Source organism: Zonotrichia leucophrys, chromosome 25 (genome assembly GCF_028769735.1).
Source record: "Zonotrichia leucophrys gambelii isolate GWCS_2022_RI chromosome 25, RI_Zleu_2.0, whole genome shotgun sequence".
Taxonomy (NCBI): Eukaryota; Metazoa; Chordata; class Aves; order Passeriformes; family Passerellidae; genus Zonotrichia; species Zonotrichia leucophrys.
Window position 1 is genome coordinate 933,651 of NC_088194.1, and position 69,038 is coordinate 1,002,688.

The following is a 69,038-nucleotide window of genomic DNA, read 5'->3' on the forward strand; positions in this document are numbered from 1 at the left end:
ATTCCTTAAAAGTCTCTGAAGCTTCATGAAACACAGAGAACATTTATTTCTTTGATCCATTAGCACCTTTCTCTCACAGCCCTGGCGAGGTGATGGCTGCACTGAGGACATCTCTGGGCAGGTTCCTGGATCCATCCTATGGAAATCCCTCTGCAGAGCATCCAGCTGTGCCCAGCTGTGTCCAGCTGTGATCTTCCGTCTTTCCAGATGTGCGGGAGCCCAACGGGAGCAGCTCCTCTGAAACTTGATTTCCGTCAGAGCTTCCACTGACAGGGTCCAGCAGTCCCGGTTGGACATTTTTAATATTTATAATTTTTTTTGTTTTTCTCTCTTTATTTACCCCAGATGACTTCTCTGGGGGAAGGGCAGCGCACTGGCGAGGGGCGGAGATTCACAATTTCAAACTCGGGAGGATTCTGCGAACAAAAGGAGCAGGAAAATGAGGAGAATATCGCTGGGGGAGAGATTTGCCAGCATTTTCTCCCTGGAGACGGTGATTTTTCCCACTGGGAGGGTCCTCAGCAGGGCAAGGAGGACAGGAATGTCTCTTCCCTAGAGGGACAGGCTTCTGGAAAGACAAGCAACAAGACAAGCAACAGTCCCCTCTGCTGGCAAAGCATCTCCAGCATCATGCAGGGGCTGCTGGGGACAGCAGAGCAGCAGCAGCAGCCCCAGCAGGGTCATGGTGGTCCCCAGGGAGGGTCGGGGTTGTCCCTGGTGCCTGGAGGGGGGATGGAAAGGGGATGAGCCGGCTCGGGGGTCCCCAAGGGCATCATCATCTTTCCGGCTCATCTCCGGCCAGACATCCTGTCTGGCTCCTCGGCCTGGCTCTGGTTTGCCTCTCACAGCCAAGATTGGAAAGCTGTTAAGGAGCCCAGGGAGGGCTGAGGTTGGAGAATCGATCTGGGGCCTCGCTGAGGTGATGCTGTGTGTTTGTCGCAGATATCTTTTATGGAAAATCCTTTCTTTGGGATTTTTCCTCCTGAGAAGCTGAGAGGCCTCAGGAACAAAATGTAAACAATGGTTATCTGCTGCTGTGGAATGCAACAGGTGGATCTGGGATTGGTCTCGTGTGATTGTTTCTAATTAATGGCCAATCACAATCAGCTGGCTCAGACAGAGAGCCCGAGACACAAACCTTTGTTATTCATTCTTTCTTTTTCTATTCTTAGCCAGCCTTCTGATGAAATCCTTTCTTCTATTCTTTTATTAGAGTTTTAATATAATATATATCATAAAATAATAAATCAAGCCTTCTGAAACATGGAGTCAGATCCTCATCTCTTCCCCAATCTGAAAACCCCTGTGAACACCATCACGTGTGTTTGTGTCTTCCTCCTCCTCATTTCCATAGCACATCTGCTGTAGAGCTGCCCTTCCTCGCTGCCTGCCTGCTCCCACTTTCCTCCTTCTCACCTGGGATGTCCAGGAGCCCCCAAAACTGCTGCAAAAAGGCCCCCAGTGCTCATGGCTGGGAAGGAGTGAGCAATTCCTTCCTCACTGGCCTTGTCACCCTCTTCCTCCTCCTCCTGCCTTTTGGGGTGCCTGGCCCCTCTGTCTGAGCCAGCAGCAGGGCTCAGCAGGATGGCCCAAATCCTGCAGCCCAGGGAGGGCTCAGGATACCCCAGGATGGGGATTTTGGTGTCCCTGGGGGATGTTTGAGCTCAAGATGCCCCAGGACAGAGATGTTGGTGCCCTTGGGGGATATTTGAGTTCAGGATCTCCAGGACAGGGATGCCCCTGTCACTGGGGGATGTTTAAGCTCAGGAGATGCCCCAGGACAGAGATGTCTGGATCCCTGGGGGATGTCTCAGCTCAGGATGCCCCAGGAGGGGGATGTTGGTGTCCTTGGGGGATGTTTGAGCTCAGGATGCCCCAGAATGGGGTTTTTTGTGTCACTGGGGGATGTTTGAGCTCAGGATGCCCCAGGACAGAGATGTCTGGATCCCTGGGGGATATCTCAGCTCAGGATGCCCCAGGATGGAGATGTTGGTGTCCCTGGGGGATGTTTCAGCTCAGGATGCCCCTGGATGGGGATGACTGGATCCCTGGGGGATATCTGAGCTCAGGATACCCCAGGAAGGAGATGTTGGTGCCCTTGGGGGATATTTGAGTTCAGGATCCCCAGGATAGGGATGCCCCTGTCACTGGGGGATGTCTGAGATCAGGATGCCCCTGGATGGGGATGTTGGTGTCACTGAGGGATACTGGGGATGACGATGCCCCAGATGGTTTTGGTCATGGGGTTTGAGCTAGGATACCAGGACAGAGATGTCGGACCTGGGATATCTAGTCAGGTACCAGATGGGTTTTGTGTCACTGGGATGCTTGACTCAGGATGCCGAGAGAGATGTTGGTGCCCTTGGGGATATTGGATCAGGATTCCAGATAGGATGCCTGTCACTGGTTTAGCTCAGGATGCCCAGACAGAGATGTGGATCGGGGATGTTGGTAGGATGCCCAGGCAAGGATGTCTGGGTCTGGATGCTGAGGATTAGGATGCCCCAGGATGGGGATGTCGCTGTCACTGGGAGATGTTTGAGCTCAGGATGTCCCAGGATGGGGATGTTGGTGTCCCTGGGGTATGCTGGGGATCAGGATGACTCAGGATGAGTTTTTTTTTTGGGTCACTGGAGGATGTTTGAGCTCAGGATGCCCCAGAATGAGTATTTTGGTGTTATTGGGGGATGTCTGAATTCAGGATGCCCCAGGATGGGGATGTTGGTGTTACTGGGGCACGTTTGAGCTCAGGATGCTCCAGGATGGGGATTTTGGTGTCCCTGGGGATGTTTGAGTTCTGGATGCCCCAGGAGAGGGATATCTGTGTCCCTGAAGGATTCTGGGGATCAGGATGCCCCAGGATGGGAATGACCCTGTCCCTGGGGAATATTTGAGCTCAGGATACCCCAGGATGAGGATGTTGGTGTCCCTGGGGAATGGGATGTCTGTGCCCCTGAGAGGTCCTTGGGGTCAGAACCCCCTGGGATGGCACCACTGGGGGGTTCTCAGGGTCAGAACCCCCTGGGAACAGGGGGGTTTGTCCCTGTGGGATGCTCAGGGGGCCGTTCAGCAGTGGCACAGCTTTGTAGGAATGTGCTCTTTGTAGATGGAGTGACAAAACTAACTTTTGTTTCTTTTTGTTCCTTGTTTTTGTTCCTTTTGTTCCTTTAAAAAGGAAAGAAGCCCAGAAGTTTCTCTTTTTGATTAGGTGAAAAGACATCTCATAGGACTGGGGGACTTCAAACTTCAGGATAGCTAATTGGACAGGAGCTAAAAAGTTTTGTTTGGGCAATTTATTAGAAAAAGAAGAGAACAAAGAAACTAATTGCTTTTGTGAGGTGTTTTACTAGGGGCAGGACGGCTTCTTGTACTTGGATCGGTTTTTCTCTGTAAAGAGTTCGTTTATTTTGCTTTCTATTGAAACCTTTTTGTTTCCAACACTGCCACAGAAACCATTTTGCTGATTTGATGCCTCCTAAGGTAGCTGAGCTATCTTGGGTGTGAAATAGAACTCCAAGAGCTCATGAGACCTGGCTGGAGGAGAATCCTGGTGCTGGGGGTGGCAGTCTGAGGGTGCCCTGCAGTCCCAGGGTGGGAGCTGGCACGTGCCTGGCACAGGGTGCATGGCACAGGGTGCATGGCACGGGCTGGGACGTGACTCTGAGCAGGGCTGGAGGAGGAGGAGGAAGCACAGCTGGGCACTGAGGTCCTTCCAGCCTGAACACACTGGGGCTGGGGGGGCTGGGGGTGCCTGGGGGGGTCCCCCGTGCCTTTCCATGCCCTGGCTGATGGAGAGGGCTGAGCCAGAGCATCTCCAGAGCTGCAGGAATGGATGGGGATCCTCTGGAGGGTCTAACAGGGCTGTGCCCTACTCCTGCCTGCTCCTCTCCCTTCTCTCCTGCCTTCTCCTTCCCTTCTCTCCTGTCCCTTCCAGCAACTGGGGGTCCTGTGGGGGTCCCCTGTGCCTTTCCATGCCCTGGCTGCTGGGATTGGGCTGCTTGGCTGGGGAGGGCTGAGCCAGAGCATCTCCAGAGCTGCAGGAATGGATGGGGATCCTCTGGGGGGTCTAACAGGGGCTGTGCCCTGCTCCTGCCCACTCCTCTCCTGTAAGAGCTGAAATGAGGGATGCAGGACTCCAGGCAGATCTCCAAAATCAGTTTATTGTATCCAAGGTGTTACAGCAGTCCAAGGTGGTGGATGACAGAGCTATGCCTACAATTGTCAGCTCCAAAAGACCCGTGTCCCTCATTCAGGCAGGCACTCACTGATGGCGCCCCACATTGGGCGCCACTGTAAGAGCTGAAATGAGAGATGCAGGACTCCAGGCAGCTCTCCAAAATGCAGTTTATTGGATTCAAGGTGTTACAGCAGTCCAGGGTCGTGGGTGACAGAGCTGTGCCTACAATTGTCAGCTCCAGAACACCCGTGTCCCTCATTCAGGCACTTACTGATGGTGCCCCACATTGGGCACCTCCTGGGCTGGGACTGGGCAGTTCTGCCCCACAAAGTGCAGTTCTGTGGGTGGTGCCCATTGGGGCAGGACGGCACCCCATGGGCTGGGACTGGAGAGCCCTGTGCCACAGCCCTGTGCCACACAGTTCTGTGGGTGGTGCCCATCTGGAGCGGGATGGCACCTCATGGGCTGGGACTGGGGAGATGGAGCTGGGGCAGCCCTGGGGGTTCAGCCCTGAATGTCCCAGTGCCCATCCTGGCACGGCTGTGGGCATTGTGAGAGTGAGAGTGAGTGAGTGAGTGAGTGAGTGCGTCCAGCACTGTGAGTGTGTGAGTGTCCAAGCAGTGCGGTGTGAGAGTGAGTGTGAGTGTGATTGTCCAGGACTGTGAGTGTGAGTGTCCAACCCCATGGTGTGAGTGTGAGTGCCCACCCCCGTGTTGTGAATGTGAGTGTGAGTGTGTTAATGTCCAGACCCATGCTGCGAGTGTGTGTGTGTGCAAGTGTGTGAGTGTGAGTATCCAGCCCTGGGCTGTGAGTGTGAGTGTGTGTCTAGCCCCATGCTGTGAGTGTGAGTGTCAATGTCCAGTCCCATGCTGTGTGAGTATGATTCCCAGCTGTGAGTGTGAGTGTAAGTGTGAGTGGGATTCCCACCCCGCGCTGTGTGAGTGTGAGTGTGTGATTCCCATCCCATGCTGTGAGTGTGAGTGTGTGTGAGTGTGTGTGTGTGAGTGTGATTCCCATCCCACACTGTCAGTGTGAGTGTGAGTGTGTGAGTATGTGTGAGAGTGTGAGTGTGTGATTCCCATCCCATGCTGTGAGTGTGAGTGTGAGTGTGTGTGAGTGTGTGAGTGTGATTTCCACCCCATGCTGTCAGTGTGAGTGTGAGTGTGTGTGAGCGTGTCTGATTCCCATCCTGCGCTGTGAGTGTGAGTGTGTGAGTGTGAGTGCAATTCCCACCCCGCACTGTGAGTGTGAGTGTAAGTGTGAGTGTGATTCCCATCCCGTGCTGTGAGTGTGAGTGTGTGAGTGTGAGTGTGTGTGTGAGTGTGATTCCCATCCCACACTGTCAGTGTGAGTGTGAGTGTGTGAGTATGTGTGAGAGTGTGTGATTCCCACCCCGCGCTGTGTAAGTGTGAGTGTGATTCCCACCCCATGCTGTCAGTGTGAGTGTGAGTGTGAGTGTGATTCCCACCCCATGCTGTCAGTGTGTGTGTGAGTGTGTGTGTGAGTGTGAGTGCAATTCCCGCCCCGCGCTGTGTCCCGTCACCCCCCCGGCCATTCCCCTCTCCCCGGAGCTGCAGCGCTGCCGGTGCCGCCTCTGCCGCCCGCAATTATTTCCCAGGGTGCCAAATGATTAATTCAGCTCAGGAACGGAGCTGAGGCTTTCTGCAAACTCACCCGAGCAATTCCCTGGCAGCTCCGCGCCGCCCCCCCGGCCGGGGAATGCTCTGTGCCAGGCAAACTTTCGGCGAGATCTGCTTAAAAAAACCCTCGGTGCCAGCTGGGTGCTGCCCCTTTGCCAGCGGGGTGTGCCAGCTGCCCACCAGACCCCACCGGTGCCCAGGTCTCCAAAATTCCTGCAGGATTGAGGATTTGAGGCATTGCAGCCTAAAGATGCATCAATGATCCTGGCCCTGCCGCAGATGCGGGTAAACTGAGGCACTGTGAGTGCTGTGCTGTGCCAGCTCGGCTCTGGCTGCTCCCACAACTAAAGGGGTTTGTGGATGTCCCTTAGAGGGGTTTGTGATGTCCCTTAGAGGGGTTTGTGTTGTCCCTTAGAGGGGTTTGTGATGTCCCTTAGAGGGGTTTGTGGGGGCTGGCAAATCCCCCGGGGCTCCTCCACCCACCTCGGCCCCACAGCACAAGGGTTTTTACATGACAAAGCCTCTGCTGGCTACCGGGACCCCCGCCCGCCGCCCCCTCCCCATCCAGCCGAAGCTGCCAAATCCCAGGAATCGCCACCCCAAGAGCATTCCCGAGCCATGGAGGGGTCTGGGGGGGCGACACCCCCATTCTCTGCTCCCCAATTCTGCTGCATCGGGTTAACACCGGGCTGAGCATCCTCCTCATCCTCCTCATCCTCCTCATCCTCCTCATTCTCCTCTCGTGCGGGCTCTGCCAGCTGCCAGGAGGGAGGGACGGGGAGGGACGAGCAGCCTGCCAACACGGTAGTATCTTTTTTTTTTTCCTTCTCCTTCTTAATTAGGGGAAGGAATAAATATAAAAGGAGGAGGGAAAGGGGAAGGGAAAAAAAGAAAAAAAAAAAAAAAAGCGGAGTGGAGGACACGGACACACACACACACACACACATAGAGAAGGCTCTTTTCTCGGTGCCTGCACTTATGCCTGGTGCAGCTCCGTGCCAGCCCTGCTGCCGAACTGCCCGCGCTGCCCCGGAGGAGCCGCAGCTCAGCCGCACGCCGGGCCCCGGGGCCGGGGCTGCGGCCCCGCACCGAGCCAGGTGAGCGGGGGGTACCGGGGGTGCCCCGGGATCTGCGGTGCCCCCGGGATTGGTGCCCCGGGATTGGTGCCCACAGGATCTGCGGTGCCCCCGGGATTGGTGCCCCCGGGATCTGCGGTGCCCCCGGGATCTGCGGTGCCCCCGGGATCTGCGCTTCCCATCCCGGTCTCGCCTTTCAGCTCCGCACAGAAAGCGAAACGAGAGCCGGGCTGGCTCAGCTCGGAGGTTTCCCCGGGGTTTTTCCCCTCGCACCGTCCTGCCCTGCAGCGGGGAGGGCTCGGGTGGTTTTGTCCTTGTCCCCGAGGTTTCTGGAGGGAGCGGCTCCGCAGCGCCGGGGGCACAGCGGGGGCTGGGGGGGATTCTGCCAACTTGGGAGGAGAAAGGAGTTTGGTGCTGCCCGGCTGCTGCAGCCTGGAGCCAGGCTGGAGTCCAGCTTAGAGCCCAGCTCAGAGCCCAGCCTGAAACCCAGCCTAGAGCCCAGCCTAGAGCCCAGCCCAGCAGCAGGGCTCAGAGGTGTTGGGCACAAAAAGCATTTTCGGGGCTGTTTCCTCAGGAACCCAATTCTGGGAGAGGAGCCAGGGGTCCAGGATAGGGTTGGTGTGTTCCGTTTGTCCTGCAGAGTCCCTGCTCCTTGTCCCAAGGAGGCTGCAGCAGTGCAGAGGGAAACTGAGGCACGGAGCCGGGCAGGGATCGGGCTCCCCCAGCTCCTTCCCGGCCGTGTCGCTGGGCTGAGCTCGGGGCAAAGCTGCCCGGTCCCGGGTAGGGCTGGGGCCGAGCCCAAGGTTTGGGATTTTGCAATTTTGGGATTTCGGGATTTCGGGATTTTGGGATTTTGGGATTTTGGGATTGTTCTCCCCGTCCTCCCCCAGCTCTCTCTGCTGGGAGGCAGGAGGGGGCAGGGGGGTGAAATATTTCAGGATTTTCACGGCTTTTTCCAACCCATCAGCCCCTCTGTGAACCCCAGACCCGCCGGGGGGTCCCGGGGAGGGGGAATTTTCCCGCAGCCCTTTTCCCCTCCCGCAGCCGGAACATTTCACCCCCAGGGTGAAGGGGCTGCCCTTGAGCATCCCTGCCAGGGACCTCTGCCCCTGTCACTTCCCACCTCAGAACCTGTTGCTCTTCCTCCTGGCTGCACTTGGGGTGGGAGAATCCCCCCTGTGCCCATCCTGGAGCCTTTTGCACGACAGGGAGAGGCTGAGCTGGATATTTCAGAGCTGCTTTTCAGGGAATGGTTCAAACTGGGGAAACTGGGAGCTGGGGTGAGGTTGTGCTGGGAGGGGGGAGATGCGAGTTTGGGAGGTGCTGAAATCAGGGACCCGCACACTACTGCCCCACCCCGTGCCTCAGTTTCCCCAGCAGAGCCCCGGGAAAGCGGGGGTGGGTGTGCAAACCTTCCACGTGTGCGTGTGACACACTTACCCAGGGCTACACGTGCCGGGGTGTCCCTGGCGGCTCCTGCGGGCTCTGCTCGCCCCCCGCCCCTCGGAACCTCCCCCGGGACCCTCCCCGCGCTCTCCCCCGCACAAGGAGCCCCTTTCTTCGGGGGGCTCGGGCTCCTGGCAGCTGCAGGGACCCCCCTCCTCCCCACCTCCTTCCGGCCTTTCAGCTCTGCCAGCTCCGCTGCCAGGAGCCCTCCGGGCGCTCCCGATGGTTGGCACCGCCTGGCACGGCCCCGCTCCCCTCGGGGACCCCTCCGGGGGTGGGCACGGATCCTGGGGGTTTGGAGCAGGGGTGGGCACGGATCCTGGGGGTTTGCAGCTCCGGGGGGACGGACACGGAGCGGACAGGAGAGAACGGCAGCCGGGACAGCGGGTCCGTGTCCGTGCCCGTGCGGCAGCGGCGTGTCCGGAGCCCTTTGCCGGTGGGGACGGGGCTGGAGCGGGGCCAGGCTGTGCCGGAGGCTGCTGACTCATTCTGCAGCTGAGCATCCCTGGAAAGGCACCGCTCTGCTCCCTCCTCCTCCTCCTCCTGCTCCGGATCGCTGCGGGCTGGCAGGGCACCTTGGGAGCGGCGTGAGCAGCATCACGTGGAGGGACAGGAGAAAACTCCTCTGGAGATGAAAAGGGACAGGAGAAAAACCCTCCGGAGATGAAAAGGGACATCCACAAATCTCTCTAAGGGACATCCACAGCCCCCCCTCCGGAGATGAAAAGGGATATCCACAAACCCTGCTAAGGGACATCACAAATCCCTCCAAAGGACATCATAAACCCGCCTCCGGAGGTAAAAGGGGACATCCACAAACCCCTTTAAGGGACCTCCACAAACCCCTCTCTGGATGAAAAAGGACATCCACAAACCCCTCTAAGGGACATCATAACCCCCCCCTCCGGAGATAAAAGGGGACATCACAAACCCCTCTAAGGGACATCCACAAACCCCTCTAAGGGACATCCACAAACCCCTCTATGGAGATAAAAGGGGACATCACAAACCCCTTTAAGGACCTCCACAGCCCCTCTAAGGGACATCATAAACCCCCCTCCGGAGATAAAAAGGGACCTCCACAAACCCCTCTAAGGGACATCCACAAACCCCTTTAAGGGACATCCACAAACCCCTTTAAGGGACATCCACAAACCCCTCTAAGGGACATCCACAAACCCCTCTAAGGGACATCACAAACCCCTCTCTGGATGAAAAGGGACATCCACAAACCCCTCTAAGGGACATCCACAGGCACAGCTCCTGTGCTGAGCCCTGGCCCAGGTGCTGCAGCCCCAGGTGCTGCAGGTGTCACGTTCAAGGAGCCAGCTCTGAAAGCAGGGCCGAGCTCAGGGGAGAAAGGAGGAGCAGCGCTGTCCCAAAATAGATCCCAGCTCCATTTTCCACCTGGTTTCCCACAGAAATGGAGGTTAGCTGGCCCCGCCACGTGCCTGCCTGTGTGTCTGTCTGATCCCGGCAGCTCCTGAGCTCTGAGGTCTCTGGGACAACTCTGAGCCTCACGAGTTGCTGACATTATAATTATTCAACATTTTTTGGCTGCGCTTCCCTAGTCCTGCTCTCAGCTTTTCCCTCAGAATTTGTGGGTTGAAGGATTTTCCATTTGTGGCAAACAGGAAAAATACCCAACGCAAAAATCCAACCCCAAACCCCAAACCCTGAGAGTCTCTGCTCATGGGGCAGGGTGAAATTTGCTTTAACCCTTCCCACACCCCATTCTCAGTGCCAGCACACACTCAGGGATGGGCACAGGAGGAGGGCAGCCACTCCAGCCTGCCCAATTCCTGTGGAATTTTATCTCTTGAATTTCCTCCCCGGGATTTCAGGGCCGCTGTCCGCGCCACCCCGGCGCCTTGGGGACGGGAAGAAAAGGTGCCAGTGACAAAAGCCTGCCTTGCCTGGCTGCCCAGGGGGTGGCACCAGCCCCCGGGCTGGAGCCTGGCCACGGCTGCCACGCAGGAGGGTTTTGTCCCTCACACAGAACCATGGGGCTGCATTCAAAATATCTGTCTGGAGCACAGACAGCTCCTGCCTTGGCCCTGGCACCACTGGGCAGCCCAGCTTTGGCTGCCCCTGCTGGGAAGGGGACGTCTGTGGTCTGCACTGGATGGCTGATGCCCATGGGATGTGGTGCCAGGGGATTTTTGTTGGTGTTGGGAGCTGTGCATGCACAGTGCCTGGTGCTGTGGGCTGTGCACCCGTGGGGTGTGGTGCCAGGGGCTGTGTACCCACGGTGTGTGGTGCCAGGGCTGTACATCCATGGTGTGTGGTGCCAAGGGCTGTGTACCCGTGGTGTGTGGTGCCAGGGATGTATATCTGTGGTGCCTGGGATGTACATCCATGGTGTGTGGTGCCAGGGGCTCTGCACCCATAGTCTGTGGTGCCAGGACTGTATCACCATGGCTCCAGGGGCTGTGAATTCATGGTGTGTGACGCCAGGGATGTACATCCATGGTGCCAGGGGCTGTGTACCCACGGTGTGTGACGCCAGGGATGTACATTCATGGTGTGTGGTGCCAGGGCTGTGTACCCATGGTGTGTGGTGCCAGGGGTTGTGTACATCCATGGTGCCAGGGGCTGTGCATCCATGGCGTTGTGCTGCCAGGGTTCCAGGGGCTGCGTACCCATGGTGTGTGGTGCCAGGGGCTGTGTACTCACAGTGTGCAGTGCCAGGGAATGTATATTTGTGGTTCTAGGTGCTGTGTGTCCATGGTGTGTGGTGCCAGGGGTGTACATCCATGGTGTGTGCTGCCAGGGGCTCTGCACCCACAGTGTGTGGTGCCAGGACTGTATCACCACGGCTCCAGGGGCTGTGGATCCATGGTATGTGGTGCCAGGGACGTACATGGTGCCAGGGATGTACATCCATGTTTCCAGGGGCAGTACATCCATGGTGTGTGGTGCCAGGAAATGCATATTTGTGGTTCCAGTGGGTGTGCATCCATGGTGTGTGGTGCCAGGGCTGTACATCCATGGTGTTGTGCTGCCAGGGTTCCAGGGGCTGCACATCCATGGTGTGTGGTGCCAGGGCTGTACATCCATGGTTCCAGGGATTGTACATCCATGGTGTGTATTGCCAGGGATGTACATCCATGGTGCCAGGGGCTGTGTACCCATGGTGTGCACTGCCAGGGTTATACAGCCATGGTGAGAAATGCCAGGGCTGTACATACATGGTGCATGATGCCAGGGCTGTATGACCATGGCTCCAGGGGCTGTATATCCATGGTGTGTGGTGCCAGGGTTCTAGGGGATGTGTGTCCACGGTGTGTGATGCCAGGGCTGTACGACCATGGCTCCAGGGGCTGTGTGTCCACGGTGTGTGATGCCAGGGCTGTACGACCATGGCCTCAGGGGCTGTGTACCCATGGTGTGTGATGCCAGGGCTGTGCATCCATGGCTCCAGGGGCTGTCCATCCATGGCAATCGGTGCTGGGGTGTGTGTGGTGCCCAGGGCTGGATTCACACCCTCCCCCCAGAGCAGTGGTCCCCCAGGCACACTCTGGGAACACAGCTTGAGGAGGGACACAGGTGACAGGGCAGCATCCTGGCAGGCTGTCCCTGCAGCCAGTGACTGGACATGGCCTGAGCTGCTCCTGTGGCTGCTGAAATCAATACAGCGCAAAGAGCTCATAAATTACAAATCTGCTCAGAGCCTCAGGCTGCTCGGTTCCCTGGCAATGGCACGCTGCATCCCTGGCACGGGAGGCTGAGGAGCTCCAAGGAGCCTCTGCAGAGGGGTCAGGGGTATGGAGTGTGCACCAGGCAGGGACATTTCCCCACATTCCCAGCATCAGCCTCCTCTCTGGATGGCTGCAAGAGCAGCAAGACTGCAGGGACACCCAGAGCCCCCCATAATGTGCCTGTCACCCCCTGTGCTGCTCCCTGGAGAGGGCTGGGTGATGGCAGGGCTGCCCACAGGGCTCTCTTTTCAGCAAGGACACCCAGAGCCCCCCATGATGTTCTTATCATGATGTTCTTATCACCCCCTGTGCTGCCCCACAGGACTCTCACTTCAGCAAGGACACCCAGAGCCCCCCATAATGTCCTTCTCACCCCCTGTGCTGCTCCCCAGAGAGGGCTGGGTGATGGCAGGGCTGGCCCCAGGGCTCTCTTTGAGCAAGGACATCCCCATGAGGTGCCTGTCACCCCCTGTGCTGCTCCCCAGAGAGGGCTGGGTGATGGCAGTGCTGGCCCCAGGGCTCTCTCTCAGTGCTGGTGCCCACCCCACCGGTGGCAGCCCTTTGTGCCAGGCAGCCTGAGGGAGGCACGGGACATAAAGGCTGCTTTGGGCAGCCTCGCTTTTCCCAGCCCGCGCACGGGGAGCCTCCGGCGTGAGCTGAATGGCAAAGGAGCCGTCCTGCTCCTTCCCTCCCCCCTGCCCTGGGCTCTGTGTGTGCTCTGGGCTGTCCCCCCCTGCTCGCTGAGCTCAGCTCCCTCCTCGAGTCCCCCCTGGCAGGGCAGGTGTGTACGAGGGCATGCACACGTGTGTGCCCACCTGCAGTGTGCCCTGCCAGCTCCCTGAGCTGCCTCAGCACCTCCTTCCTCACCAAACCCTCCCTGAGCTTTCTCACGGTGGCACCACGGGCACACGGCCCTGGCACTGGCATCGCCTCCCTGCCCGCTGCAGCCAGGGCTAGGGCTGGCACCATCTGTGCTCTGCAGGCCAGGCTGGACTCTGCTGTCCCCAGGGGAGGTCAGAGGGGCTGGACGGCACCCAGTGGCTCCCAGCCATTGCTCCTGGTTGCTTATGCTGTCTTCTTCCTCTTGTGAGCCAGGGCACCTTCCCTTCCCTTCCCTTCCCTTCCCTTCCCTTCCCTTCCCTTCCCTTCCCTTCCCTTCCCTTCCCTTCCCTTCCCTTCCCTTCCCTTCCCTTCCCTTCCCTTCCCTTCCCTTCCCTTCCCTTCCCTTCCCTTCCCTTCCCTTCCCTTCCCTTCCCTAAACTTCCCTTCCCTAAACTTCCCTTCCCTTCCCTAAACTTCCCTTCCCAAAACTTCCCAAAACTTCCCAAAACTTCCCAAAACTTCCCAAAACTTCCCTTCCCTTCCCAAAACTTCCCTTCCCAAAACTTCCCTTCCCAAAACTTCCCAAAACTTCCCTTCCCTTCCCAAAACTTCCCTTCCCTTCCCTTCCCAAAACTTCCCTTCCCAAAACTTCCCAAAACTTCCCTTCCCTTCCCAAAACTTCCATTCCCTTCCCTTCCCAAAACTTCCATTCCCTTCCCTTCCCAAAACTTCCCTTCCCAAAACTTCCCAAAACTTCCCTTCCCTTCCCTTCCCTTCCCTTCCCTTCCCAAAACTTCCCAAAACTTCCCTTCCCAAAACTTCCCTTCCCAAAACTTTCCTTCCCAAAACTTCTCTTCCCAAAACTTCCCTTCCCTCTGTGCCCCAATTCCACATCCATCACCCCACGCCCCCCAGGTTCTTCCTAGCCACTTCCCGTCCTGCAGGGATGGGAGATTTTTGGTGCTTTTATGGATTCTGAGCACATCTGGGTGGTTTTTTCTCCCCCCTTTGCAGGGCAGAGCATGGCCCCCGCCCTCCCCCTGCTGCTGCTCTGGCTGTTTGTCCCCACGGCGCTCCCGGAGGTGTTTGGCCCTGGAGATGGCACAGGTAACTCAGCACCCCTTTGGTGCCCTAGTGAGGATCTCGGGGGCTCCTCACACCAACCCTGCTCACATCTCCTCTCTTCTCCCACCCAGAGGACCCCAAGGCTCTGCAGGTGTCCATGCCACGGCACCCAGCCCTGGAGGCCGTGCTGGCAGGAGATGTCACCATCCCGTGCCTCATCACCTACCTTGGTCCCCAGCCCACCACCGCCAGCACCGGCGGCCGCCGCGCCGTCCTGGGCACACCCCGGGTGAAGTGGACCTTCATCTCTGAGGGCAGGGAGGTGGAGATCCTGGTAGCTCGTGGGGACAGGGTGAAGGTGAGCGAGGACTATCGGCTGCGCGCCTCCCTGCCCATCTTCCACCAGCGCTACACCAACGCCTCGCTGCTGCTCACCGAGCTGCGCCCCAACGACTCGGGCATCTACCGCTGCGACGTGCAGCACGGCATCGAGGACGGCCACGACATCCTCCACGTCAAAGTCAAAGGTACCGCAGGGTGGGCAGAGGTGGCATTGGGGGCAGCCAGGGGCCCTCTCCTGGCTCAGCAAATGCTGCCCTGGATGTTGTAGCAGGATGACCCCCAGCATGGGAATAACATGCAATGACTAGTGATTTCAGAAGGTTGAACAATTGCTTTATTTAGCAATTGTTTATTAGTTAATAAACAATTATTTAATGAGGACAGCCACGACATCCTCCACGTCAAAGTCAAAGGTACCTCAGGCTGGGCAGAGGTGGAGTTTGGGACAACTTGGGGCCCTCTCCTGGCTCAGCAAACGCTCCCGCTGGTATTGTAGCAGGACGATCTCCAGCAGGGGAATAACGTGCAATGACTCTAGCGATTTCAGAAGGTTGAACAATTGCTTTATTAAGCAATGGTTTATTAGTTTATTAACTAATTGTTTTATTAAGCAATTAGTTAATAAACAATTATTTAATGAGGACAGCCACGACATCCTCCACGTCCAAGTCAAAGGTACCTCAGGCTGGGCAGAGGTGGAGTTTGGGGCAACTTGGGGCCCTCTCCTGGCTCAGCAAACGCTCCCATGGGTATTGCAGCAGGACGATCTCCAGCAAGGGAATAACGTGCAATGACTCCAGTGATTTCAGAAGGTTGAACAATCGCTTTATTAAGCAATGGTTTATTAGTTTATTAAACAATTGCTTAATTAGGATGGCCACGACATCCTCCACGTCCAAGTCAAAGGTACCTCAGGCTGGGCAGAGGTGGAGTTTGGGGCAGCCAGGGGCCCTCTCCTGGCTCAGCAAACACTCCCGTGGGTATTGCAGCAGGACGATCTCCAGCAGGGGAATAGCGTGCAATGACTCTAGTGATTTCAGAAGGTTGAACAATTGCTTTATTTAGCAATTGTTTATTAGTTAATAAACAATTATTTAATGAGGACAGCCACGACATCCTCCATGTCAAAGTCAAAGGTACCTCAGGCTGGGCAGAGGTGGAGTTTGGGGCAGCCAGGGGCCCTCTCCTGGCTCAGCAAACACTCCCGTGGGTATTGCAGCAGGACGATCTCCAGCAGGGGAATAACGTGCAATGACTCTAGCGATTTCAGAAGGTTGAACAATTGCTTTATTAAGCAATGGTTTATTAGTTTATTAAACAATTGCTTAATGAGGATGGCCACAACATCCTCCATGTCAAAGTCAAAGGTACCTCAGGGTGGGCAGAGGTGGCATTGGGGGCAGCCAGGGGCCCTCTCCTGGCTCGGCAAATGCTGTCCTGGGTGTTGTAGCAGGATGACCCCCAGCATGGGAATAACATGCAATGACTAGTGATTTCAGAAGGCTGAACAATTGCTTCATTAAGCAATTGTTTATTAGTTTATTAAATAATTGCTTTATTATACAATTGTTCATTAAATAATTACTTTATAAGGAATTAGTTTATTAGTTTATTAAATAATTGCTTTATTAAGCAATTGTTCATTAAATAATTGCTTTATAAGCATATGTTTATTAAATAATTGCTTTATAAGCAATTAGTGTCTTAGCTGATTAAATAACTGCTTTATTAGGCAATTGGTTATTAACTAATTGCTTTATATTAGTTTATTAAACAATTGCTTTATAAGGTATTTTATTATACTACACTCAAACTATACTATACTTTGCTATACTATACTATAAGCTTTATAATAAACTTTATTAGTTTATTAAACAATTGCTTTATTAAGCAACTAGTTTATTAACTAAATGCTGTATATTAGTTTATTAAGCAATTCGTTTATTAAATAATTGCTGTACAAGCTATTATAACTGTATTATACTACACTCAAACTATACTATACTTTGCTATACTATAAGCTTTGTAATAAACTTTATTAGTTTATTAAACAATTGCCTTATAAGCAATTAGTTTATTGGTTTATTAAGTAATTGCTTTATTAAGCAATTAGTTGATTAACTAAATGCTTTATATTAGTTTATTAACCAATTGCTTTATAAACTATTATAGCTGTATTCTACTACACAAACTATACTGTGCTACACTATGCTATAGTAAACTATAAGCTTTATAATAAACTTTATTCGTTTATGAAATAATTGCTTTATTGTTTATGAACCAATTGCTTTATAAGCAATTAGTTTATTAGTTTATTAAACAATTGCTTTATTAAGCAATTAGTTGATTAACTAATTGCTTTATATTAGTTTATTAAGCAATTGTTTATTAACTAATTGCTTTATAAGCAATTAGTTTATTAGTTAATTAGTTTATTAACCAATTGCTTTAAGCAATTAATTTATTCACTAATTGTTTTATATTAGTTTATTAAGCAATTGTTTATTAACTAATTGCTTTATAAGCTATTATAACTGTATTATACTACACTCAAACTATACTATACTATACTATACTATACTATACTATACTATACTATACTATACTATACTATACTATACTATACTATACTATACTATACTATACTATACTATACTAATACTAATACTAAATAAAAACCCATGACCTTTTTCCAACAGCCACAACACAGCTTTGACCTAATTGGTCAATCAATCCAAACAACCATCGCCAGTGTCTAATTAACAAACCCCTTCCTGTGCACAATCCCCATAACACATTCCACGTGTTCCAAACAGGAGCAGCACGCAGAGATAAGAATTGTTTTCATTCCCTTCCCTGAGCTCTCTCACTGCCTTCCCCAGGAGAAATCCTGGGAAGGGTTTCTCTGTGAAGAGAGCTGCAGCCACATCCTGGGTGCATTTGTGGGGGGCTGCCATGAAGCCCCTCGCCCACATCCGCGTGTGCCCGCAGGGGTGGTGTTCCACTACCGGGAGGGCTCCATGCGCTACGCCTACACCTTCTCCGAGGCGCAGGAGGCTTGTGCCAGGATCGGTGCCAGCATCGCCACCCCCGAGCAGCTCTACGCCGCCTACCTGGGGGGCTACGAGCAGTGTGACGCCGGCTGGATCGCCGACCAGACCGTCAGGTGGGCATCTCCTGTGCCTCGCCCTGTTGTGGTTTGCTTTTGGGTTTTAACTGTTTAATTTTAATGTGTTAGATTTTTCTATGTTAGAAAAACGGTTCGTTCCGTACCCCCCTGTTCAGCCTCCCAAAGGGTTCTTCCCACAAGTTGTTACCCCATATTTTTCCCTTATATCAACCCCCATGTCAATCTCCTCCACCCCTCCCATGTCTCCAAACTCCCCCTTGTCAATCCTCTAAACCCATCCCCTGCAGTTTGTCAGTGATGGTTTTTTACACCCCTTTAGCCAGAAAGTTCTATGTCAGTCATGCTGTTTCCCTTCACCTATTTGCTAATTATGTATTCACTCCTCCCTCCTTCTTCCTCATTGGTGTTAGATTGATGTGAGTCCACCCCATGTGTGGTGGTGTTCGCAGGGGTCCCAGGATGAGGGAAGAGATGAGAATTGTGACTCCATGTTTCAGAAGACTGATTTATTATTTCATGATATATATTATGTTACATTATGTTACATTACGTTATATCAATCATATCATATCATATTAAAAGGATATATTAAAATTATACTAAAAGAACAGAAGAAAGGATTTCATCAGAAGGCTGGCAAGGAATAAAAAGGAATGATAATAAAATCTTGTGACTGACCAGAGAGTTCAAGACAGCTGGACTGTGATTGGCCATTAATTAAAAACAACCACATGAGACCAATCAAAGATGCACCTGTTGCATTCCACAGCAGCAGATAATCATTGTTTTTCTTTTCCTCTGAGGCTTCTCAGGAGAAAAAATCCTGGCAAAAGGATTTTTCATAAAATATGTCTGTGACACCCATGCTCCTCCTTGCTAGCTCCTGATTGGTTTGTAGGCAGTCTCCTCCCCTGAACTGCCCCCTTTATAAACTGTTGTAATCCTGTTGTCAGTGCTCTTCTGTCGGTGCTCCCTTTGAGTTTGATTGTAACACCTCTGTGTGTGCTCTCTCAGTGTTTGTTTGGTTGTAACACCTCTGTGTGTGCTCTCTTTGAGTTTGTTTGATTGTAACACATCTGTGTGTGCTCTCTCAGTGTTTGTTTGGTTGTAACACCTCTGTGTGTGCTCTCTCTGAGTTTGTTTGGTTGTAACACCTCTGTGTGTGCTCTCTCTGAGTTTGTTTGGTTGTAACACATCTGTGTGTGCTCCCTTTGAGTTTGTTTGGTTGGAACACATCTGTGTGTGCTCTCTCTGAGTTTGTTTGGTTGTAACACATCTGTATGTGCTCCCTTGGAGTTTGTTTGGTTGTAACACATCTGTGTGTGCTCTCTCCGAGTTTGTTTGGTTGTAACACCTCTGTAGGCAGTCTCCTCCCTGGAGTTGCTGTTAAAATCTTGTTGTATCCCTGGTTGTGCATGTCTCTCTGTGTGTGTCCTTTGAGTTTGTTTGTAATGCCTCTGTGTGTGCTCTCTCTGAGTTTGTTTGGTTGTAACACATCTGTGTGTGCTCCCTTGGAGTTTGTTTGGTTGTAACACATCTGTGTGTGCTCCCTTTGAGTTTGTTTGGTTGTAACACATCTGTGTGTGCTCTCTCTGAGTTTGTTTGGTTGTAACACATCTGTATGTGCTCCCTTGGAGTTTGTTTGATTGTAACACACCTGTGTGTGCTCCCTTGGGGTTTGTTTGGTTGTAACAGCTCTGTGTGTGCTCTCTCTTGAGTTTGTTTGATTGTAACACATCTGTGTGTGCTCCCTTGGGGTTTGTTTGGTTGTAACACCTCTGTGTGCGCTCCCTTTGGGTTTGTTTGGTTGTAACACCTTGGCACTGCTCCCACCTGTTCCCCAGGGTGTCACCAGCTCCCCTGTGCTCTCTGCCCCAGGTACCCCATCCAGACCCCTCGTGAGGCCTGTTACGGGGACATGAACGGCTTCCCAGGGGTGAGGAACTACGGCGTGGTGGACCCTGAGGACATGTATGACGTGTACTGCTACGCTGAGGACCTGCCAGGTGCCCGTGGTGCCACCTCTTGCCCTCCTCTGCTTTTGCTCCCGTGCTAACTTGCCCCTGTAACCCGTTGTGAACCCAAGTGAAAAGCTGCAGGTGCTGTCTTTGGGTGTGGGAACCTGCTGTGCTGCTTCCTAAAGCATTCCTGGTTCGTTTTGGAAGGGTGGGGAGCTCTGTCCCTGGCAGCAGGCAGTGCCCAGGCTGGGCTGTGCCCACGGTGATGTGCCCCAGACCAGCAGCACGCTGGGTTGGGTGGTTTGGGTTTGGTTGTGTGTGTGCCGTGCTTTGCATGAGGTGCAGGGCTGCAGATCCTGCCTGGCTCTGTGTGCCTGGGGGTGGCTGGTCCCTCCTTTGGGGGTCCCCACTGGTGGTGGCAGCTGCTCTGGGGTTGGTTGGTGCCAGGGGTGAGGGACAGGGAGGCAGGGGCAGCTGTGGAGTTGGTTCATGCTGTGATTTGGGGCAGTGGTCCCCAGCCCTCCTGAGCATGAAGCCTCACCCAGGTGCTCACTGGGCTTGCAGGTGTCCTCAGAAATGTCCCACACGTGGATTGCTCAGTGCAGGGCATGGAGCTGCTCCTCTGCAGTCCTGTTCAGGGGCGCTTCAAAGTCTCAGCTCTGTTTGCAAGGGCAGGGATCAATCCCACGTGGCGTGAGAGCTCCAGATGTGTCTACACTGTGACTTGCTGTGCATGGGCAGAGAAGCAGGCAGAGATGAAGGCAGGGATGCTGCACTCAGGAAGGTGGGGAAGCCAGCAGGGAGGCAGGCAGGGATGCAGGGAGGCAGGCAGGGATGCAGCGGCGAAGGCAGGGATGAGCAGGATGCAGGAGGATGCAGGGAGCAGGCAGGGGTCACGATATGGAGGGATGAAGGCAGGGAGGAATGCACTGGAAGGCAGGAAGCAGGTGCAGCAGAACAGCTCAATGGATGCAGGGAAGCACAGGGAATCAGGCAGGGAAGCACTCAGGAAGGCAGGGATGCAGGCAGGGATGCAGGCAAGGATGCAGCCCTCCTCCAGCCCCCGGTGTCCCTCCACACCGCATTCTCCATCTCCACACCCTCTCCTGGGCTCATGCCGAGAGCGGACGAGCCGAGGGGGCTCCCTCCTCCCTTACCCCCTTCCCATCTCTGACTCCCCTCTCCCTCCTCTCTCCCCAGGTGAGATCTTTCTGGAGACATCCCCGGCCAGGTTCACCCTGGAGGAGGCTGCGCAGCGCTGCCGGGCTCTGGGCGCGGAGCTGGCGAGCCCGGGCCAGCTGTACGCCGCCTGGAACGCGGGGCTGGACGCCTGCAGCCCCGGCTGGCTGGCCGATGGCAGCGTCCGCTACCCCATCGTCACCCCCCGCGAGCGCTGCGGAGGGGCCCTGCCCGGCGTCAAAACCATCTTCCTCTTCCGAAACCAGACGGGATTCCCCGATGCCCAGAGCAGATACGATGCGTACTGCTTCCGAGGTAAACAGGGGCACCCCCGGCAGGGATCGGTGGGAGGGTCCCCCGGGTTGGGCTGCATGTGCCGGGGTTGTGCTGGGGTCCCTGGGTGCTCTCGGTGCTGCTGCTGCGCTGTCGGGGCAGGGCAGGGGTGTTTGGTGCCGGCTGAAGCTGCTGTGCTAGGACAGGGGTGCCCTGCATGCTGGTAGAGCTGAGAGGGGAGGCGTAACCTGCATGTCCTGACACTGCATGCTGACACCTCGATGCTCTGCACGGTCCTGACATTGCATGTGACAGCTCTCCATAGGGCAGGGATGCTCTGCAGGATCCTGACACTGCATGTGACAGCTCTCCATAGGGCAGGGATGCTCTGAGGGTCCCAGAATTGCATGCTGACCCCTCTCCATAGGGCAGGGATGCTCTGCAGGATCCTGACACTGCATGTGACAGCTCTCCATAGGGCAGGAGTGCTCTGCAGGGTCCCAGAATTGCATGCTGACAGCTCTCAGTACAGCAGGGATGCTCTGCAGGGTCCCAGCAGTGCATGGTAACACTTCTCAGTAGGGCAGGGATGATCTGCAGGGTTCTGACACTGCATGTGACAGCTCTCCATAGGGCAGGGATGCTCTGAGGATCCCAGCAGTGCATGCTGACAGCTCTTGTACAGCAAGGATGCTCTGCAGGGTTGCAGAATTCCATGCTGACAGATCTCAGTACAGCAGGAATACTCTGAGAGTCCCAGAATTGCATGCTGACCCCTCTCCATAGGGCAGGGATGCTCTGCAGGGTCCAGACACTGTGTTGTGACAGCTCTCAGTACTGCAGGGATGCTCTGCAGGGTCCCAGCAGTGCATGCTGACACCTCTCAACACTGCAGGGATGCTCTGAGGATCCCAGCAATGCATGCTGACAGCTCTCAGTAGGACAGGGATGCTCTGCAGGGTCCCAGAATTGCATGCTGACACTTCTCAATACTGCAGGGATCCTCTGAGGGTCCCAGCAATGCATGTGACAGCTCTCCATAGGGCAGGGATGCTCTGCAGGCTCCTGACATTGTGTGCTGACAGTTCTTTATAGGGTAGGGATACTCTGCAGGGTCCCAGAATTGCATGCTGACCCCTCTCAGTAAGGCAGGCACGCTCTGCATGGCTCCAGCAGTGCGTGCTGACAGCTCTCAGTACTGCAGGAATACTCTGAGGGTCCCAGAACTGCATGCTCACCCCTCTTCATAGGGCAGGGATGCTCTGCACAGTCCTGACACTGCATGCTGGCCCCTCTCCATAGGGCAGGGATGCTCTGAGGGTTCCAGAAGTGCATGCTGACGGCTCTCAACACTGCAGGGATGCTCCGAGGATCCCAGCAGTGCATGCTGACAGCTCTCAATGCAGCAGGGATGCTCTGCAGGGTCCCAGCAGTGCATGCAGACACGCTGTGGCAGAGGAGGGAGGCCCTGCATGTCCTTGGTGCCAGTTCACTGTGACAGACCAGGGGTGTCCTGCATGGCACCATCACTCTGCGTGGGCTCTGTGGGCACAGCTCCAGGAGGGTTCATCCCCCAGGGCTGCAGGCCTGGAGGGCACTCCTGGGCCCTGGGGCTGTGGGGCACAGCCTGCCAGGCTGGTTTGGGGTGGTGCTGGGCAGCAAGGAGACCTGTGGGGAGCAGCCAGGTGAGCAGTGAGGCAGGACACAGGCTGGCAGGGATAAGGGGCACAGAAGGATCAGAGCTGTCCCTGCACTCCTCCTGCCTGACCCCACATCTCTGTGTGTCTGCTCAGGGCCGTGGGGGCTCCCAGTGTGGGGATGCTGAGCATCTCTGGGCCTCAGTTTCCCCATCTCTCTGGCTTAGGCAGGATTGACCCGTGCCATGACTCCACAACCCCTGTAACCCACTAACCCCCCATGCATGTCTGCCCTCCCCGGGGTGGGGATGGGGGTGCAGAGGAGGATCCCCACAGCGAGGGGAATGCAGGGATTAGGATCTGGCCCCACCACGTGCTGCTGAGCCCACGGCTCCTGTTGGGGCTGGTGGCAATGCCTGGGAGGGCCTGATCCTCCCCCTGCTGACCCCATCTAGAAGGGGAAGGGGAGGCTGAGGAGAGCTGGCTCCCTATTGGGGTGCCAAGGCTCCAGGCCTGCTGTGGGGTGCGCTCATCTCTGAGCGCTGCGGAGCCAGGACAGGGCAGTAATATCCCACTTTCTTTCTGCCCACAGAAGGGACAAACTCTTTCCCTGAGGCTGCAGGAAAATACCAAGGCCAAGAGCCCGAGGAGAATCTCCTCCAGGAGATTGTCACAGTGGCAGAAAAGCTGGAGGAGCTGCAGCTGCCCCGAGCGCCCGTGGAGCTCGAGTCGCGAGGGGCCATTTACGCCGTGCCCCTCTTTGAGGACCCTGACCTGGGCAAGCCAAGCCAGACCCCTGGAGACACCCTGGGGCCACTAGATACCTCTGTGTCCTCAGGTCACCCCATCCCACCTCCCCTTTCCCCACAGCCCCGGCCAGCCCCGAGGCAGGTCCTGTTTCAGCTGGGGAGCTCATCCCTGCCCAGGAGCACGGGGGACAGTGGGGGCTGTCATGGTGGTGCCAGGGCTGGGGCACAGAGCAGCCACAGATGGTGCCCAGGTCACCCCAGCTGTCCCCGTCCTTCCCCATGGATGGGGCACCGGAGTGTTGGTGTAGGGCAGTGCAGGGACAAAGGGACATCTGCGTGTCCCAGCATGCAGGGCAGTGCTGGAGCGGGCTTTGGCAGCACCAGGAGCTGCAGGAGGGAGCTGGCAGCTGGAGGGGCACCAGGCGAGGGGCAGCGGTGAGGGCTGAGCTCGGGCAGAGCTCGGGCAGCCGCGCCCTGCGGAGGGGACAGGGGACAGCGTCACACGGGCTCGGGGCCACTCCCATCTGCCCGCACAGCTTTGTGCGAGCGGGATGGGTGAGCTGGCAGTGCCCGCGGGATGGGCAGTGCCCGCAGGGCTTGTAGGATGGGCAATGCTCGCAGTGCCCGCGGGCAGTGCCCACAGGGTGGGCAGAGCTGGCAGAGCCTGCGGGATGGGCAGAGCTGGGAGTTCCCGCGGGATGGGCAGCTCTGGCAGTGCCCGCAGGATGGGCAGAGCTGACAGTGCTCGCGGGATGGGCAGTGCCAGCAGTGCCCGCAGGGTGGGCAGTGCCCGCAGGATGGGCAATGCCGGCAGGGCTTGTAGGATGGGCAATGCTGGCAGTGCCCGCGGGCAGTGCCAAGGGTGGGCAGTGCTGGCAGTGCCCGCAGGGTGGGCACCGTTGGCAGTACCCGCATCCCTGGGCTCTGGCTGGCAGTGCCCGCAGGATGGGCAGAGCTGGCAGTGCCTGCAGAGAGGGCAGTGCCTGCAGTGCCCGCAGAGTGGGCAGCGCCCGCAGGATGGGCAGTGCCAGCAGTGACCTTAGGGTGGGCAGAGCTGGCAGTGCTCGCAGCCCTGTGCTCTGGCTGGCAGTGCCCGCAGGATGGGCGGTGCCCGCAAAGTGCACAGTGCCCACAGGGTGGGCAGTGCCCGCAGTGCCCTGGCTGGCTGCCGGCCCTCACTGCCTTTCCGCCTTGCCCTTTGCAGAGGAGTCGCAGGGAGCAGCGCCGGGCAGAGCTGGCAGCGCATCCCCGGAGCGCCCGGCCGGAGGGCGGCACCGCGGGCACCCCACGGAGCCGGAGGGACCCACGGCTGCCCCCGCAGGTGACACGGAGCCTCCCGAGGGCTTTCCTCGCCCTCCCACACAGCGCTCGGACCCTCCACGGGACGCCTTGGGGCGACCGGGCGGCCCTGCCACCCCCGGGCCACCCGGGCACCGAGTGCCATCGCCAACCGGTGCCAATTCTGCCACCTCAGAGAGCCGAGAAGGCGCTGGGAGCCCCCGCCGCGGGCACAAATCCGGCGGGGCCAGCACCCCCTTTTCCGGGGCTGAGGATGCCGAGCTCTCCGGAGATGTCGGGGAGAGCCCCGGCGTGTCCCCGCTGCCCCCCGCGCCCCCGCAGGAGGACGGAGAGGAGCACTCGGGGGCCGTGTGGTTCCCCTCGCCCGCAGCGACTCCGTGGCTGCCCCGCAGCAGCGCCGCACCGGCCCCGGGCACACAGCGAGGGATGCCCGCTGCACCTTCCGAGGAGGAGGATGAGGAGGAGGAGGAAGAGCATCCCTCCGTTGGCACCGTGGAGGGTTTCCTTACGGCCGTTCCGGGAGAAGCAGGTGGGACCCGCAGGGATGGCCTCAGCTCTCCCCGTCCTGGCACCTCGGGGGTGGTGGTGCCAGGGACCCCCAGCTCGGCCGTGCCCCTGCCCGCCGTGCCCACCGAGCGGGCCAGCGTCGGGGCGGGCGCCTGCTCTGCCCGGCGTCCCTGCCGTGCCAGCCTTGCCCTCGGGGCAGCCGTGCTGGCCGCTCTGTGGCACTAGAGATAGGCGACACCTTTCCTTCACTGCTGCCCTCTGTCTGTCTGTCTGTCTGTCTGTCCGCCCGTGTCTCCTCTCTCTCTCTCTCTCTCAGCTGGGTAAGGGAAGGTTCCAGGTCTGGAGAAGCACATATTTGTCAAACAAATTGGTCTGATCTCTGCATGCACTTTAAATCTCTTCTACTTCTGTGAAGTGTTTTAATGACTGTTTCCATGAAAAAGCCCCGATAAGCGAAAGGCGGCCCCAGTCCCTGCTCTGACTAACCGTGGTACTAATAAAGGGAATTAATTAAAAGCTTTGTAGAACAAGCATCTCGGCGAGCTCTTCCCTTCGTCCTTGCGCCTCTCCCACTGACGAACTAATCCCTGCCCCGGCCCTGCCCTGCCCTGCCCGGGAGTGGGGTGGAAGGGACCCCTTGGTGGGGATGGGGGGGGGTTGGGAGGGCTGGGGCTGCTTTGCACCCTCCATCTGCCCCCTGGGACTGACCCTGCACTGTCCTGGGGCTGCTTTTCCCCGTCCATGTCCCCCCAGGACTGATCCTGCACTGCCCAGGACTGACCTTGCACTGCCCTGGGAGGGTTGGGGCTGCTTTTCCCTTCTGTTCCCCAGACTGACCCTGCATGCCTGGGGTGCTTTCCCTCCATGTCCCCCAGGACTACCTGCAGCCTGGCTGCTTCCCTCTGTCCCCAGACTGACCCATGGGGCTGCTTTTCCCCCTCCCTGTCCCCCCAGGACTGACCCTGGCAGGGTTGGGGCTGCTTTTCCCCCTCCATGTCCCCCCCAGGACTGACCAGGGGCTGCTTTTCCCCCTCCATGTGCCCCCAGGGACCATGACCAACTGACCCTGCACTGCCCTGGGAGGGCTGGGGCTGCTTTTCCCCCTCCATGTCCCCCCCAGGACTGACCCTGCACTGCCCTGGGCGGGGGGTGAGGGCTGGATGCTGCATGGCATGAGCAGGGGGACACACGGGGGACACAGAGCCCCACCAGGACCGCCCTGCCTTGTGCAGCTCTCCCTAAAATCACTGCAGATCCTTTGGGCCACATCCCCCAGGGGCTGAGATGGGTGAGCAGAGGGACCACGAGGTGCTGTGGGTGGGTGGGGGTCACCCCTGGGGTGATGCCAGCTCTGATGCCCATCCCAGTGCCAATCCCCTGCCCCATCCCGCTCCCTGCAGCACAGGGCACCATGTGGGGTCCCCGCCCTCCCTCCCCAGGGCATAACAAGAACACACACAGGGCTTAGGAAATGCCCTGAATTAGGAATTCCATTTGCATCCACAGCTGGCAGCCTCCAGCTCTGTGATTTCCTCCCGAAATTCCGAGTTCCCACTCTCCTCCAGCATTGTGAGAGGCAGACAGAGAGGGCAGTGCCCAGCCCAGCCCCAGGGCACCAGGGAGGCTCTGTGCAGGGTGCCCAGACCCCGTGGCATGGCTGCCCTTGCCTTGGCAAGGAGAGATGCCCAGGAGGAGCCAGCCATGGGACATTTTGGGTCACCCATCCTGTGCCATGCCTGGCTCTGCTGGGGATGGATGGGCTGCACAGGGAGCCACCAGCACCTCGTGGGGAGGGTGAGGGTGGCAGCATCGCCCTTGTCACAAACCCAGGACCATAAAACAGGGCATGATTGGGCTGGAATGGGTCAAGGACTGTGAGCAGCAGCCGTTCATCACACTGAGCTGGGAGCACACGCTGTGCTCCGCGTTCATTAATGACCAGAACGGGCTCCTGGGGAAGTGCTGGCTGAGTTACCAGCCTTGGCCAGGCTGCAGGTGACACCAGAAGGACAGGACAAGGACACGGGGCTGGGATGTGCCAAAGGCTTTATGGTCTGTGTGCTTCCCTCCCAAAACACTGCATCAGCCAGGGAAAAGCAGGAGCTGGTGTGACCGTGTTCACAGGGGTCTGGGGATGAGGGAAGAGACGAGGAACTGACTCCATGTTTCAGCAGGCTTGATTTATTATTTTAATAAATTATATAAATATACATTATATTAATAATTAATATAATATATAATATATATATTAATATATATTACATTAAAACTATACTAAAATAATAGAAGAAAGGATTTCATCAGAAAGCTTGCTAAGAATAGAAAAAGAAAGAATGATAACAAAGGTTTGTGTCTCGGCTCTCTGTCCGAGCCAGCAGACTGTGATTGGCCATTAATTAGAAACAACCACATGAGACCAATCCCAGATCCACCTGTTGCATTCCACAGCAGCAGATAATCAATGTTTGCATTTTGTTCCTGAGGCCTCTCAGCTTCTCAGGAGGAAAAACCCTAAGGAAAGGATTTTTCAGAAAAGATGTCTGTGACAAGCTGGGCCTGGGCAGAGAGAGGGGGCCAGGGGCCTAGAGCTGGTGGCCCCACAGCCATCTCAGAGCCCTGCAGGGGTGAGGATGTTGGGATGTTGAGTCAGGGATGGAAAGAAAACTCCACTCTTGAGGTGGATCAGAAGGCTCTGTTTAATGAGAGTAGAGGGTCTTTAATAATGGGACTTGCTAAGGTGATTGCCCTCAAATTAGAAACGTCTCACACTATTGGTGAGCTTGAAATGAGACACATCTAATTGGTCTGAAATTAGAAACATCTCACACTATTGGTGAGCTCAAAATTAGAAAAATGTAATTGGTCTGAAAGCAGGAACATCTCACACTATTGGTGAGCTCAAAATGAGAAACATCTAATTGGTCTGAAATTAGAAACATCTCACACTATTGGTGAGCTCAAAATCAGAAACATCTAATTGGTCTCAAAGTAGAAACATCTCACACTATTGGTGAGCTCAAAATGAGAAACATCTAATTGGCTTCAAAGTAGGAACATCTCACACTATTGGTGAGCTAAAAATTAGAAATATCTAATTGGTCTTAAATTAGAAACACCTCACACTATTGGTGAGCTCAAAATCAGAAAAATCTAACTGGTTTCAAAGCAGGAACATCTCACACTATTGGTGAGCTCAAAATCAGAAACATCTAATTGGCTTCAAAGTAGAAACATCTCACACTTGGTGAGCTAAAACTCAGAAATATCTAATATCTAATAAATATCAGAAATATCTAATTGGCTTCAAAGCAATGAGACACATCTAATTGGTCTGAAAGTAGAAACATCTCACATTATTGGTGAACTCAAAATCAGAAACATCTAATTGGCTTCAAAGTAGAAACATCCCACACTATCGGTGCCCATGAGTAACACACTGTGAAGAACCACAACTCCAAACAATGCTGACAGAAAGAGAGATAATAATTGTTTGAATTCTTTCCTCTACAATTCCCAGGCTCAGCCTGGCAGAAACCCTCTGATCTGAGGATGCCCAGGTGGCACTGCTGGGCACCGGGGAGGTGCTGAGCCCTGTGGTGAGCGCGGCTGCTGTCCCTTGCAGGTGGCTGTGTCCCCAACCCCTGCCTGAACGGAGGCACCTGCGTGGAGGACGGCGCCCAGCTCACCTGCCTGTGCCTGCCCGGCTACGGGGGCAGCAGCTGTGAGAGACGTGAGTGCCCCGGTGCCAGCCTGGCCATGGGTGTCAGCCTGGCCTGTGAGTGCCATGGGTGCCACCGTGGCCTGTGAGTGCCCTGGTGCCAGCCTGGCCATGGGTGCCAGCCTGGCCTGTGAGTGCCCTGGTGCCAGCCTGGCCATGGGTGCCAGCCTGGCCTGTGAGTGCCCTGGTGCCAGCCTGGCCATGGGTGCCAGCCTGGCCTGTGAGTGCCATGGGTGCCACCGTGGCCTGTGAGTGTCACCCTGGCCATGTGAGTGCCCTGGTGCCACCCTGGCCATGGGTGCCACCCTGGCCATGCAAGTGCCAGCCTGGCCTGTGAGTGCCATGGGTGCCATGTGAGTGCCCTGGGTGCCACCTTGGTCATGTGAGTGCCCTGGTGCCATCCTGGCCATGTGAGTGCCCTGGGTGCCACCGTGGCCTGTGAGTGTCACCCTGGCCATGTGAGTGCCCTGGTGCCACCCTGGCCATGGGTGCCACCCTGGCCATGCAAGTGTCACCCTGGCCTGTGAGTGCCCTGGGTGCCAGCCTGGCCATGGGTGTCAGCCTGGCCTGTGAGTGCCCTGGTGCCAGCCTGGCCATGGGTGCCAGCCTGGCCTGTGAGTGCCCTGGTGCCACCCTGGCCTGTGAGTGCCACCCTGGCCATGGGTGCCACCCTGGCCATGTGAGTGCCACCCTGGCCATGTGAGTTCCCTGATGCCACCCTGGCCATGTGAGTGCCACCCTGGCCATGTGAGTGCCATGGGTGCCACCCTGGCCATGTGAGTGCCACCCTGGCCATGTGAATGCCCTGGGTGCCACCCTGGCCACTGGAGTGTCCTGGTGCCACCTTGGCCATGTGAGTGCCACCTTGGCTATGTGACTGCCATGGGTGCCACCCTGGCCATGTGAGTACCCTGAGTGCCCATGTGAGTGCCCTGGTGCCACCCTGGCCACGCTGCCCAGCTCCCAGCAGCCCAGCGGGCACAAAGGAGGGGCGATGAGGAGTTTGGGGTGAGGGGGGCTCCGTGCTCACCCTCTGCCCTCTCCCCTGGCACGGCTCAGCCCTGAGGAGCTGCAGCCCGGGCTGGGACAGCTTCCAGGGCTCCTGCTACCGACACTTCTCCACCCGGAGGAGCTGGGAGGACGCCGAGAGCCAGTGCAGGCACCACGGGGGCCACCTGGCCACCATCCTGACCCCCGAGGAGCAGGACTTCATCAACGGTACGTGACTCTGCTGCTGTGTGGCACTGCTGGTGTGTGACACTGCTGCTGTGTGACACTGCTGCTGTGTGACACTGCTGTCCCCTCCCTGCTGCTGCTGGTGTGTGACACTGCTGCTGTGTGACACTGCTGCTGTGTGACACTGCTGGTGTGTGACACTGCCGGTGTGTGGCACTGCTGGTGTGACACTGCTGCTGTGTGACACTGCTGCTGTGTGACACTGCTGCTGTGTGACACTGCTGGTGTGTGGCACTGCTGGTGTGTGACACTGCTGGTGTGTGGCACTGCTGTCCCCTCCCTGCTGCTGGTGTGTGACACTGCTGCTGTGTGGCACTGCTGCTGTGTGGCACTGCTGGTGTGTGACACTGCTGTCCCCTCCCTGCTGTTGGTGTGACACTGCTGTCCCCTCCCTGCTGCTGATGGTGTGTGACACTGCTGCTGTGTGACACTGCTGCTGTGTGACACTGCTGGTGTGTGACACTGCTGTCCCCTCCCTGCTGCCGAGCCCTGCAGGGCTGGGAGTTGACAGGAGGTGGAGCCCGGCCCTGCAGGGATGAATGGACACACAGACAGACAGACAGACAGACAGGCCAGAATATGGATGGTGCATGCAGAGACGTGGGAGCAGACAGGTTCAGCCCTGAAATACGTCCGGAGATGGGAAGAGAGCTGGGGAAGGGGCTCTGGAGCACCTGAGGGGGCTCAGGGGGGGCTTAGGGGGCACCTTCTCACTTTTTACAGGGCGGAGCCACTTGGGGGTCGGGCTCTGGAGAGTGTCCAGAGAAGGGCACAGAGCTGGGGAAGGGGCTCTGGAACTCCTGAGGGATGTGGGGAGAGCTCAGCCTGGAGAAAAGGAGGCTCAGAGGGGACATTCTCCCTTTTTACAAAGTGAATTTACTTGGGGGTCAGGCTCTGCTCACACCTTTCTAGAGTTCCCTGAAAGGAGGGTGGTGTCGCTTGGGGGTCAGAGAGTGTTCAGGGAAGGGAACAGAGCTGGAGAAGGGGCTCAGGAGCACCCGAGGCAGCTCAGAGGGGGCTCAACCTGGAGAAAATGAGGCTCAGAGGGGACATTCTCCCTTTTTACAGCGTGGAGTCACTTGGGGGTCGGGCTCTGGAGAGTGTCCAGAGAAGGGCACAGAGCTGGGGAAGGGGCTCTGGAGCACCTGAGGGATGTGGGGAGAGCTCATCCTGGAGAAAATGAGGCTCAGGGGGGACCTTCTCACTTTTTACAGCGTGGAGTCACTTGGGGGTCAGAGTGTGTCCAGGGATGGGAACAGAACTGGGGAAGGGGCTCAGGAGCACCTGAGGGATGTGGAGAGGCTCAGCCTGAAGAAAATGAGGCTCAGGGGGTACCTTCTCACTTTTTACAAGGTGGAGCCACTTGGGGGTCAGGCTCTGGAGAGTGTCCAGGGAGGGGAACAGAGCTGGGGAAGGGGCTCTGGAGCACCTAAGAGAGCTCAGGGGGGGCTCAGCCTGGAGAAAAGAAGGCTCAGAGGGGACCTTCCCCCTTTTTACAGGGTGGAGTCACTTGGGAGTTAGGCTCTGCTCCCAGGGAAAAAGGCTCAGGAGCAGGAGAATCAGCGCCAGGGCAGGGTTAAGTTGGATATTGGGAACATTCCTCCATGGAGATGCTGCCCAGGGCAATGCCCATGGCTGAAGGGGTTTAGGAGACCTGTGGATGTGGCACTTGGGGACAGAGGTGCCCCTGGCTGTGAGGAATGGCTGGACTCGATGATCTTGTCCCTTTTCCAACAAAATCCCACAATCCAGTGATGGATGGGCAGAGCAGCAGAGGGGTGGGTGTGTAAATTTGAAAATTTGGTGTAAATGTGAAGGCAAAGCCAGGACCTGCCTGAAATCAGCCTTGGAGGGATGGGGGAAGGCAGAGCAGGGGAGAAGTGCTGTGGGAACAGGACAGGGAGCAAAGAGCCTGAAGGAACTGAGGGTGGAGGAGGAGGAAGGGGCAGGAGAGACCTGACAGGGACACAAAGGGACACAAAGGGACGGGCAGGGACTGGCTGGACCTGAAAGGGGACAGGTGCAGACAGGTGGGGACCTGCAGGGACAGGTGGGGACTGACAGGGTGGGGTGGGGACTCATAGGGACAGGTGGGGACAGGAGGGGACAGGCATGGACAGGTGGGGACTGGTGTGGACAGGTGGAGACCAGCAGAACCAGGTGGAGACCTGCAGGGACAGGTGGGGACAAGCAGGGATAGGTGGGGACAGGAGGGGACAGGAGGGGACCTGCAGGGACAAATGAGAACTGGCAGGGCCAGGCAGGGACCGGCAGGGCAAGGTGGGGACCAGGAGGGACAGGCGGGGACCTGCAGGGAGAGGTGGGGACAGGCGGGGACAAGTGGAAACCTGCAGGGACAGGTGGAGACCAGCAGAACCAGGTGGGGACAAGTGGGGACAGGTGGGGACCGGCAGGGCAAAGTGAGGACCTACAGGGACAGATGGGGACCTGCAGGGATAGGTGGGGACCCGAAGGGACAGGCGAGGACCTGCAAGGACAGGTGGGGACTGGCAGGGCAAGGTTGGGACTCGCAGGGACAGGTGGGACTGGCATAGCCAGGTAGGGACCTGCAGGGAGAGGTGGGGACAGGCAGGGCAAGGTGGGGACTCGCATAGCCAGGTGGGGACCAGGAGGGCAAGGTGGGAACCTGCAGGGACAGGTGGGACTGGCATAGCCAGGTAGGGACCTGCAGGGAGAGGTGGGGACAGGCGGGGACAAGTGGAAACCTGCAGGGACAGGTGGAGACCAGCAGAACCAGGTGGGGAGCTGCAGGCACAGGTGGGGACAGGCGGGTCCGGACTCTGCCGCCCTCTCCCGGCCGGTCCTGTCCCGCCTCCCCGGGGCTGAGGGGCAAAGGGGTTCCCAGATGTCCTTTTGGGGTGTCCCCAAACCTCCCAGCACCTTCCCGCTGCAGGACGAGGGACACCCCCAGGTCCCAAATCCCCCTGAGCGCGGCTCTTCAGCCCTGGCTGTGTCCCTGTCCCCAGTACCCCCCGTGTCCCCCAATATCCCTTCAGCCCCCTCCTGACACCTGGCTGTGTCCCTGTCCCCAACACCCCCCGTGTCCCCCAATATCCCTTCAGCCCCCTCCTGACGGTGGCACCTGGCTGTGTCCCTGTCCCCAACACCCCCTGTGTCCCCCAGACCAGTACAGGGAGTACCAGTGGATCGGCCTCAACGACCGCACCATCGAGGGCGATTTCCAGTGGTCTGACGGGAGCCCCTTGGTAAGTGAGGCTGCCAAGCCCTGGGTGCCCTCACAGGGCGGGCACCACCAGCCTGGCACCTCCTTATCCTCTCCCCCAGCCCGGATTTTGGGGCTCCCAAACAGGAGCTGCCTGCTTCACCTGGCTGAGCATCCCCACTCCTAGCTAAGACAACAAACCCTCCCTCCAACAGCAAACCTCATAGCACAACTAACTGTTGTAATCACACTTTTCAACTGATCTGCCTTCACAATTATCCTAACAGGAGCCACAATCCTACTTATTGCCTCATTCACCCTATACAATCCACCTTATTGCCTCATACACCCTGTACATGCTCATAATGTAATGACACAATGAGGTGTCACAGACATCTTTTATGAAAAGTCCTTTCCTTAGGGTTTTTCCTCCTGAGAAGCTGAGAAGCTTCAAGAACAAAATATAAATATTGATTATCTGCTGCTGTGGAATGCAACAAGTAGATCTTTGATTAGTCCATGTTAGTTGTTTCTAATTAATGGGCAATCACAGTCAGCTGGCTCGGATAGAGAGTCCAAGCCACAAACCTTTGTTATCATTCCTTCTTTTTGTATTCTTAGCCAGCCTTCTGATTAAATCCTTTCTTCTATTCTTTTAGTATAGTTTTAATATAATATATATAATAAAATAATAAATCAAGCTGTCTGAAACATGGAGTCAGATCCTCATCCCTTCCCTCAACCTGAGACTGCGGTGAACACGGTCACAATGAGGCACTGTCCCATTCCACATCACATCAGTCCAAAACTCCTCCACACCAGAACATCTCCTCATAGCCCTAAATATAATCCCCATAATGCTCCTAATCCTCAAACCTGAACTAATCTCTGGTATCCCCATATGCAAGTATAGTTTCAACCAGAACATTAGACTCTAAAAATTAGGTGTTAAACCCTTCTTACCTGCTGAGGAGAGGTAAAACCAGTGAGAACTGCTAACTCTTGTATCTGAGTATAAAACCTCAGTCTCCTTACTTTCCAAGGATAATAGTAACACAATGGTTTTAGGAGCCACTCATCTTGGTGCAGGTCCAAGTGAAAGTCATGGACCTCTCACTAGTCCTAAATACATTCATGCTGTGAAAAACGCCAATCACTTGTTTTTAAAATTTGAAAAGTTTAATAGTAGTAAAATGGTTATAAAAATAGTAATACAATTAGAGTAATAATAATTTGGACAATTTGAATTAGGACAATATGAGACAATAGAGACAAAGAGTTATGGATGTCCGGGTACCTTTTTCTGGGCAGCACGAGCTCGAAAAAGGACCCACGTTAACAAAGGATTAACCCTTAAAAGCAACAGCCTGTTGCATGTTCATACACTTCATACATGATGCATAAATTCCATTCAAACACAGGATTCTGTCTGGTCATCATCAACTTCTTCCTCTGAATCCTAACAGCGCCTTTGAAGTGGGAAGAAGTTAGTTTCTTCTGATAATGGAGCAATAAATTAATTTTCTCTGAAAGATTCAGGTGTCCTGTGGCTGCTATCTCGCTGCAAGTCCTTTCTTTAAAAAAAGTATCCTACATAGCATCGTTTCTATTTTAACAATTTTTATAACCTAAAACTCTATTTAACACACTGCTTAAGAGAATTAACACAGCATTACTTTCTAACACAACACATATAATATTCACTTTAATATTTGCGAAAAGCCAATCATAAAATACATTTTTTACAATACTCTTAACCCCAGTAACCCTCTCCACCTCCATCCTATTTCCACTTCTATCCAAGAACAACCCCAGGGAGCCACACCTGGCGTTGGCCATGGAGGTGGCACTGCTGGTGCAGGGGTGCCCCCCACACCTGCAGGGTGTGCCGGATGCCCCCTGCACCCCCTGTGCCCCCTGTGCCCACAGCTGTACGAGAACTGGCACCCCGGGCAGCCTGACAGCTATTTCCTCTCGGGGGAGAACTGCGTGGTCATCGTGTGGCACGACGGTGGGCAATGGAGTGATGTGCCCTGCAACTACCACCTGTCCTACACCTGCAAGATGGGGCTGGGTAAGCTGGGCTGAACCCTGGTTTGTGGGAGCAAACAAACTGCACAATTTTTGTGAAATTGTAAAGTTGTAAATTTGTGAAAATTGTAAATTTGTGAAAGCTGCATGTTTATTACAGCGATTATTAGGATGGTTCCCCTTTAAATGACATGAGTGCCTCTGGGAACTCCAGATCCTTTTTCAGTTCCCTCTCAAATCCATACGCATGCAATTGCACAATTGGTCATAATTTCATTGTTTCACAATTTCACAATAGGTTCATACATATTCATTTTTACAAATTTCACGTGACATTTGCCGCTAATTTTTCTTTATCAGCAAGAATTCCTGGTTCAGGTTGCCTTGCTCTGTCTGCTCCCCCCAATCTCTGTCTTTCAACTGAAGCAGTTTCTTAGAGCATAGGTTTTTAGGAGAACAGGCAGTCAGATTAAACAGCAATGTTTGCGAGCTACAGAGCTAACTCAAAGATGTACATTTTACCAAAATCAAAATGGATTTCTGCTCTGGAAAATTTCCACTCTGTCTCACCCCCCACCCGGAGGAGGGGCTTTGCTACCACCTCCACAGTGGGAAACGAGTCCTGGGCATGGGACCCTCAGCCTGTTTGGGCTTTCTGGGGCTTGCTCCGGTCTGGGGGGGCTTTTCTGCAATGCCCCTGTTTGTGCTCCAAGCTGGGGGGGCTTTACTGCAATGTCCTTGTTGGGGCTCCGGGCTGGAGGGGCTTTACCCCCATTTGGGCTCCGAGATGGGGGGGTTTTACCCCTGTTTGGGCTTTCTGGGCTGGGAAATGCAATGTTCCTGTTTGGGTTTTCCAGGCTGGGGGGCTTTACCCCTGTTTGGACTCCAAGCTTGGGGGGGGCTTTATCCCTGTTTGGTTTCCAGGCTGAGAGGGGGGGGGGGCTTTATCCCTGTTTAGGCTCAGGACTGGGGGGCTTTACCCCCATTTGGGCTAGGGAGGCTTTACTGCATGCCTGTGAGCTGGGGCTGGGGGCTTTACTGCAATGCCCTGTATGGGTTTTCTGAGCTGGGGGCACTTTATTGCAATGCCCCCATTTGGGCTCTGAGCTGGGGGGGCTTTTACCTCTCTTTGGGCCTTCTGGGCTGGGAAATGCAATGTTCCTGTTTGTGCTCCATGCTGGGGAGGCTTTACCCCCGTTTGGGCTCCGGGCTGGGGGGGGCTTTATTGCAATTCCCCTGTTTGTGCTCTGGGCTGGGGGGGGGGGGCTTTCCTGCAATGTCCTTGTTGGGGCTCCAAGCTGTGGGGGCTTTACCCCTGTTAGGGCTCTGGGCTGGAGGGGCTTTACCCCCATTTGGGCTTTCTGGGCTGGGGGGGCTTTACTGCAATTCCCCCTTTTTGAACTCTGGGCCAGGGGAGGCTTTACTGCAATGCCCTGTATGGGTTGTCTGAGCTGGGGGGGCTTTATTGCAATGCCCTTGTTTGTGCTCCGGGCTGGGGGTGCTTTACCCCCATTTGGGCTCCAAGCTGGGGATGTTTCACACCCATTTGTGCTTTCTGGGCTGGGGGGGCTTTACTGCAATGCCCCTGTTGGGGCTCAGGGCGACTTTATCCCCCTTTGGGCTTTCTGGGCTGGGAAATGCAATGTTCCTGTTTGTGCTCCGGGCTGGGGAGGCTTTACTGCAATGACTCCCCCATCCTTGCAGTGCAATGCGGGCCCCCCCCCGCCCTCATCAACGCCCGAGCCTTCGGCAGAGCCAAGCAGCGCTATGAGATCGGCTCCACCACCCGCTACCGCTGCCGGCCCGGGCTCGCCCCGCGGCGCTCGCCCATCATCCGCTGCCGCGAGGATGGCACCTGGGAGCCCCCCCAGCTTTCCTGCCGGCCTGGTGAGTGCTGAGCCCCCCCCTGAACCCCCCCATCTCGGGTTGTGTTGATAGTTGCTGCCCCGAGATGTTGTCTCGGTTTTGGAAAGAAAGGAGTCTGCTAAGGAAGGCAGGAGCTCCCTTGAAATGGAGAATGTGAACCCTCTCCACCTCTCTGAATTGCTATAAATTTTATATTAAGGGGCTCTCAGGAAAAAATATGGGAGCAGGAAATAACAGTTCTTTAATAGGGAAAGGAAAAAAAAAATAAAGTATAAAATAAACAATGCAGTGCACTAGAACAACACTGACAGAGTCAGAACCCAACCTGACACCCTGTGGGGTGTTGGTAGCAGTGCCATTGGAAATGTGGCTGCAGCCCTCCTGCAGTGTCAGGGGTGGTTCTGTTGGAGCGAGGGGGTTCTGTAGAGAAGGATGTATTCTTCCTCTGAAGATCCAGTGGAAAGAGAGACAGCTGCTGTTCCTCTGGGGAATCCTGTGGAGAAAGACACGAGGTTTGGTGTCTCAAAACCTCTGGATTATATCTGGGTAGCAATGCTTGGCTCCTCCCCCGGGCTCACATCTCCCAATGGGATGCTGTAGTTCTTATCAGCCATGCAGTGACATTCAATAGCTGTTATCAGCAATGTCCCCTCCCTAGGGAGGTGTGAATGTGGTCACTCAAAGAGAGAAATAAAGCAAACTGCCCACTTGACAAAGATAATCTGCCATACAGATGGTAATGGAAACCATCTTGCATTGCAATCTTCAACAGATGTGCAGGACGTCTCTGTTTCGGCCCGCGCGGCTGAAGAACGAGTCTGGACTGTTCAGTTTTTGGTCTTGAGGTTGTTTATTAATTCTTATGTATAAAATTTTCTTTCTGCCCAGCTGAGGTCTGTGACACCAGCAAGGGGGGTTATTTACAGACACAAACGAGACGGGGCTGCTCTGGAACGGGCCTTGAGCAGTTTTATTTTTCAGCATCAGTCTCATTACATGGTTATGACAATGGGAAGATGCCAGCAGCTCACATCCCAGGCAGCAGGCCAAAAAACTTAATGTTACAACTTATTTTATAAGCTTCTTGACCAATCACACAAAGCAAAAGCACATTGACAGTAGTTCTATCCAATCACTATAAGCACACGTGCCTTTGGTTAAAACAATGCTTGCTTACTTCAAATACAACACCTGCTCGTAAGCCTTAAAACACAATGCACAGAGCTCCATTATTAACCTTTAACCTTCCTAATATCTTGCTAGATAAACTTTCTGCAGCTTAGAGAGCTATTCAGACAAGCGTTAATACACAGGCCATGGCTCTATCTGTCCTTGCTTTTTCTACAGTTTAAATAATTTTTCTGCTGACCTATCTCATGGCTGCTGCTTAGTTCTTCTCACAGTTCTGCTGTATCTGAGGCCTGCCTTTTGCAGCTTTCCCAAAACCCTCTGATTTTGTGGATTCCCACAGTCTGCCCAGCAAGGCAGCCACAGGCACTCTGTGTTGTCCTTTTATACTGCAAACTACATATAACATATTTACACTTAATTCACAATACCTATCACCTATGTTAGTGCACTTCTATTCTAAATATAGCATATTTATAATTACTTCCCAATACCCATTACCTATGTTAGACAGTGAGCTTCTACTCTAAATATAACATATTTACAATTACTTTCCAATACCTATCACCTATGTTAGACAGTGCACCTCTACTCTAAACCAATCCCAAAGTGCCAACATCACTGCAGAAAATGGAGAACAAGAAGAAAAAGAAGAAGAAGAAGAAGAAGAAAAAGAAGAAGAAGAACGGCTGGACACGCCCAGATTCCTCCATCTTGTCCCCATAACCAAAAATCCTAAAACCTACATTTTCACCCTGTGATCATTTTGTTATTACACCATTCAAACCTGTGTGACTTTCACGTCCTCATACAAAGCTGGCCACTTGTTCCAAGGGTCAAAATCAAATCCCCAGGTGTTCTGGGCAGCATGCCAGTGTTATAAATGATCAAATCAAGAGCCAAACTTATAAGAAAATTTAGCAATGATTTATTAATTTGTCAGCGAGAACGAATTTCCATCGTCAAAAACTACCACAGCCAAGGGCAGTCAGTATTCACATGTAACAGGGTGGTCCGTCAATCATCGTGGTAGATGCAATCTTCGAGGTGAAAATCACTCTTGAGTGGTCCTGCAACCCAGGGAAGCCGGTGATTATCACCTGGAAGCTTGTATTCTTATGTTAAAAACCCCAAAGTTATCTCAACATAGTCTTGGAACTAGATGAATATGAATAAGACACTGCTCCCGGCCAGGGTGGTCAAAGGATATCGTTTGGATCTTACAATATGTTATACATTAATAGCATGAATTATCTCTAGCATATACTTCATCAGGGTGTCCGAGCCCCCTGACGGGGTCTTCAACAACTCTGGACATCCAGAGGGATGTACTGAGTTCTGACACCCCTTTGGTGGTGCTTTCCCTTCATCTGGCACTTCTGTGTCCCCCCAGGTGTGGCTGAGCCCCCCAACAAGTGAGGGGCTCCCCAGTGCCTGGACTGGTGTGGATGGCGACAGCACTGGGACCTCCATGGAGTGAAACCTCGCTGTTGGGTGTCTGCCCCCTTTGTTGTTTTATATCTGTACAAAAATATCCTAAAAAATTAAAAGAGCCCATTGAAAGGAGCCCCCAGAGCCCCAAAATGCAGCACAGGAATTTTGTCCTCAGTCACAGCAGAGCTGAAATCCAGGGGACACCCATGGGCAGAAACGTGCCAGCATCACCCTCCCATCCTGCTGGGGGTTGGCATGGGGACATCTGAGCTCTGCTGCAGCTCAGTGCCCACCCAGAGGGGTCTGGGGGGGCTCCGGCACCTCCCTGGAGAGGCAGAAGCTGCTGCAGCAGGCTTGGAGTGGGGACCTGCTGCCCAAACTCCCTCCCCGTGCTGCTGTGGGCATTAAAACCAGTAAACAGATGGCACAGAGTGGTGAGCTGGTTATTTGGGGGGGGGCTGGCACAGGGGTGAGTGGCACTGCACAGCCCCAAAGCATGGAGGGTGGCAGCAGGGGAGAGCCTGGGCACAGAGACATTCAGGAGCCACAAAAACAGGGGGAAACCACCCCAAAGGGCCCCCATATCCCAGCAGAGACACCCCCAGGAGCCTCAGAAATGGAGAAACCACCCCAAAGTGCCCCCACATCCCAGCAGAGCTGGGCACAGAGATATCCCCAGGAGCCACAGAAATGGAGACACCACCACTCCTGTGGGGAGTCCCAGACACCCCACAAGGTGTCCCAAACACCCCACAACGTGTCCCAGACACCCCACAGGCACTCCCAAACACCCGCAAGGAGTCCCAAACACCTCAAAAAGGTGTCCCAAATGCCCCATAAGGAGTCCCAAACACCCCATAATGTGTCCCAAACACCCCATGAGGAGTCCCAAACACCCCATAGTGTGTCCCAAACACCCAACGTGTCCCAAGCACCCCACAAAGAGTCCCAAACACCCCATGAGGAGTCCCAAACACCTCACAGGGAGTCCTAAACACCCGACAAGGAGTCCCAAACACCCCACAACATGCCCCAAACATGTCACAACATGTCCCAAACATGCCATAATGTGTCCCAAACACCCCATGAGGAGTCCCAAACACCCCACAGAGAGTCCCAAATACCTCACAAAGGTGCCCCAAACATCCCACAGGGAATCCCAAACACCCCAAACACCCACAAGGTGTCCCAAACACCCCATGAGGTGTCCCAAACACCCCACAACGTCCCAAACATCCCATGAGGAGTCCCAAACACCCTATGTGTCCCAAACATCCCACAGGGAATCCCAAACACCCCACAAGGAAGTCCCAAACACCCCACAAGCCTGCTGGGGTGGGACATGGGCACCCTTTCCATCAGGGGATGCACCAAGAAGCCACACCCAGCCCTACCAGAGGATGCAGGAACCACCCAAACCTTCTGGGAGAAGATCACCCCTCCTTCCTCACCTCCAGCTCTCTGCCCAGGTGATGAGCTCTGGTTTCCCACCACTGTCACTCACATATTTTATGAAAATCCTTTCAGTAGGATTTTTCTCCTGAGAAGCTGAGAAGCCTTGGAAAAGAAAGCTAAACGATAACTGATGGCTGTGGAATGTGGTCTGGAGATGGTTCACCAACAGGTGCATCTTTGGTCTCATGTGGATTGTTTTTACTTGATGACCAGTCACGGTCCAGCTGTGTTGGACTCTCTGGTCAGTCACAAGATTTTATTATTCATTCCTTTCTAGCTTTCTGACATCTCCTTTCACTTTCTTTAGTATAGTTTTAGTATAGCATTTTCTTTTAATATAAAATATATATGCCATAAATAATAAATCAGCCTTCTGAAACATGGAGTCAAGGTGTTCTTATCTCTGCCCTCGTCCTGGGGACCCTCAAACACCAACAAACCACCACTGTCCCAGCTGTTCAGCCCAATGTCCTCACTTGCCCACAAAGCAGTTGGAGCCATAGGTCCTCCTTTCTCTTTCTTTAGTTTAGTTTTAGTATTTAATTTTCCTTTAATATAATATATATAGATTAAAATAATAAATCAGCCTTCTGAAACATGGTGTTCTCATGTCTTCCCTTGTCCTGGGGACCCTCAAACACCACCACACCAGCGCTGTCCCCTGTGCTCAGCCCCATGTCCTCACTTGCCCACAAAGCAGTAGAAGCCATAGGTCCTCCTTTCTCTTTTTTTAGTACAGTTTTAGTATTTAATTTTCCTTTAATATAATACATACAATAAAATAATAAATCAGCCTTCTGAAACATGGTGTTCTCATCTCTTCCCTTATCCTGGGGACCCTCAAACACCACCACACATGGGCTGTCCCCTGTGTCCTCAGACAAACCCCACCACACCCACGGTGTCCCGTGTGTCCTCAAACACCGCCACACCAGCGCTGTCCTGTGTGTCCTCAAACAAACACCACACCAGCGGTGTCCCATCTTCTCAGCCCCGTGTCCTCACTTGCCCACGAAGCAGTAGGAGCCGTAGGTCCTCATCTCCTTGCTGGGGAAGCCGAAGCTGCGCACGCCGGGCTCGGGCAGCCCTCCGCAGCGCTGCCGGGGCGTGGTGATGGGGTAGCGCACGCTGCCGTCCGCCAGCCAGCCCCCGTCACAGCGATCCAGCTGCGAGAACTTCCAGGCTGAGTAGAGCTGGCCCACCTTGGCCAGGGCAGCCCCCTGGTTTCGGCACGCCTGTGCCGCCTCCTTGAAGTTCAGGTGGCCTCGGATGAAGTAGACTTGGCCTGGAGCATGGAGAGGGTGTTGCATTGTGATTTCAGGGTTTGGCTCAGAAATTCAGATCCCTCCCCCGATATTCCCTCCCAGGTGTGTCAGTCACCTCTCCTTTCCCCTCCATCAGAACCAACTCCTTTCCTTCACCATCACCTTAAAACTTGTCCAGCAGAGATAAACCCAAGGAAGAGACCCTGTTATGGGGGAAGATCCATCCCACCACCACCAGAGCTCCTGCAGGCCTGGACTTGTCTCCATGCACCCAACTGCAACACCCAGCCAGCCCAAAGTGTCTCTGGGGTGAAACACCACAGTTGCCACTATTTGGTTCAGCAGCAAGGGCCAGACAAGCTCAGGCATGTCCCATCTGGCTATATTGGTAATACTCCAATATAAGAGGGGACACAGCAGGTGAGCACCTTTCCTGCAAACCACTGTCACCGTCGTATTTGCTGAAAAATCCCCTTGCCCAGGATTTTTCTCCTGGGAGGCTGAGAAGCCTCAAAGAGGAATGAAAACAATCTGATTTGCTTCTCCTGTGTTTTGCTGCTTTGGACATTGTTTACCAACAGGTGGTTGTTTCATTGGTTTCATGTGAATGAAAGTCCACATGTGGCCTTGAAGTTCAGGTGGCCCCAGATGAAGTAGACCTGGCCTGGGGGATGGAGGGGGGACACCACGGGTGAGCACCCTTCCTGCAAACAACTCTCACTGTCATATTTTCTGGGAAACTTCTCTGCCCAGGATTTTTCTCCTGGGAAGTTGCGAAGCCTCAGAGAAAAAGGAAAACAATAATTCTCTGATTTGCTTCTCCTGTGTTTTGCTGCTTTGGAATGTGGTTTGGACATTGTTTACCAACAGGTGGTTGTTTCATTGGTTTCATGTGAATTGGTTTTGACTCAATGACCAATCACAGCCAAGCTGTGTCAAGGCTCTGGAAAGAGTCATGAATTTTTCATTAGTATCTTTTAGCCTTCTGTCTGTATCCTTTCTGTATTCTTTAGCATAGTTTTAGTATAGCATTCTTTAATACAATATACATCATAAAATAATAAATCAGCCTCCTAAGAACATGGAGGAAGATTCATCACTCCTTCCTTCATCTGGTGTTCCAGATTGCAATGCAAGATGTTTTCCATTACCATCTGTATGGCAGATTATCTTTATTCAGGTAGGAAGTTTGCCTTATCTCTCTCTTTGAGTGACCACATTCACACCTCCCTTGGGAGGGGACATTGCTGATAACAGACTGTTGAATGTCACTGCATGGCTGATAAGAACTATAATATCCCATTGTGAGATGCTCCGCCCAGAGGGAGGAGCCAAGCATTGCTACTCGGATATAATCCAGAGGTTCTGAGACACCAGCTCGGCTTTCTCCACAGGATTCCCCAGAGGAACAGCAGCTGCCTCTCCTTCCACTGGATCTTCCGAGGAAGAATCCATCCTTCTCTACAGGACCCCCTTTGCTCCAACAGAGCCACACCTGACACTTCAGGAGGGCTGCAGCCACATTTCCAATTGGACTGCTACCAACACCCCACAGGGTGTCAGGCTGGGTTCTGACTCTGTCACTGTTGTTCTAGTGTACTGTATTGTTTATTTTATCTTTTTATATTTTCTTTCCCTATTAAAGAACTGTTATTTCCTGCTCCCATATTTTTTCCTGAGAGCCCCTTAATTTAAAATTTATAGCAATTCGGAGGGGTGGGGAGGCTTTTACATTCTCCATTTCAGGGGAGGCTCCTGCCTTCCTTAGCAGACTCCTTTCTTTCCAAACCAAGACATCTGCGTACCCCACAAATACACGAAACAACCTGGGTGGGCAGCAGGGCTGGGTGGCGCTGTGAGAAGCACAGGGGCACGCAGCACTACCTTGAAGGGCAGAGGTGAAGCAGAAAGCATCGAATCTGTCCTTCTGCTTGTCCCTGGTGCCGTAGGAGCGCACCCCGGGCAGGAGGAGGCGGCCGCCACACGGCTCCCGCGAGTTGATGATGGGGTAGTGCACGGTCCCATCCAGGATCCAGCCAGCGTTGCACCAGTCCAGCCCCTCTGTCCAGGCTGTGGGGAGACAGGCAGCTCAGTCATGGTGTTGTAGGTAAAAGTTAAGTTATGTTAAATTAAAGTTCAATTATATTGTATTAATTATGTTATATTAATTGTATTATGTTAAGAGTGGAGGTTATTAGAATGTTCCAGGAGAACGGTCCAGAGTTTGGTGGAAGGGTGGTCTGGCAGGGCAAGGTGAGGTTGAAGAGGGATTGGATGGAAGATTTGACCATCATTTGAAGTCCTGCAGAAACAATTGGTCCAGAATAAACGGCGTTAAAGACCAATGAGAAGCCTGGAAATTGATCAATCACCATGCAGATCCAAAATGGACCAATCCTGGACTCAAAGGGGGCTATAAATGGGGGGAGTTAAGTTGGGTCTAGGTTCTTCTTTTTTGGAAGCTTGTTTTCTGGGGAGAACCCAGTGCACTTGGGGGTAGCGCACTGTTCTGGTTTTGGCTCAATGTGTAGGTGCTCAGGCTTATCCTGGGTACTCCATTCCTTGCAGCCATTTTAATAAACGAGAACCTCTTTCTCCAGAGAAAGTTTGGCCTCGTTCATATTCATAACACTGGTGTTTCCCCCCTCCCCATCCTCAGACAGGCGTGGGTTTGGGCTAAAAAGGAGGTTTTTTGGATGCTTCACCTTTGTAGAGCTGCTGGTAGGTGGCGAGGCGGGAGTCCTGCTGCTCGCAGGCTCTCTTGGCTTCGTGGTAGTTGAATTTGTAGCGCCTGTTGCTGGGCTGGTAAGGGAAGACAACACCTGGAGGGACAGAGATGGGGTGAGGGCATTGCTCTCCCCAAGGAGGCTTTGACTCAACACCTCTGGGGATTCAGTGCTGAATGTAAGGCTGGGGAATGGCCATGCAATGGGGGTGGAGGCACAGAGCCACAGGCACATTCCAGCTGAGCGTCCCCTTCCTGCCACATCCCCCAGGGATGGACTGTAGCAGCCACAGGGCCTGCAATGTCAATTGATAAGAAGATAAGAAATGCCTAGTCATGATGACTGGACCAAGAGACCTCTCTTCTGCCTTCAGACCCTCGTTATCTCTCTGTAAGACCATGGGTGATATTCACCTCGACCCTGACTATTGGACTGTTTCCCAAAACCCACATACCCTATATAAACCCCTATTTCTGCCCAGTTCAGGCAGGGTGGGGTCAGGAGAAGAGCTGTCACTGTCACCCTTTACAGAAGCTGCCAATTAAGACACATCTGTGGAACCTCATACAACTCCTCTCTCATCCCTGTGTGTGCCGAGGCATTCAGCAAGCAAAAGCTTAAATTGCTAAAGAGCTGAATTCACCAAAGAGCTGATCTCACTTAAGAGCTGAGCTGCTTGCTAAGATTGCCTGAGGGACCTGAACAGGTCATGCTGAGTGGTACCCCTTTATCTGGGACGCCTGTGACATTCACATTCTCTGAAAAAATTCCTTCACCCAGGGTTTTTCTCCTGGGAAGCTGAAAAGCAGCGAGAGAAGCCTCAGAGAAAAGGAAAACAATTCTTATCTCATTTACTTCTCCTGTGTTGTGCTCGTCTGGAATGTGTTTGGAGATAGTTTACCCACACGTCATTTTTTTATTGAACTCCAGTGTGAGTTGTTTTGACTCATTGGCCAATTAGGGCCAAGCTGTGTCGGGACTCTGGAAAGAGTCATGAGTTTTCATTATTGTCTTTTTAGCATTCAGTAAGCATCTTTTCTTTAGTATAGTATAGTATAATATTCTTTAATATAATATAGTATAGTATAATAAAGTAATAAATTAGCCTTCTGATAAGATCGAGCCAGGTGCATAATTCCTGCCTTTGTCGGGGGACTTTGTTTACAAGAGACACCAATGGCAGCCGGGGTCAGACAGACCCCAAAACCCCAAACTGTTATAATGCACCCCAAGCTCACCCTCAAGGTGCAGCATGAGTGAGATGCCCTCATCCCCCAGGGCTGTATACCCCAATCTCACCCTCAAGGTGCAGCGTGAGCGAGATGCTCTCGTCCTCCAGCCCACTGACCTGCTGGCAGCATTAGCAGCCCCTCATCCCCCAGGAATGATCCCAATCTCACCCTCGAGGTGCAGTGTGAGCGAGATGCTCTCATCCTCCAGCCCGTTGACCAGCTGGCAGCGGTAGCGTCCCTCGTCCTCCAGCGCCACGTTGCTGATGGTGAGCGAGGCGTCGTAGCGGTGGCTGTGCCGCAGGCGCACCCGCGGGCTCAGGGGCCCGTAGTTCTTGTGGAACAGCCCGTTGGTGATGATGATGATGTTCTCCCCGTAGTTGGCCGGCTCCACCTTGCTCCACTTGACGCGGTAGTTGCGAGGCAGGGCGCGCAGCACGCAGGGCAGGGTGGCCGTGGCACCGCGCTGCGTGTGCACCGTGGGGTGCAGGGGCTCCAGCAGGTACTGCAGGTGCAGGGGGGCTGCAGCCCCCCAGGTGGGCTCAGCACCACCCCTCTGACACCCCCTGAGCAGCCTCAGCCCTCACCAACATCTGATGGTTTCTGTCATCCATCCTGGCTCCTCTGCATCAACCTCAGCAGCGTCTGATGGTTTCTATCATCCATCCTGGCTCCTCTGCATCAACCCTCACCAGTGTCTGATGGTTTCTGTCATCCATCCCGGCTCCTCTGCATCAACCCTCAACTCTCACCAACATCTGATGGTTTCTGTCATCCATCCTGGCTCCTCTGCATCAACCTCAGCAGCGTCTGATGGTTTCTATCACCCATCCTGTCTCCTCTGCATCAACCCTCAACTCTCACCAGTGTCTGATGGTTTCTATCATCCATCCTGGCTCCTCTGAATCAACCCTCAGCAGCGTCTGATGGTTTCCATCATCCATCCTGGGCCCTCTGCATCAACCCTCACCAATGTCTGATGGTTTCTATCATCCATCTGGCTCCTCTGCATCAACCTTCAACCCTCTCCAGTGTCTGATGGTTTCTCTCATCCATCCTGGCTCCTCTGCATCAACCCTCACCAGTATCTGATGTTTTCTATCACCCATCCTGGCTCCTCTTCACCTCTCCTGCCCCTTCAGGAGGCACAGCTCAGTTCCTGCCTGGACTGGACCTGCCCAAAATCACCTCCCCTCTCCAGCACTGAGTTCAAACAGCAGTGCCCAGTCCTCCCTGCAGGTCCTGCACTCTACAGGGGCTCCACATCCATATATATACACTGATATGGGGCTTCACACCCTGCCACCCCAGACCCTGCACCCTACAGGGCTTCCACATATATATATATATATATATATATATATATATATAAAATAAATATACACACACACATATATATAGGCTCCCTGCAGTGCTCCACATCTGTATATATACATAAATAGATATATATGAATATATATATATATATGTATATACACATATATATAGGGCCCTACATCCTGGCCCCCAGGCTGTGCACCCTACAGGGCTCCACATCCATACATATATATTTATATATAAATAAAAATATATATATACACACACAAACATATATATAGGCTCCCTGCAGGGCTCCACATATGTATATATATATAAATATATATATATAAATAAATAGATACATATATATATACACATATATATCTAGGGCCCCACATCCTGCCCCCCAGCCCTGCACCCTATAGGGCTCCACATCCATCACATCCATATATATATATATATATATATATATATATATATATTTATTTATTTATTTATTTATTTATTTATTTATATTTTTATATACATATATATGTATAGGGCCCTACATCCTGGCCCTCAGGCTCTGCACCCTTTAGGGCTCCACATCCATATATATATACCTATATACAGGGCGCCACATCCACATATATACATATATATATAGTGCTCTGCATCCTGCCCCCCAGGATATCCACCCTATAAGGCTCCACATCCTGCCCCCTAGGCTCTGCACTCCACAGGGCTCCAGATCCTGCCCCCCAGACTCCTCTCCCTACAGAGGCTCCACATCCCTATATAAACATATATATAGGGCTCCACATCCACATATATACATACATAGAGTGCTCCACATCCTGCCCCCTAGGCCCTGCACCCTATAGGGCTCCACATCCATATATAAACATGTATATAGGACCCCATATCCTGCCCCCCAGCCCCTGCACCCTATAGGGCTCCACATCCATACCCCCAATTCCCGCTCCCTACCTGGGGTCCCCGTTGGCCTCTGGAAGATGCTGGAGCCCGGGGGTGCTGCCAGGAGCCAGAGGCAGCCGAGCAGGAGCAGCCTGTGCATCCTCAGTGCCGGGGGCAGGACAGAGCCTGGGGGGAACACAGGGGTCAGGGACATGCAGTGGGACACCCCCCAGCTTTGGGGGGGCCTGGAGGGTCTCACCCTGCTCTGGGGGGGCTCTCTGTGACATTTGCTGTGCAGAGAGGACATGGCTTGCAGGACCCCACAGCCCGTGCCAACCCTCCTTGCTGGCACTGCCCCGCTCCCTTACCGTGCCCAGCCAGGTCCTTGGGGGATCCGCTGTGCCCATCCAATGCCCCGTGCCCACGAGCAGCTCCTGCTGCTGCCCTCCTCTGTCACCAACACCCCATGGTGGGGCTGGGGGTCCCACGGAGACAGAGGTGACACGGGGACACACGGGAGGTGGCGAGCAGGTGCTCCCAGCCAGCCCTCCCCTGTCACCGCGCTGGGGCGGGCAGTGCCCTGGCACCCCCCTGGCCCTTGATGCCCGCTCCCATGGTGCCCTGCCCTGTCACCGTCTCTTCCTGCTTTCTTCTCTTTTATTTTGTCCCCTCTCCAACACCTCCCCGAGGAGCGCACGGGGAGGAGGAAGCACAATTTCCCATTGTGAGTGTCTTTCTCTTTATTGTTCTGCTCGGCAAAACACAGTGTGCCCGGGTAACAAACATCCCTTTATCTGCAGGGCACAGCTTTGGGAATTCAGGGAAAACGACTCGGAATTCAGGGTGAACGACTTCAGTTCTGCATCGGCCTCCAGCAGCCTCTTGGGCAGGGACAGGACTCTCTGAGCCCACAGACAGCAGGGCAAGGGTTAATTTAATTCCCCTCTCCCTGTCCCTGATAGAGGGATGGTGTTCCCTTGGGACACTCACTCTCCCTGATGGAAGGATTATGTTCCCTTTGGGAATTGAGGGAAAACCACAGTTCTGCATCAGGCTCCAGCAGCCTCTGGGGCTGGCAAAACCCCCCCCTTGTGCTGGGACAGGGCCCTCTTAGCCCACAGACAGCAGGGCAAGGGTTAATTTAATTAATTTAATTTAATTTCCCCTTTCCACATCCCTGATGGAGGGATGATGTTCCCTTTGGGAATTCAAGGAAAATGACAGTTCTGCACTGGGCTCCTGGGACAGGGCTCTCTGAGCCCACAGACAGCAGGGAGATGGTTAATTTTATTCCTCTCACCCCATCCATGATGGAGGAATGATGTTCCCTTAGGGAATTCAGGGAAAAGGACAGTTCTACATCAAGCTCCAGGAGCCTCCTGGGCTGGCAAAGCTCTCCCTGTGCTGGGATGGAGCACTCTGAGCCCAAAGACAGCAGGGAAATGGTTAATTTAATTAATTTAATTTAATTTCCCCTCTCCCCATCCCTGATGGAAGGATGGTGTTCCCACCCCTTGAGGCCCTGGAGGGTTGTGCAAGGGGGCTGCCCCGCCATTCGAGTCGCTCTGGATTTATCCTGCCCTCCAGAGAGGCTTCTCCATCATCCCCTCAGGCCAAGAGCAAAGCCCAGGCACACAATGGTGCTGTGTTCTGGGTTGCCACAACTCCTTCCTCCATCTCCAAGGATGGAGGAAGCTTTTCTCAAAGGAGGCACAGGACAAGCAGTGACTGTCCCCAGAACCACCCTGGCCTGGCCATGGCAGGCACAGCACAGCAAACAGCCCCACAGGGGAGAAAGGCCCTCGTCCCCCACCTGCTCCCCAGTCCCCCAGCCTCTTTTCAAGGAGGGACATCAATTTTGGTGGCAGTAGGTTGAACTGGAAGCTTCTTTGTAGGAGTGTCAGGGGGTAGGATGGTCAGGATGGATGGAGACGAGAGATCTCTGAAGCCAGGTCCTGGAATGTGGGGTTTATTGCAAAGGGCCAAGTGCAGGGGCCTTTTGGAATTTGGGGTTTATTGCAAGGGGCCTGGGTGCAGGGGCCTGCTGGGATTTGGGGTTTATTGCAAAGGGTGTGGATGCAGGGGCCTGCTGGGTTTTGGGGTTTATTGCAAAGGGTGTGGGTGCAGGAACCTTTTGGAATTTGGGGTTTATTGCAAAGGGCCTGGGTGCAGGGCCCTGCTGGGAGCTGCAGCCGCAGCTCAGAGCAGGCCCGAGAGAAGAGAGGGGGAGAGAGGGTGAGGGAAAGAGAGCAAAGGAGTAAAAAAGGTAAGAGACCAAAAAGGGTAAGAGAGCGAGGTTCCCATTACAATACAATAAATCTTCTTCTGTGTTGAATATTCTAATTCTCACTAACCAATCTAGTACAATATACAAATCCTACAGCATTTACATACAGCCTATAAGAATCACTACATTGCCATACTGTGTTACATTTTAAACCCTAAAAACTCCTCTTTGGACCCCTTCTGCCAAGCTGTAGGGTCTGCTCTGAGCCTTGGGCCTGTCTGCAAGCAGAGGGTGTTGTTCCATCAAAAGGGGATTACCTTCAGTGACCACACCATTGTTTTCCAGTTGTTCAGTAACTGAGGGATCACAAAGCTTGCTTTCATTTCAATCTCACTTATAGTTTCTATGTTCTCAAAATCTTTTGCCAGACAATCATATTTATGAGGCTTTCCTGTTTCATCTTCCCCAACGCTTCTTCCAGCTCACAATGCTCAGAGCTTTGTGATCATCACTGTGATGAGCAAAAGGCACCGTCGTCCCCCACCTGCTCCCCACTGCTCCAGCCTCTTTTCAAGGAGGGACATCAATTTTGGTGGCAGCAGGTTGAACTGGAAGCTTCTTCCAGCTCACACTGCTCAGAGCTTTGTGATCATCACTGTGATGAGCAAAAGGAGCCCATAGCTTTGCTCTCCCGGGCTGAGGGAGGCTAAACTGGAGCAGCAGCACTGCAATCTCCTCCCTGCATCTCCCCATGGTCATGGGCTGGGTCCAAGGCTCTTCAGGGAGTCTGTCATCTCCCTCCCTCACACTTCCTGTGCCCACGGCTGCAGAAGCACATCCTGTTCTCCCCTGTGAAAAATGCATGTATTTTATGATTAGCTTTTCGCAAATATTCAAATGAATATTGTATGTGTTGTGTTAGAAAGTAATGCTGTGTTAATTCTCTTAAGTAGTTTTAGGTTATAACAAAATGTTAAAATAGAAACGATGCTATGTAGGATACTTTTTTTAAAGAAAGGACTCGCAGTGAGATAGCAGCCACAGGACACCTGAATCTTTCAGAGAAAGAGAATTTATTGCTCTCTTATCAGAAGAAACGAACTTCTTCCCACCTTGAAGGCGCTGTCAGGATTCAGAGGAAGAAGTTGATGATGACCAGACAGAATCCTGTGTTTGAATGGAATTTATGCATCATGTATGAAGCGTATGAATATGCAACAGGCTGTTGCTTTTAAGGGTTAATCCTTTGTTAACGTGGGTCCTTTTTTGGGCAGGTGCTGCCCAGAAAAAGGTACCCGGATGTCCGTAACTCTTTGTCTCTATTGTCTCATATTGTCCTAATTCAGTTTGTCCAAATTATTATTACTCTAATTGTATTACTATTTTCATGACCATTTTATTACTATAAAACTTTTACAATTCTAAAAACAAGTGATTGGCATTTTTCACATCCCCCAGCAGCAGCTCTGGATTTCTTGGCTGCAGGATGCTGATTCCCAGCTCCGTGCTATCACAGACGAGCTGTTTCTCACATTTTTCCCAAGTGAAGGCACCAGTTACAGTCCCCAGCCCTCAGCAAACCACAGCCCGAGGCAGAACACTTGCAGGGGCTCCCATGAGTGACTCATCCCCCTTTCCCACCCCGTTAGCATCAGGGCATGACACCAGCCCACCACTGCTTATCTGAGTTCAGAGTTTGGCCCAGCGCTGTGGGAAGGAGTCACCCAAGTCACTTCCCAAGTCATTTCTCTGCTCCTTGTCTCTTTTTCTCCCTTTTTGGGATCTGCACCCACTGTGCAAACACTTCTGCAGCAGCAGAGGCAGCCAGAGAAAAGCCAAGGAGCCCCTGGTGCTCAGATCCACCAGCTCCTGGCTGGGCTCCATCACGAGCCTCTGACTCTGCTCCTTGTTCTTAAAAACTCAGATTTTCCTTCTCTCCTCTCGACCCCACAGGAAACCTCACCCCCAAAGCCTCCTGAACACTCATTTTTCCTTCTGACCAGGGAATTTGAGCCAAGCTTTGCTGAGCCAGCACCTCCACAGCAGGTCAGCCCCTTGTGCATCACCCTCCACCTCCACTGCCTGACCCAGTGCCCAAAACCCACCGTGTTTCTGCAATGCAGAGGCAGAAATCTCATCCATCCTGCCCAACATCTCCTGCCTGTGGGAACCCAGGAAATTCCTCTGGCTGCCCTGGATGGCTCAAACTCCTGTCAGGGGGCTCAGAGACCTTGGCACAGAGCCCCAGACCCCTGTGCCTCTGATTTAGCCCTTGGAAAAAACAATTACCAACCTTGTATGAAGAATTACAAGCCATGACAGTTAAAGTAGAATGACAGTGAATTTATCACAGGGGCAAAAATAGATTTTTGGGGTTTTTAGAATGGGGGTTCAGGTGGCAAGATGGAGGGATCTGGGCATGCCCAGCCTTTCTCCTTCTTCTTCTTGGCCTTCATCTCTGCTGTGATGTTGACAATTTTAGATTGGTTTAGAGTGGAAGTTCACTGTCTAACATAGGTGATAGGTATTGGGAAATTATTGTAAATAAAGTACACGTAGTTTTTAGTATAAAAAACTAACACCACCCCAAGGGCTGGAAACAATTACCAGCTTTGTGTGAGGAGCTATAAGCCACAAGAGTTTGAGTAGAATGATAGTGAATTTGTCACAGGGTGAAAAATAGATTTGGGGTTCAGGAGGCAAGATGGAGGAATCTGGGTGTGTCCAGTCTTTCTCCTTCTTCTTCATCTTCTGCTGTGATGGTGGCACTTTTCGATTGGTTTAGAGTAGAAGCTCACTGTCTAACACAGGTGATAGGCATTGGAAAGTAACTGTAAATATTTTTTTTGTAAATATTGTAAAGTAACTGTAAATATTTTCTAACATAGGTGATAGGTATTGGAAAGTAATTGTAAATTTTTAAAAAGAATTTTATAGATAAGATACAATAAACAACCTTGAGACTGAGAAATGAAGAGCCCTGACTCCTTCTTCGACCATTGGGCTGGGAAAAGAGATTTTTTAACATTTCTCGGGGGTCACAGTGACCAGCTAGAGACCCCGAGACTGCCCAGAGAGAGAAACACCGACCCCACACACACAGCCCACAGCTCCCAGCACAGTGCCTGCAGCCACCTGGTGTGGCATCACCACCTGTGCAGGTGTGCCAGGGCATCCCAGCCCGAATTTCCGTGTTGGCAGCGCTGCCCTGCTCCCGGCACTCCCTTCGAGGTGAGGAGCAGCTGGCAGCCACCCCGGCAGGAGGAGTTTCACCCTAACCTGGCTCTCCCTCCCCATGCACCCCCTTCTTTGCAGGGCTTCACCTGCCCCCCGACATGCCTGAGCACGCAGCCGCCTCCAGGCTGTGGTTCTCGGGGCTGTGCTTCCTCCTGCAGATCCTCCTCATCCTCCTGTTCGCGGTGTTGGCGCGCTACAGCCCCGAGGGCAGCCCCGGGCCGTGCCCCCCTCAGCTGAACTGCAGCCAGAGGAGCCAGGACCCGAATTTCCTGCAGCCCCGTGAGTAGAACCCTCCTGATATGGGGATGGCACTGGGTGTCACCTGCAGAGCTGGCACTGGCTCCAGAGATACCAGAGAGGCACCATCGAGCTGCAGGTGTGGGGTGCTGGTGATTCCCAGAGGGGTCGAGCAGACACGCTGCAAGGATTTCTGAAATACTTGCAGCAAAAGAGGGAAATTTGGGGCTGGGGTGTGTGTTAGAGCAGTGGAGCTCAGAAGGGATCACTGAGTGCAGTGGAAAACTGGGGATCATCATTCTATGCCTGATAAGGGTGCACAGCAGCTGCTCCTGGCAATTCAGGGTCTGCAGAGCTTCCCACCTGGGTTTGCAGTGCCAGGGGGTTCTCACTGAGACCCTTCCATGGAGGATTGGAGCTCAGAAGGGATCACTGAGTGCAGTGAAAATCAAGGGATCATCATCCCAAGCCTGGTGTGGAGCACAGCAGCTGCTCCTGGCACTTCAGAGCTTCCCCAGCCAGGTTTGCAGTGCCAAGGGGTTCTCACCAAGCATCTTCCAAGGAGGATTGGAGCTCAGAAGGGATCACTGAGTGCAGTGAAAATCAAGGGATCATCATCCCAAGCCTCGTATGGAGCACAGCAGCTGCTCCTGGCACTTCAGAGCTTCCCACTGACCAGCCAGGTTTGCTGGGTTCTCACTGAGCCCCTTCCACAGACGACTGCAGGTGTGGGGTGCTGGTGATTCCCAGAGGGGTCGAGCAGATACGCTGCAAGGATTTCTGAAATACTTGCAGCAAAAGAGGGAAATTTGGGGCTGGGGTGTGTGTTAGAGCAGTGGAGCTCAGAAGGGATCACTGAGTGCAGTGGAAAACTGGGAATCATCATTCTATGCCTGATAAGGGTGCACAGCAGCTGCTCCTGGCAATTCAGAGCTTCCCCAGCCAGGTTTGCAGTGCCAAGGGGTTCTCACCAAGCATCTTCCAAGGAGGACTGGAGCTCAGAAGGGATCACTGAGTGCAGTGAAAATCAAGGGATCATCATCCCATGCCTGGCAGGGAGCACAGCCAGGGTGGCTGCCAGGTTCTCCTCACCTGCTCCTGGGACTTCAGGGTGTGCAGAGCTTCCCACCTGGGTTTGCAGTGCCAGGGGATTCACACCGAGCCCCTTCCATGGAGGATTGGAGCTCAGAAGGGATCACTGAGTGCAGTGAAAATCTAGAGATCATCATCCCAAGCCTGGTGTGGAGCACAGCAGCTGCTCCTGGCACTTCAGGGTGTGCAGAGCTCCCCAGCTGGGGTTTGCAGCCAGCAGGTTCTCCCGGTTCCTCCTGCCCACGTAACCCCACCCTTCAGTGACTCACGGAGCAGCCCGCCCCACAGCTGTCAGCTGTGCAAAGGGCATCCAGCCCGAGCAAGAATCAGGCCCCCCATCCCCTGGTTTGCCACCAAATGGTGCCAGACTGACCCAAGTTCTCTGCTCATCCTGTGAATTGGGGCAGGATGCCTTCAGGGGTGCTGACATCTCAGAGCCACTTTGATGCTGCTCTGGTGGGTGCCGCCAGCTCCGAGGTTTCTGTGCTGTGGGATGAATGTCCTGAGATATCTGCACAGGGCAGATGAGGATGGGGTGGCCTGGAGAGGCTGCAGAGGGTCCGGGGTGGCTGTAGCTGTCCCTAGCACTCCCCACTGCAGATCTCCAAGGAAGATCTTCTGTGGGAACCCAGACCAAGACCCCCTGGCTGACCAAGACCCCTGCCAGGGGACTCAGAAGCCCAAAACACCTGTGTGGTTTTGATTATGACCCATGGAGCAAATTACCAACCTTATATGAAGATCAGCAAGACACAACAGTTTAAGTAGAATAATAGTGAAGTTATCACGGGGTGGAAAATGGGTTTTTGGGGTTTTTAATATGGGGGTTCAGGGAGCAAGATGAAGGAATCTGGGCATGTCCAGTCTTTCTCCTTCTTATTCTTCTTGGCCTCCATCTTCTGCACTTTTAGAGTGGTTTAAGGTAGAAGCTCACTGCCTAACACAGGTGATAGGTATTGGGAAGTAATTGTAAACATTGTACAGGTAGTTTTTAGTATAAAAAGATAACACTGCCCCAGGGGCAGGCAGAGTGCCTGGAACTGTCCTGCTGGACAGAGAAAATTTTTTATAGATAAGACACAATAAACAACCTTGAGACCGAGAAATGAAGAGCCCTGACTCCTTCTTCAAGTGCTGGGCTGGGAAAAGAGACTTTCCAACTTTTCTCGGGGTCACTCTGACCAGCTAGAGATCCTGACAATCTTCCACCGTGGCTCCAGACTCACATCAAGTGCAGAGAGCCTTCATCTCCCAAACCTGGGGGTGTCTCAGCTGTTGGGGACCATCAGGAGGGTGTTTGCCCTCCCTCAGCACCCCCAGACCCATCCCTGTGCCTCTCCCCACACAGGGTTCCAGGATGTCCACGTCCAGCTGCTCCTCAGCTTTGGGCTGCTCGTGGCCTTCCTCAGCCGCTATGGGCCGGGCAGTGCTGCCATCATCATCCTCATCACAGCCTTCTCCATCCAGTGGGCTGTCCTCATGCAGGGCATGCTTTTCTTCTTCCTCAGCAGCAAGATTTCCGTGGGAGCTCAGAGGTAAGGCCGGAGGGAGCTGCTGAGCCCAGCCCAGCCCTGGCACACGGGCTCCCTCCTCTGTAAAACTCGGGGCTCTGCTTTGCAGGAGCATTTTGCACACAAGTGGGACGGGGTTCTTTGAGTACCACTGTAAGAGCCTAAATGAGAGATGTGGGACTCAGGTTGGCTCTTCAAAATGCAGTTTATTGTATACAAAATGCACTTGATTGTATCCAAGAGTTACAGCAGTCCAGGATTGTGGGTGACAGAGCTGTGCCTACAGCTGTCAGCTCCAGCTGCAGGCAGGCCTGGAGACCCTTTGGTTTTGGTTACAGTGCATTATAAACTTTTCTTTTGGTTATAATGCATTGTACACTTTTCTTTTGGTTACATTGCATGATATACTTTTCTTTTGCTTACATTACATTATAAAATTTTCTTTTGGTTATAATGCGTTATATACTTTTCTTTTGGTTGCAATGCATTATAAACTTTCTTTTTGGTTGCAATGCATTATATACTTTTCTTTTGGTTACATTACATTATAAACTTTTCTTTGCTGAGCATCTTAATACACTAGAACCAATCTATACCTTAACTTTTACCTACAGCCTATCATAACTACTGTAATTACCATATTCATGTTACTGTTCTCCAATCACTAGAAGTCAGTACATTACAGTTTAAGCTGGAAGTTGTTTTTCAGTTTTCTTGCAGTGGAAAATTCTGAGACCTTTTTTCTACTTGCAACTTTGCTGCCTTGTTTGCCTGTGCCATCTTTCTGCTTGGTAAAAACATCTTCGTGTTTGGGGTGGGTTTATCCTTTGCTCTAAGCCATAAAACCCCTCATAACTAACATGAAATACCCTTTGTCTCCTTGGTTAGCCAGTAAAATTGGCTCAGCAATTCTTTTCTTCTATATCAAAACTTGCTTCCATCTCTATTCCTTCATCAGACTCTACATTTAAAGCTAAGCACACATATCTGTGAGACTTTCTTGTCAAACTTTCATCCTTTCCAACACAAAATAGCGCTGGGGCCATTTCTGGGTGCTGAGGCTTGGCTGGGTTTGGGGTGTTTGTGTCCAAACCCAGATATTTTCACCTCTGAGCGCTTCCCCACCCCACTGGAGCAGCCTGGAACACCCAACTCACCCCAGGGTGCAGGAGATGATGATTCCCCCCTGCCTCTGTCAGGGTTTGGGGGAGAACTGAGCAGCTCCAGGCTGGGGGAAGGTGATTCCTGAAGGGTTTTGTGCTCATTCTCTAATGGGCAACTGAAGTTACCCAGGTGACCAAAGAGCCACCTCCTGGTGTCCCCACTGTGGCCTGAGAACCCAGCAGTGCTCCAGGGCTTGGGGTGAAAGGGATGGGGCCATTTCTTGCCTGTCTGGATACTTTGAGCACCTGGAGAGTGCAGAGGAGGCTCCTTTTCTGCCCCAGCAGAGGTGAGGTGTGTCCTCTGAAAGAGCCCAAACCAAACCTGGGCATGGAGACGGTAAAAGCTGTAAATAAATCACCTCCAGAAAGCAAGGGTAAATCCAGCACTCCTTCAGTTCTTCTTGCCAAATGCTTGAGGCTTTCTTGTCAAACTTTCATTCAACATCTCACCCTGGCAAGGGCTGTGTGAGCCCTGCCAAGGGATTTAGGGGCGCACTCTGCCCCCCACCTGCCTCAAGCCCAGCCATCCCTGTGCCACCAGCACCTCTTCAGCTCCTGATCCCTGCCAGCTCTGCCCAGCCCCTGTGCTCACCCCTGGCAGTGCCAGCTCCAGTCTCACACTCTTCCTCTCCTTCCCAGCATGGTCAGTGCTGATTTCTGCACCGCAGCTGTTCTGATCTCCACTGGAGCTGTTCTGGGCAGGGTGAGCCCTGTGCAGATGCTGCTGCTGGCCCTGCTGGAAGTGACCCTGTGCACCCTCAATGAATTCATCCTGCTCAGTCTCATGGGGGTGAGTCACCCACTGGGACAGGGAGTGGTCTTGGGTTTGGGCTCCTCATGGCAAGTTCTGCCTCATCTGGAGAGGCAAATCCCTCACCCTGCTGTAGTATTTGCACTGGTTGTTGTTGGTTTCCTGGGTCTGGATTGAAGGCACTTGAGACAGTAGTTTATGTTCAGATTCAGGTGTTTATTATTTCTTAATTTCTTATCAGTAAAACAGTCTCATTGCTGTGAGTTCAGCAGCTTTTCAGTAGAAGGCACAAAATGGCCAACAGTCTTTTGTTACAAGGTCTTTTAAGACTAAACTATCCAATTAAGAACTGACACCTGGATTATTTTCCCTTTTAACCCAAAAACTGATCCCAATGGGGACTTTTCTGCCCAATTACAAAACGCCACCCAAACCCATGAAGAAGAAGGAAGAAGAAACCCAGGATGACACCCTGTGCCCTCCATCTTGCATACTAAAAATCCCAAACCCTAAATTTCTCACCAAGAGATAAACCTACACTACTCTCTATTATCTGTTTCACACTTTTGTGGATTCTGGTCTATTCTGGAGTTTAGAATACTTTCTCCATGGATGAGGGTCAAAGTCAGTGCTCCCTGGGGGTCAGGGCACCCCAGAGCAGACAGAGGAACATTCCTGGTGCCCTGGGTTTCTATATCACCCCAATTCCTGCACTTTCCTTGTTTTCCACACTCCCCAGGTGAGCGACAGTGGAGGCTCCTTGACCGTGCACACCTTTGGTGCTTATTTTGGCCTGATGGTTTCACGGGTCCTGTACCAGCCCCATAAGGACAAGAGGAGGAGGGAAGAGCAGCAGGATAAGGGGCACCACAAGGATGTTTTTGCTGTGGTTGGTATGGAGCTCAAATCTGCAGCACCTAGAGCTGGTGGTGGAAGGGTTGTCACCAATCTGAGGGTGTGGCTTTGAGCAGGAGATTGCTGCAAACATCAAGGACAGATGTCCTGCACCTCCCTATGGACTTGTCTGGGCTGCACCACCCTCTTCTAGAAAAACCATTTCCTTGTGTTCTATCTGAACCTCCCTTGTGGCCTCGTGCATCTCTTGGCCCTCACAGGAACTTTCTGTCCCACAAGGGATCAACTCCAGTACCAAGACCTGTTCTATTCCCTGCAGGAACCATCTACCTGTGGATCTTCTGGCCCAGCTTCACCTCCACCACCACTGTCCACCACGATGGAGAGAACTGGGCAGTGCTCAACTCCTACTTCTCACTGGTGGCAAGCACCGTGTCCACCTTCATCCTCTCTCCTGTGCTCTATGAGGAGAGCACCCCAAGGATGGTAGGTCAGTCCTGTCCTGGGACAAACCCACACCCTGCCCTGTAGGAGAAGGCCTGAACACACCCAGGGAAAAAGGGGAGGCCTGTTAGGCTCATTAAGGTTCATTAAGAACCAATTTGTGACCGTGTTCACAGAGGTCCGAGGAAGAGGGAAGAGATGAGGATCTGACTCAATGTTTCAGAAGGCTTAATTTATTATTTTATGATATATATTATTGTCGCAGACATCTTTTATGGAAAATCCTTTCCTTAAGATTTTTCCTCCTGAGAAGCTGAAAGGTCTCAGGAACAAAATGTAAACAATGGTTATCTGCTGCTGTGGAATGCAACAGGTGCATCTGTGATTGGTCTCATGGGGTTGTTTTTAATTAATGGCCAATCACAGTCAGCTGGTTTGGACAGAGAGCCCGAGACACAAACCTTTGTTATTATTCCTTCTTTTTCTGTTCTTAGCCAGCCTCTGATGAAATCCTTTCTTCTATTATTTTAGTATAGTTTTAATGTAATATATATCATAAAATAATAAATCAAGCCTTCTGAGACATGGAGTCAGATCCTCGTCTCTTCCCTCTTCCTCAGACCCCTGTGAACACGGTCACAGATTATATTAAAACTATACTAAAAGAATAGAAGAATGGATTTCATCAGAGGCTAGCTAAGAATAGAAAAAGAAAGAATGAATAACAAAAGCTTGTGGCTCAGACAGAGTCTGAGCCAGCTGGGCTGTGATTGGCCATTAATTAGAAACAACCACATGAGCCCAATCACAGATGCACCTGTTGCATTCCACAGCAGCAGATAACCATTGTTTACATTTTGTTCCTGAGGCCTCTCAGCTTCTCAGGAGGAAAAATCCTAAGGAAAGGATTTTTCAGAAAATATCATGGCTACACCAATTTGAGGAAGACAAACACCCCTCTCCCAGACCATGGAGTCCATTCCCCTGACCGTGTCTTGTTCCATCAGGTTCAGCTCCAGGATGCCACCCTGGCTGCCATGGCCGTGATGGGCATGGCTGGGGAGATGCTGCTCACCCCCTTTGGTGCCCTCATCGCAGGGTTTCTGGTTGGCCTCATCACCCCCCTTGGCTTCAGATTCTTCACGGTGAGTCCCCAGGGATGGTGATCCCAGCCCAGGGATCTGCTCCCAAACCCGCAAACGCCCGGGCAGCTGATCCCAGCCCACCACCAGCTCTTCCCTGTGCTCTCCCCAGCCTGTTCTGCACTCCAAGCTGAAAATCCAGGACACGTGTGGGGTGCACAACACCCACGGGCTGCCCGGGGTGCTGGGGGCCCTGCTGGGGACGCTGCTGACGCTGCTGGCCACCGCTGACACTTTTGGTTACAGGTGAGAGGAGCCAGGATCGGGGCTGCCAGTGCCTTATGCACCAAGCTGGGGTCACCACAACCCCTGAGATCAGGGCTGCACCACTCCCCTGGTACAGCAGCCCTTTAGGAGGCAAAACCGAGATATGAACCAAACAAAGCTCCCAAAACAAGCAAAAGCAGCTCCCCAACGCCTGTCCCCTGTCTGGCATGCAGGCTGGAGCTGGTGTTCCCACTGGTGGCCCAGGGCAGCCGGACAGTCACTGACCAAGCATTCATGCAGCTCAGTGCCCTGCCCCTCACCCTGCTGCTTGCCACGCTCGGGGGCTGGATCACGGGTGAGTTCTGCCTCCAGCACAGAGGGACGGAGGGGCAGGGAATGGATGGGTTTGGGGGAAAGGGCAGGAGCAGCTTCAAAGCAAAGCATCCACTCCGGCAGAGCCAGGGGTGCTCAGCACTGGGCAAACCCAGCCGAGATCGGGGCCAGGGCTCCCCTTGGGGCTGCGTTTCTCATGCAGGGCCGGGGCCATCCATGGGGCTTTACTCCCCGCTGGCCGGGGGTCTCCCCAGTCCGTGCTCCCCCCGGTCTGTGCTCCCTGCTGTGTCCGGAGCTTTCCCCAGGTCCGCTCTTCTCCCGGGGTCCCCGCGGGGGTCTGGGCTCGCCCCGGTTCCGGATCCCGGTTCCCCCTGGCACCCCCCGGTGCCGGTTCCCCCTGGTCCCGGTTCCCCCCGGTCCCAGCACCCCCCAGTCCCGGTTTCCCCCGGTCCCGGTTCATCCCCGATCCCGGCTGCCCCCGGCTCCCCCCAGTCCTGGTTCCCCTCCGATCCCCGCTTCTCCCCGCTCCCCCCGGTCCCGGCACCCCCCGATCCCGGTTCCCCCCAGTTCCAGCTCCCGTCTCCTTCCCGGTACCCGTTCCCCCCGCTCCCCGTTCCCACCGCTCCCCCCGGTCCCAGCACACCCAGATTCCCGGCTCCTCCCGGTCCCGGTTCCCCACGGCTCCTCCCGGTCCCGGCACCCTCCTAGTCCCGGTTCCCCCCGGTTGTCCCGGCTCCCCCCGGTCCCGGCTCCCTCCGGCTCCTCCCTGTTCCCCCCGGTCCCGGCTGCCCCCGATCCCCGTTCCCCCCAGTCCCGGTCCCGTCTCCCCCGGTCTCGGTCCCCGCCGCCGCCGCTAGATGGCAGGGGAAGCCCGAGCAGCGGCCGCCCCGCTCTCAGCCGCCCTCGCCCGGCTTTGGGTGTCCTCAGGAACCATCCTGAAAATCAAGGTGCCGAGGTGCTGCGCGGACACCCAGTACAAGGAGAGCCCCGGCTTGCAGGAGGTAAAGCTGGGAATTGGTGGTAAAAAGGGATTTTTGGGTCTCAGGCAGCGGCAGGGGTTGGGTATTTCCCCACAGCTTCCTCCTCTTGCAGCAGCATTTAGGGCAGGAGAGCTGCAGTAAATGCCCGTGGGCAGAGAATCCCTGACTCTCTTTAGGTGTTTTAGGTGCTCCCCTCTAAAAGCACCAGGTCCAACCATTCCACTGCTGTCGAGGTCACCACTAAACCATGTCCCCAAAAATCTTTAAATCCATCCAGGGATGGAGACTTTGCCACTCCCCTGGGCAGCCTGTGCCAGTGCTGGATGATTCCAGTGGTGGAATTTCCCCCAAAATTCCATCTAAACCTTCCTGGTGGAAGCTGAGCCCACACCCAGCCCCACTGTGCCCTGAGCCGGGCCCATTTCTGCCCCTCTCTTGTCCCTCAGCAGGGCCCATTTCTGCCCTTATCTTTTCCCTGAGCAGGGCCCATTTTTGTCCCTCTCTTGTCCCTGAGCAGGGCCCATTTCTGCCCCTCTCTTGTCCCTGAGCAGGGCCCATTTCTGCCCCTCTCTTGTCCCTGAGCAGGGCCCATTTCTGCCCCTCTCTTGTCCCTGAGCAGGGCCCATTTTTGTCCCTGAGCAGGGCCCATTTCTGCCCCTCTATTGTCCCTGAGCAGGGCCCATTTCTGCCCCTCTCTGGTGCAGGGCCCATTTCTGCCCCTCTCTTGTCCCTGAGCAGGGCCCATTTCTGCCCCTCTCTGGTGCAGGGCCCATTTCTGCCCCTCTCTTGTCCCTGAGCAGGCCCATTTCTGCCCCTCTCTGAGCAGGGCCCATTTCCGCCCCTCTCTTGTCTCTGGTGCAGGTGCCTGAGGAAGGATCTGAGCCCAGTGCCAGTGGAAAGGAGGAGCTGGGCATCAGCACCTTGGTGTAACAACCCCAGAACCTCTCTGTGGGGTGTGCCATGGCCAGTGCCAGTTGGTTCTGGCAGCCTGAACCTCCCAACAGGAGCCAGCCAAACGTTTTTGGGAGCAGCTGGGTGTCCCCAGGCCTCTGCAGGGTGAAGAGGAGCTGCAGGATCCCTGTGTTTGCTCAGGGTGTCCAGGCTTGGCTCAGCCACGTCCCCTCCCTGCTCCTTGCCTCAGTTTCCCCATCAGCTGCTCTCTGGAGGGAGGCAATGGGGAGAGGAAGGATGGCTGTGGTGGGGAGTGGGCCCAGGAGGCTGAACAGAAAGCAGCAAAGACTTTGTACAGATATTTTTGTGCACATAGCAATTAAAATATATGGATTTTTTGGTAGCTTTGTTGGATTTGCCCCTGAATTCTCATGGCACGTGCCCAGCCCTGCTGGCTGTTTCCTTCAGGTGTCATCCAGTGAGGAAGGCAAAGCCCCCCAGTTTGCCCAGCACCCCACAGAGGGGCTCCCACTCCCCTGGGAGCAGACTGGAACACTCTGGAACCCTCAAGGGATCCCACAGAGAGCCCTGCAGTGACTGGAGCAGGGCCACAGCCCCAGAGGGCTCCTAGAGGGGCCATTCTGGATGTGCTGGGGGTCGCCAGTGTCGGGGACACCTTGGGGTCCCATCTCCCACGAGCCTGGGGTGGCTGCCAGGCGCTTCCACACCTCCTGTGCCAGACTGGCACTCACCACATGGGATTCCTGTGGGCACAGGTGTGCCCAGCTGCCAGTGTCACCATCCCTGAGGAGGGGACACAGCCCCACAGGGGACAGGGGTGCAGGGACAGCACAGCAAAGTTTGGGGGAAATGCTTTGCCACAGGTGGGACTCTCTTGTGCTGGTATCTGCTGCTGTTGAAGCACACGGGTTTCCTTTAACTGAATGGACAAAAAGGAGGACAAAATTTCAAAATTTCAATTTCAAAATTTCAAAAGAAGGACAAAATTTCATTAATTCAATGCATTAATAAAATTCTTAATGAAAAGCATTTGTTTGTGATCATAAAACATCACTGTAAAACACAGCAGGAAGTCATAACATCTTGCTTTGATATAAGGCAAAGTATCACTTTAAACTTTCCCCAGTTTCATTGTCCCTTACAGAAAATGGTGAAATCAGCACAATAAAGCCTTGGTGTCACTGAAATTCCATGACGAAAGGAAGCGAAGTGGGTCAGGCGTTCCTGCTGCCGCTGCAGGCCCTGAGGAAGGTCTGTGCAGGGACCTCAGCCCCACTCCTGGCTCGGACGGGGAGACGTGGGGGGGAGGGGACGCGGGGTCCCTGTCCCGTGCCCTGATGACACAGAGCAGGAGCCACCAGGTGCAGCCCCGATCGTACCCATCGCCCTTTGCATGACTGACACGAGACCCATGAAAACCCCACATCCCAGTGCAGAACCCCGATCCTGACCCACATCCCTCAGCCCTGACCCTGACCCCACATCCCCCTGCAGAACCCTGACCCTGCAGACCCCAACCCTCGCAGACCCTACCTGCAGAACCCTGCCCTGCAGACCCCACCCACATCCCACATCCCTGCAGAACCCGTGACTCCTGAACTCGCCCGAATGCAGACCCCTGACCCTGACCCCACATCCCCCTGCAGAACCCCAGCCCCACATTCCCTGCAGAACCCTGACCCCACATCCCAGTGCTGAACCCCAATCCCACATCCCCCTGCAGAACCCAGACCCACATCCCCCTCACAGAACATCTCGACCCTGCAGAACCTGCCCCACATCCCAGTGCAGAACCCCGATCCTGACCCACATCCCCCTGAAAAACACTGACCCACATCCCCCTGTACCCTGACCCCACATCCCCTGCAGACTCCTGACCCTGACCCCACATTCCCTGCAGAACCCTGACCCTGCAGAACCCCAATCCCACATCCCCCTGCAGAACCCCAACCCCACATCCCCCTGCAGACCCCACATCCCCTGCACAACCCCAGCTCTGCATCCCTCTGCAGAACCCTGACCCCACATCCCCCTATGGAACCCTGACCCCACATCCCCCTGCAGACCCCAACCCCACATCCCAGTGCAGAACCCTGACCTTGCAGAACCCCCAGCCCCACATCCCCCTGCAGACCCCAACCCCACATCCCCTGTTTCCTTTCACCCTGACCCCAATCCCCCTCACCACCCCAACCTTGCAGAACCCTGACCCCACATCCCCTGCAGACCCCAACCCCACATCCCCTGTTTATTTCACCCTGCAGACCCCTGACCCACCTCACCCTTTTCCCCATCCCTCTCCTCCCCTTTCCCAGCCATCCCCCTTCTCCTTTTTTGATCTCCTCGCAGCGCATCTCAAAAGCAACCCCACTGCGCCGGCGAGCAAATCCGCTGCAGTGAGATCATTGCGAGACCCTCAGACGTCGGGGTCGGGTGTGAAATGGACCCTCCCTCCCTCCTCCTCCTCCTCCTCAAAGGCTGTTATGTTTTGTAATCGGATTAAGGGCAGCCCTGCGCCCTCCCCACGCCGCTCCGGCCGCTCTCCCCGCGCTTGTTTAAGCGAGCGCGGAGCTCTCCGTGCGCGGGGAGCCTGAAAGGTTTAGTCAGCGAACAAATTGCTTCTCTGTAGGGGCCGTTTTCTTCCCGAGTTGAACATAATGATGGCAGTTTGAGGAACAGATGGTGCAGCTAAGCACGGATAATCCCGACGGGCTCGGCGAGAGCAGCGCCGGCTCTGCCCGCAGCGCCCGCGGCCGGCCCGGGACCGGAGGGACCCCGGTGATCGCACCCCGACCGAGCACAGGGAGCTCAGCCCGTCCTCGCACCTCTGCTGCCCCCGTTTGGGTGCCAGACTCCGCTCGTGCCTCAGTTTCCCCCGTGGGGAACCTCTGCTCCGTCACTTTGCAAGGCAGGGCTCACCTCCGGATCGCAGGGACCTGGGGAGACGTAATGTGAGACAGAACAGCCTTCCCACAGCTGAGAACAGCTCCTTTCCCTCTCCTTTTCCTATTTTACCCTTCTCTCCAGCGGTATTGGAGATGTGGAAAGAGCTGAAGAAATTCCAGCAGCTCATTTCCCTCTCCTTTTCCTATTTTGCCCCTCTCATTCAGTCTTGTAAGGCAAAGATTGAAGACTAAACCCCTTCTTAGAGTTACCTTACCACCCTGCCTCGGGAAGAAAGGATTCAAACCCTCATCTCTCCAACAGTATTGGAGATGTGGAAAGAGCTGAAGAAATCCCAGCAGCTCCTTTCCCTCTCGTTTTCCTATTTTGCCCCTCTTTCCAGCAGTACTGGAGATGTGGAAAGAGCTGAAGAAATTCCAGGGGTTGGGTGTGCAGTGTGCCCGTGTCAAGCTCCGGGATGCTGGGATCTGCTCACTAAATGAGTCTTTATTTAAAACTTTATTAAAACTTTATTAAAAACATCAGCGGGAAGAGCCTGAGGCCCCACAGACATGATGCAGGCAGGGCAAGGGACGGACACAGGAGCAAACCCTGCCCATGCCAGGCTGGCACCACAGACCCTTCCCCACACCACGGGGCACAGACACTTCACCATGGAGCAAGCCCTGCTGATGCCAGGCTGGCACCAGAGAGCCTTCCCCATGCCAGGCTGGTACCACAGACCCTTCCCCGCACCACAGGGCACGGACACATCACCATGGAGCAAGCCCTGCCCACTCCAGGCTGGCACCACAGACCCTTCCCCATGCCACGGGGCACAAACACATCAGCACGGAACAAGTCCTGCCCATGCCAGGCTGGCACCAGAGACCCTTCCTCATGCCATGGGGCACAGACACATCTGTGTGGGGCAAGCCCTGCCTATGCCAGGCTGGCACCAGAGACCCTTCCCCACACCAGGCTGGCACCACAGACACTTCCTCATGCCAAGCTGGCATGAGAGACCCTTCCCCATGCCACGGGGACCGGACACATCACCATGGAGCAAGCCCTGCCCATGCCAAGCTGGGACCAGAGACCCTTCCCCACACCAGGCTGGCACCACAGACACTTCCTCATGCCAAGCTGGCATGAGAGACCCTTCCCCATGCCACGGGGACCGGACACATCACCATGGAGCAAGCCCTGCCCATGCCAAGCTGGGACCAGAGACCCTTCCCCACTCCAGGCTGGCACCACAGACCCTTCCCTATGCCATAGGGCACCGAGACATCTGCGTGGAGCAAGCCCTGCCCACACCAGGCTGGCACCACAGACCATGGGGCACAAACACATCAGCATGGAACAAGTCCTGCCCACACCAGGCTGGCACCACAGACCTTTTCCCACACCAGGCTGGCACCACAGACCCTTCCCCACACCACGGGGCACAAACACATCAGCACGGAACAAGTCCTGCCCACACCAGGCTGGCACCACGGACCCTTCCCCACACCTCGGGGCTCTCCCAGCCCCCAGGACACACCCCAGGCACCCTGCACCTCATGCCTGTGTCCGGAGGGTTTGTTTATTCACATCCCCTGAGGGCCCCGGCTCTGACAGCTCCCCTGCCCTCTCCGTGGCAGCCCAGCTGCCAGCAGACCTGCACAATTCACCTCTCGCTAATGCAGGAGCTCCATCAGCTGCTCGGGGGGCGTTTCACAAGTCAAAGCAATAACAGCATCCCTGTGCTACAGCTGGGGAAACTAAGGCACACAAAGAGGTGCCCGGGAGTCCATTGGAATTAGGAGCAGGACAAAGCCCGAGCTCGTGGTGTGCATGTCCTTACACATCCACAGCCCCCACCCCCGAGCAGCTGATGCCGTGTGCTGGTTGATAGAAAGGCAGCTAATCATCTTTGCCACCTTCCTCGGAGTGTGAATCGTTATCCCAGCGACACCTGGAGAGCTCCTTGTCAGACACATCCCATAATGGGCGCCATATGGGAGAGGCAGGGCTGGGGAGAGGGGCCACAGGGGCCTGGCCGCCCCCACTCTGAACAAAGAGCTTCCCAGTACGGACCCAGGAGCTTCCCAGTACGGACCAGTATCACCAGTGATGGTTTGGAAGGTCAGCAGCAAGGAGAGAGCCCAGGCAGAGGTGGCACTGGAGGAAGAGGCACCACTGGTGGCACTGAACACCTCAAACCCCCCCCCAGACAGCCCTGCCCTTGGGAAAGGACAGGAAAAATGACAAGTGGAGGTTAAAGGCAGCAGAGATGTGGAGCCCTGGCACCCCAAACCCTTCAAAGCACATCAGAACCTCTGCTCAGTGCCAGCCTGGCAGTGTAGGGAGCCCCGGCACCCCAAACCTACCAAAGCACCTCAGAGCCTCTGCTCAATGCCAGTCTGGCAGTGTAGGGAGCCGCACCCAACCGCCAAAGCACTCAGAGCTCTGCTCAATGCAGTCTGCAGTGGACGGTGGTATAGGAGCCCTGGCACCCCAAACCTTCCAAAGCACATCCCAGCATGTCTGGGAGCCTCTCCTCATGCCAGTCTGGCAGTGGTACCATGGGTGTAAGGAGGCCTGGTACCC

At 54.2% G+C, this 69,038-nt stretch overlaps 3 protein-coding genes across 7 annotated transcripts; 2 read left to right on the forward strand and 1 right to left on the reverse strand.

The window, feature by feature from the left end:
- The first annotated feature begins 6,723 nt into the window (after positions 1 to 6,723).
- Positions 6,724 to 40,020, forward strand: BCAN (brevican). Of its 5 annotated transcripts, none has more exons than XM_064732705.1 (15): positions 6,725 to 6,914; positions 13,877 to 13,969; positions 14,059 to 14,454; positions 17,261 to 17,435; positions 19,278 to 19,405; positions 20,558 to 20,851; positions 23,039 to 23,284; positions 24,400 to 24,516; positions 24,670 to 25,023; positions 28,624 to 28,731; positions 29,779 to 29,937; positions 33,100 to 33,182; positions 35,069 to 35,213; positions 36,875 to 37,057; positions 39,558 to 40,020. In XM_064732705.1, exons 2-15 carry the CDS (start codon positions 13,885 to 13,887, stop codon positions 39,581 to 39,583), a joined length of 2,499 nt encoding a protein of 832 aa, XP_064588775.1. In that variant the 5' UTR covers positions 6,725 to 6,914; positions 13,877 to 13,884; the 3' UTR covers positions 39,584 to 40,020. The 5 variants fall into 5 exon arrangements, with proteins under 5 accessions (XP_064588774.1, XP_064588775.1, XP_064588777.1 ...); XM_064732707.1 differs by having other exon boundaries at positions 23,039 to 23,224; XM_064732706.1 differs by lacking the exon at positions 39,558 to 40,020 and adding an exon at positions 38,742 to 39,498.
- Positions 40,021 to 41,766: 1,746 nt separating this feature from the next.
- On the reverse strand, positions 41,767 to 49,144 carry HAPLN2 (hyaluronan and proteoglycan link protein 2). Its single transcript, XM_064732737.1, has 6 exons — positions 48,838 to 49,144; positions 48,542 to 48,655; positions 46,445 to 46,795; positions 45,024 to 45,140; positions 44,203 to 44,388; positions 41,767 to 42,338 (listed from the first exon to the last, which is right to left on the reverse strand). The coding sequence occupies exons 2-6, from the start codon at positions 48,627 to 48,629 to the stop codon at positions 42,055 to 42,057; spliced, it is 1,026 nt and encodes a 341-aa protein (XP_064588807.1). The 5' UTR covers positions 48,630 to 48,655; positions 48,838 to 49,144; the 3' UTR covers positions 41,767 to 42,054.
- Positions 49,145 to 54,031: 4,887 nt separating this feature from the next.
- On the forward strand, positions 54,032 to 63,946 carry RHBG (Rh family B glycoprotein). Its single transcript, XM_064732730.1, has 10 exons — positions 54,032 to 54,212; positions 56,611 to 56,797; positions 58,576 to 58,726; positions 59,427 to 59,580; positions 59,862 to 60,028; positions 60,994 to 61,131; positions 61,241 to 61,374; positions 61,569 to 61,690; positions 62,596 to 62,669; positions 63,510 to 63,946. Exons 1-10 carry the CDS (start codon positions 54,032 to 54,034, stop codon positions 63,576 to 63,578), a joined length of 1,377 nt encoding a protein of 458 aa, XP_064588800.1. The 3' UTR covers positions 63,579 to 63,946.
- The last annotated feature ends 5,092 nt before the right edge of the window (positions 63,947 to 69,038 follow it).

Excerpts from the sequence above, each read along its gene's own strand:
- BCAN (XM_064732704.1), top strand. The coding sequence starts at position 13,885 with ATGGCCCCCGCCCTCCCCCTGCTGCTGCTCTGGCTGTTTGTCCCCACG. Across the intron at positions 19,406-20,557 it reads CTACGCTGAGGACCTGCCAG|GTGAGATCTTTCTGGAGACA; the intron begins GTGCCCGTGGTG and ends CTCTCTCCCCAG. Across the intron at positions 25,024-28,623 it reads GGCCGTTCCGGGAGAAGCAG|GTGGCTGTGTCCCCAACCCC; the intron begins GTGGGACCCGCA and ends TGTCCCTTGCAG.
- RHBG (XM_064732730.1), top strand. The coding sequence starts at position 54,032 with ATGCCTGAGCACGCAGCCGCCTCCAGGCTGTGGTTCTCGGGGCTGTGC. Across the intron at positions 54,213-56,610 it reads CCCGAATTTCCTGCAGCCCC|GGTTCCAGGATGTCCACGTC; the intron begins GTGAGTAGAACC and ends CTCCCCACACAG. Across the intron at positions 61,691-62,595 it reads GCTCGGGGGCTGGATCACGG|GAACCATCCTGAAAATCAAG; the intron begins GTGAGTTCTGCC and ends GGGTGTCCTCAG.
- HAPLN2 (XM_064732737.1), bottom strand. The coding sequence starts at position 48,629 with ATGCACAGGCTGCTCCTGCTCGGCTGCCTCTGGCTCCTGGCAGCACCC. Across the intron at positions 45,141-46,444 it reads GCTCACACTGCACCTCGAGG|GTGTTGTCTTCCCTTACCAG; the intron begins GTGAGATTGGGA and ends CTGTCCCTCCAG. Across the intron at positions 44,389-45,023 it reads CTACCAGCAGCTCTACAAAG|CCTGGACAGAGGGGCTGGAC; the intron begins GTGAAGCATCCA and ends GTCTCCCCACAG.